The 71439-nt window shown below is 42.7% G+C and overlaps 2 protein-coding genes across 5 annotated transcripts; one reads left to right on the forward strand and one right to left on the reverse strand.

Annotated features, from left to right (window-relative positions):
- Positions 1–1338: 1338 nt before the first annotated feature.
- Positions 1339–28042, reverse strand: KDM4D (lysine demethylase 4D). Of its 2 annotated transcripts, none has more exons than XM_039254999.1 (3): positions 27639–28042; positions 25920–26013; positions 1339–3848 (listed from the first exon to the last, which is right to left on the reverse strand). In XM_039254999.1, the coding sequence occupies exon 3, from the start codon at positions 3496–3498 to the stop codon at positions 1921–1923; it is 1578 nt and encodes a 525-aa protein (XP_039110930.1). In that variant the 5' UTR covers positions 3499–3848; positions 25920–26013; positions 27639–28042; the 3' UTR covers positions 1339–1920. The 2 variants fall into 2 exon arrangements, with proteins under 2 accessions (XP_039110930.1, XP_039110931.1); XM_039255000.1 differs by having other exon boundaries at positions 27600–28042.
- A 58-nt stretch (positions 28043–28100) lies between these two features.
- On the forward strand, positions 28101–37873 carry CWC15 (CWC15 spliceosome associated protein homolog). 3 transcript variants are annotated; one of them, XM_039255002.1, is made up of 7 exons: positions 28101–28156; positions 29448–29586; positions 30072–30184; positions 30822–30910; positions 32523–32636; positions 36298–36416; positions 37404–37873. In XM_039255002.1, the coding sequence occupies exons 2-7, from the start codon at positions 29456–29458 to the stop codon at positions 37531–37533; spliced, it is 696 nt and encodes a 231-aa protein (XP_039110933.1). In that variant the 5' UTR covers positions 28101–28156; positions 29448–29455; the 3' UTR covers positions 37534–37873. The 3 variants fall into 3 exon arrangements, with proteins under 3 accessions (XP_039110933.1, XP_039110932.1, XP_039110934.1); XM_039255001.1 differs by lacking the exon at positions 28101–28156 and adding an exon at positions 28169–28485; XM_039255003.1 differs by lacking the exon at positions 28101–28156 and adding an exon at positions 28590–28782.
- Positions 37874–71439: the final 33566 nt, after the last annotated feature.

A 71439-nucleotide genomic window follows, 5' to 3' on the forward strand; every position in this document is an offset into this window, starting at 1 on the left:
TCAGTCACATGTTACACTCAAGTGTCCTCGCTGCTCATGTAAGATCCACTGCGGGTCCACTTGCTCTAGGGCTGCTCCCTTCCAGGTGCTTGCAGTCTGCCTGCACCCTGGGCTTCCAGCCTCTCCATACCTGCCTTAAACTCCTTTTCACTCAAGCATGTCCCCCCACCATCACCCACTGTGCCGGGTGTCCCTGAGCTCAGCCTCCCAGGTCCAGTGTTCCAGAGTCTACTTCCATCTCCTGGCACGTTAGGAGAGACCAAGGTGCCCAGCTGCATGGGGTAGGATGAGACACAGGTTTCCCACCCAGCACTACTTTCTCATTACTCTTGCCTTCAGTGGAACATGGGGCTTCCAATTCCAGAGCTTTCCTGATGTTCTTAGGGGAGAGCTGGAGGGAGGGGAGAGGGGCTTTGATTCTCTGAAATGTTTCCTTCTGTAGCCAAACCATCGTTTTCACTTTCCAAGATTGATTCTGAATTTTTCCCACTTGTGTGCATTTTCAATACTGACCTCGAAGTAACCATCGACTCTCACTACTATTATTTACACCTTCTAACTAACATGGTCACAGAGCAACTCAGCTCACTGCTTAAATCCATAAATCCCAGTGTGTCAAGGGCAGTGTCAAACTTCCCATGCCATTTCTTGTCAAGGTGAAAAATACTCAGATACTTGACACGAGCCACAGGGCCTCATACCCACCACCTTGCCTCTCCCTTCCTTCCTCTCTATGCCCAGACACAAATGAGCTTCCTCTTCATTCCTGAGAAAACAAAAGTTCCGTGTCGGGTCTATTCCACTCATTGTTTCCTCTGAGTGGAAATCGGCTCTGGATGCAGCTTCCTTTTTTTTGTCAGTGGGTCTTGGCAGAGGTGTCCTGCTCAGTGAAACGCTCTGTGACTCCTGAGTCCTGGGCCCGAGCTGTCCATTGTGCTCTAGCATTGCATCCCATTTCTTTGTGCACATGTCTCCTGAGATGAATCCCGAATGGGTCATGTGAAGTACACACTCAGCATTGAAAAGGGCAGTGCAGATTTGGGGAGTAGGTTTTCAGAGAGGGCACTCTAGTCCCCTAGTCCCCTGCATGCTCACCTCCTGGCAACTGGGGTCCTACTGCCCAGAAAAGTACCAGGTGATTTCCACCAAGTCATCCTTAAGACAGGGCTGCAAGCCGAATGTCCTCAACCACCCAGTCGGCTAGTACCCAATATCCATCCACCAAACTCCCTCATCAATACGACCCAACGCAGCTGGCCAACAAATATCAGCCTTGCCTGAAATGTTTTGATATTATTATCAAGAAAAGTGAAGAAAAGAATAACCTCCACCCCTCAATTATTTGAATGCACAATCTTTATTAGAAACAAATTTTAGATTTTAACATTGTGGTTACCTTTAATACGTTTGTGAACAAATACTGGCCATACCATATTTCCAATACATCCAAGACTCTGAAAGATCATAAATTATTCTCTGAGTATCTACTGACCCATTTGGTCAAAAGGGCCTAGTTTTGCAAGAGAAGGGGCGAAGGGTAGGCTTGAAAGAAAAGCAGGGATTTGGAGGAGAACCAAAACCCAGAAGCATTCACAACTGGCCCAGAGGAGCCTGGGGATGATTAGACTCTTGTGACTTCAGCAGGACCTAACTTAGAGAGAGACACAAGAGTGTCAAGTGGATGAAACCTCAGTTGGCAACACAGGAATTAACAGTGTCCAAAGACACTCCAGGGTCTGGCAAGAAAAACAAACTATGGCGAACATGGTAAAGAACATGGACTAAACGCATCAGTGGCAACATCGCTGGACTCTTAAGACCAGTGACCTGCAGGCTAGCTCAAAGCTCTGATGTAAATGTGGCCAATCTCAAGGAGCCTCCACACACAACTGCAGTGGGTGACAATGGTGTCCCCTGGGCTTAGGGGACAGGGGCACAACTATACCCAGAAGTCTCAGCAGGTTGCTGGAGTCCAGGGCTCAGTGGTACAGGGCTGTGCACTGAGGGTTCATCCAAGGGATCTGGCTGAGCTTCAGGGTACTGGGCTGTGTGTGTTGTTCCCACCGAGTGGCGCCTCTTGGCCCGAGCCTTGATGCTGGGCCCCAGAGCCCCTTGTTCCCGAGGACGACGACCAGGACCACATCTGCCAGTTGAGGGATGAACACCTGGGGCAGAGGGAATAGGGGTCGGTGGTCGGGTGGGGCCAGGCTCCTGGGAAGTGCAGGCCGGGACAAGCCCAGACCGGGCATCAGAGGAAGAACTCTGTGTCGGCATGGAGCATGGGGGTGCCAGGCACATTGGGGTGCAACGGCCAGTCCTACGGCTAGCAGCCACAGGCCGAGGGGTGCGTGCAGCCCTGCGGGGAGGGAGGTGCCTCAGGCCCAGGGAGGCTCTCCGGGGGACTTGGACCTCCCTCCAGGCGCTGAGCTCCCCCTTGTCTGGCGAGGCGGGCTCCGTGTGGTCCACAGCAGCCCGGTCCTGCCCGCGCTTCCACAGCTCGTAGCGCTCAGGCTGCAGGATGCGCACGAAGGCGTCCATGGAGAAGGTGACCCTGGCCTCCCCGCAGCTGCACTGAGATGCCACTTTGCCATAATCGATCCATCGCGGGGTGGCGAAGTTGATGGCTTCTGCGCAGTTGAAGCCGTGGTTGAAACCAGAGTGGTAGCCATAGGGAAACGTCACCATGAACTCGCCGGCCTCCTGAGTGATCCGACTGAAGGGGATCCCGTTGTCCTTGAGGACAGTGGGGGAGATGAGAGCCACCTTGTGCCGCAGGAAGGCGTCACAGGCGCGGGCACTGCCCGGGAACAGCTGGGCGGCCAGGCGCTCCAGGCGCTCGCCATGCTCTGGCGGCACCACGTACCAAGTTTTGGGCTCCCCGAAGTGCAGGTAGTTGATGCTGTAAAGGTCCATGTCCTCCGTGTGCCAGGCGAAGGTGGTCTTCCACATGCCAAAGTACAGGTAGGGCGTGTTGACGCCCTCGATGACCACGCCGCACTCCTGCTCCAGCAGGTCCTGGATGGTTCCCAGGTGGCCAAGGTTCCACTGCTGAGTGCTTTCATCAAACAAGGAGCCGCTGATGTCAGCGCCATAAATCGGAGAATCGTAGAGGCGGGTCTTCCAATATTTTCGCTCCAAATCCTCAAAATCCGAATGTGGTGGAGTCTGATACTTTCCGCTAATTGCCATTTGGCGGTACTCCCCCACTGTCATGGCTTTCTTCTTCTTATGGTATTGAGTAAACACGCCTGCCCGCCCAGAGACCACCTGCTGGAGGGGGCTTGCTATTAAGATGTCACTGACATCATCATAGGTGTGTCTGGCTTTCCAGTCCTTGGGGGGAATCACTTTGGCCAGGCCTGCGCGGTGTGCACCTTGGGATTCCATGTACACAATATATTTATCGAAATCTTTAAATTCTTCTTTGGTTGGGTGAAATATCATTATGGTACAACTTGGGTTCTGAGCAAAGTTGGCTTTAGACTTCATAGTTTTCATTAATAAGCACCAAACTCCAAACTTTTTAGGTATCTTCTGGGTATTTGAGGATGCTAGAAAATGCTATTTTTTTCAAAAATGAATTTGAAAAAAAAATAAATTTGAGTAGCTGAGTCAGCTAGAACCACCAGTGGACTTCTGTGCTAATTAAAAGCTAAAGTTTGTTAGGCTTGCTGATTCATCAGGGAACACCACTCTTGGTAGAAGATTTGCTCAGAACCGAGGGTGGCTGTGCCTGTAATTCTGTGACACTCCTCCGTTGGTACCTGTCCTCTCGAGGTTTACTGAATCACTCAGTCTTGAGTGGGGATTCTAAATGTAGTGTCTTCAGGACAGTGTTTAAACAAAGCCTAAAAGAAAGAATACAAAAACTTTGACAGTCAATGTTTGAAAAGTATTGGAGAGTTACAAATAAAATACCATGGAACATCATTGAACTCCCAAAGAATGGGTAAAAGCTTTTTAAAGTTTATTTATTTATTTTGACAGGGTGGGGCAAAGACAGAGGGAGAGAGAGAGAATCCCAAGCAGCCTCCACACTATCAGTGCAGAGCCCGACTCTGGGCTTGAACTGAGGAACCGTGAGATGATGACTTAAGCCAAAATTAAGAGTCGGATGCTTAATCAACTGATCTACCCTGGAGCCCCAAAATGCTAAAATTTTATTTTATTTTTATTTTTTAATGCAAATTATTGTCAAGGTAGCTAACATACAGTGTATACGGTGTGCTCTTGGTTTTGGGAGTAGATTCCCATGGTTCATCACTTACATAAAACACCTAATGCTCATCCCAACAAGTGCCCTCCTCAATGCCCATCACCATGTTCCCAACCCCCACCCCCTTTCACCCTGCTTGTTCTTTGTATTTAAAAGTCTCTCGTGGTTTTATTCCCTCTTCATAACTTTTTTTTTCCTTTCCTTTCCCCCACAGTCTTCTGTTAAGTGTCTCAACTTCCACATATGAGTGAAAACATGACATCTCTCTTTCTCTGACTTATTTCACTTAACATAATACTCTCCAGTTCCATCCACTTTGTTGCAAATGGCAAGATTCATTCTTTTTCACTGCCATATATACATATATATATATGCCACACAAAAGGCTAACATTTTATGATAAAACAAGTGGTGGTGTGGATGTGGAACAATGGGAATTGTCATACTCAATTAAAGATAATGGAAATCAACGCACTCACTTGGAAAACTATTGTGGGCAGTATGTACTAATGAAATTGAGCATATGCATGTATAAAATTGAATACACACATATGCATACGTTGGAAACATGCCTAGGTAACGTGCATGGCTCTGCACTAAAAGTTATCTCCAAGAATGTTCATAACAACATTATTACTAGTCGCCAAATACCGGAAATGACCTAAATCCCTATTAACTGTAGAATGGATAAGCAATATGGTATATTCATACAATGAAATATAATATAGCAATGAGGATAAACAAAAAGACAGAAATATAAAAATAATTTTATAAACATCATACTGAGCAACATAATCCATGGCTCCAGTTTTATAAAGATAAACAGGAAGGGGTACCTTGGTGACTCAGTTAGTTAAGCGTCCAAGTCTTGGTTTTGGCTCAGGTCATGATCTCACAGTTCATGAGTTTCAGCCCCGCATCAGACTCTGTGCTGTCAGTGTGGAGGCTGCTTGGGATTCTCTCTCTCTCCCTCTATCTCTGGCCTCCCACCACTCACTTTCTCTCTCTCAAAAAAATAAATAAAGTTTAAAAAAAGATAAAAATGAGGCAAGGTTATATATATTTGATGTCAGAGTAGTAGTTACCTTTGAGAAAGAGAGAGGTTGTGAGTAGGGGCATAAGGAAGCCCCTACACAGAGGTTTCCCAGACAAACAAAAGTTAAAGAGTTCATCACCACTAAAGCAGTCTTACAAGAAACATTAAGGGGAATTCTTTGAGTGGAAAGAAAAGGCCATAATCAGGAATAAGAAATTATGAAAAGAAAATTTTTCACAGGTAAATGCAAAAATATAATAAAGTAGATTACTCATTTATAAAACCATTAATAGAGGTTAAATCACAAAAGCAGTAAAATTAACCAAATCTATAAAAATCAATCAAGGGATTCACAAAATAAAAGGATATAAAGTATGACATCTTATACATAAAACATGGGGTGGGGAAGTAAAATTTTATAATGTGTTCAAACTTAAGTGACCTGATATAGACTGCTATATGCATAAGATGTTACATCTGAATCTAACGGTAACCGGAAATCAAAACCTGTAATAGTTACATAAAAAATAAAGAGAAAGGAAATCAAACACATCAAGCCACCAAACCACAAGGGAACAGATCAAGGAAAGAAGGAACTGAAAGGAACTACAAAAACAAATGTAAAATAAGTAGCAAAATGGCAATAAGTACACACCTAGCAATAATTACTTTAAATGTAAATGAACTAAATGCTCTAACAAAAAAAACATAGGATGACTGAATGGATAGAAAAGCAAGACCCATCTACATGCTGCCTACAAGAGACTTGCTTCAGATCTAGATACATGCAGATTGAAAGTCAAGGGATAGAAAAACATTTACCATGGAAATGGAAAGAAAGCTGTGGTAGCAATATTTACACTGGACAAAACATACATTAAAACAAAGACTGTAACAAGAGACAAAGAAGGATACTACATAATGACAAAAAGAATAATTCAACAAGAGGTTATAACAACTGTAAACATACACCCAATATGGGAGCAACTAAATACATAAAGCAACTATTGAGTGACATAAAGGAAAAAATTGACACTAATATAATAATAGTAGGGGACTTTAATGCCCACTTACACCAATCGATAGATCATCCAGACAGAAAATCAACAAGGAAACAGTGGCTCTGAATGACACACTGGTCCAGATACTTCTAACAGACGTATTCATAGCATTCTATCCTGAAACAGTGAAATACACATTCTTTTCCAGTGCAGAGAGACAGAGAGATAGAGAGAATGTGAGCATGTGCACTCGCATATGGATTGGGGAGGGGCAGAGAGAGAGGGAGGGAGAGAATCCCAAGCAAGATCCACACTCAGCATGGAGACCCATGCAGGGCTGACCTCACGAGTGTGAGATCATGACCTGAGCTGAAATCAAGAGTCAGACGCCTAACCAACCGAGCTACCCAGGTGCCCCTAGCTGGCTCCTATCTTAAGTTAGTGTTCGAAATCAGAGCGGACCTCCTGGAGATTCTGATTCCATTTGGAGTCACCTTAGAAAATCATTGGAAATTGGTGAGTGAATTTTTCTGGACAAATTCCCTGGAAGTTTGCCAGAAACCAGGAACACATGCACATTTTGTGGGGTCCAAAGGTCACACAAACTGTGGAACTCTCCTCAGAACAGAAAGATTTCCCTGGGAACACTGATAGGATGGGTGGAATAGCAGTATAGGAAAGCTAGCGGTTTCAGGGAACAAAACATTTGGATCTGCTGAAAAACTTTAGGGAAGAGAAAACCTTGCCAAAGAAATGTGGTGAGGAGGAGGGCCTGGAGAAGAGCCAACCACATTATGGTTAGAGATCAAGGCATTTTATCTTACCCTGCAGTCTGCCCAGTAAGACTACAAAAGATCACTTCAAAATAAGAGAAACTCCTCACACCTCCTGTGGTTCCCATGAGCCCATGAGGCACCAGAGGTCCCTCCACCTTATTCGAGGTCCATTCAGACAAGACGAAGCTAGGGCTTGCGCTGAATCCAATGCCATCCCCATTCCTCAGGGAGGTCACCACAGTTTGGCTTCTTTATTAAACATAAACCCTTTTTCCTTTGGGTCTGGGATCTGCAGGAAAAATAGCCAAGGATGGGCTTGCTTTCTGTGACCTGGCGGCTTTTGTAAAAGTACCCAAACAAATATTTTCTGCAGACTCAAGTGCCAATGGCAGGGGTGCTTTAAGTAAGCAGTGGCAGCTCTTGGCACCTCTGCTTTAGATGGACCCTAAGCCACTAAAGAATCTGCAGAAGTGGGATAAGGAGGATCAGTACACTCCTTTCCTTTCCCAGTGTTAGTGTCCAAGAATGAAAGGAGGGTTACAGCTTGTGAAACAATCTCTTGATCTTCATAGAACTTATTGCTAATAAATGTGGGTGAGGGGACTAGATGACCATCTGACTCATCCTTGAGGGAACGTGACAAATGCAATTAATTTAGACTCTAAATTCTGGGTGGAGATCAAATAACATCTTCTTCTTCCAGATATAACTGACATCACTCAAGAGTCTTGGGGATAGATGGTCATGAAGCAGTGTCCAAAAATGACCCCAGATGTTCACCCTAGAATACCTGAACAATAGGCTATCCCAGATTCCTTCCGCTGGCTGATGGGAAGTGTTTATGTACAGCTTCCCATGGGAATAATGGCTTGCTCCCCATGGCTGGAGGACTATACCATTTAAATGAACCCAAAGTCCTCAGCTGCCTCCTAAAGTACAGGCCCCAGACAAATAGCTGGTGTGACATGTAAACAACTTGATTCCCGTAAGCAATCTGTATGTGCTGTTCCTGATAAAGTTGCTGCCATTGGAGGCCTATAAGAAGGAAGAACAACAGGGGAAGAGCCCCTTCACAAGAACATAACCAAAGTCATATCCAGCATGCCTGCTGAACATGAGATGCCTCTCTCTGGAGATGCTAAAGAAACAGGGGGACTGTGTGAGCCTTGGCCTTGATGTGTTTCCTTAATGCGTACTGCGTAACTTTGAAGTACTTCTCCCCAGGCCTTGAAACCCCAGCGGCAGCCCCACAAGGACTATCTAGCATGACAAGAATTTTCCCCATGAACAAGGGGCATTCATTCAAAACATGGGAAGAAAGCAAATAGTAAGGTTCCATCAGGTTAGGTTTTCCAGGCAAGTATGTCTTACTCTCTTCCAGGCAAGAGGGGTATTGATGGATTAAAGTACAAGACACTGTTATAATCATGGGCCATTAAATCTATCCTGACTAAAAAAGAAATGAGAACATGAGGGTGGTGATGGAGAATACATAGTATTTTGCTTGTGGACTCAATTTCTCCAGTGGGTCAAACAATCTTGTTAGAGCACTAGGAAATGTAAGCTGGAAAGAGAGTGGGGATGCTTGAAATGGACTTTTTTAAACTTGGGGATTTTTAAACTTAGTGTCCATTTTACTGATGTCTTGGAATCCTCCTTTTTATTTTATGTGATGAAACTTCAAACTGTCTGCCTCAACCCACATCATCTCATCCAAATTTCCCTTCCTTCCTTCTCAGTACTTCGATTCCACCCCTTCTCAAGTACATGAACTTGACCCCTTTACTTCCTTTACCTCCCTCCCCCAAAACACCGTCTCTTCTCTCATCTCTTATAATTCTCTCTCAGCACTTATCCTTCATACTTTATATACTATGAACAGCAAGAGTTACCTTTATTTAGTATCTCATTTTGCCAGGCCTTTTATTAAACACTTCTTAAATAGAGTCTCATTCAAACCTCACAACTGGTCTATGTATGAAGTTGGTGCCATCATTATCCCCATTTTATGGAGAAAAATTTTATATTTAACTCAACTCCTTGTGGTCTCAATCTCTAGAGCTATTTCTGTACTTGTCTAATCTTCATACAAAAGTATTTTGAAAGCATGGTCTGTGTCCTGTTTTTTATTATATTTTCCAAGGGATCTAGTACTTTCTATATTGTACACTCCAAAAATTTATTCAAGAAATAATCAAGTGAGGCTATTTGGTATACATCTGCAGCCTCTCTCTTCTTGGTCACATGCTTTCTTCCTGCTCTTCTTTCTCAAAAGACATACTCCTCTCTGTGGCTAATTGCTGCCTTTAAACCCCTTAAATCAACACCTCCCACTTGTTCCAGGATGGTCAATTAAATAATCACTATCATCTTTGCCTTTCATAAATCATCAGTCACCTGTCTTTCTTAATTTAAGTCACTGACCTTTCTCTCACTTTCAGTACCTAACATGTCAAAAGCATAAACAAAAACAGTCTTTGTTCACAAACCCATTTTCTCATCTCTCTCGTCTTCTGGTTCTGCCCCCACTTCTCCACTGAACTTGATCTCTGTCAGTCATCAAATTGCTTGCTCCCAAATGCTATTCCAGGGGTTATACTTTATCTCCCCACATCACTGACTCATGGAGCACCCTCTTCTTCCTAAAAACTCTGACCTCCAGGCACTGCTAATTCTCTTAACTCTGGTTCTTCTCCTTTATCTCCCCGTTTCCACTTCCTCTTCCTATCACATGAAAGCAAACTCACCTCAAAGCTCCACTCTCTTAACTCTGTATTTCTTTCTCTCTTTAAGTTTCCTATTTATGTTCATGGCTTTCCTTAGTACTGCACTCTCACTCTTCAAAGATATTATTTATTGTCATAATTTTCTGTCATACTGACTTGCTCCTTTTTCTTCTTTATCTTGGCAAGTCCACTGAGCCCTTGAAAATCAACTTTTTTAATACACATTGATCATCTTTCTCCTAAAATTAGTTTCCTTCTTTAGATGTCTTTGTTTCTACGAATGATAATACAGTTATCCTAGTCACTGTTTGCCTCAGACATTAGAAACTGTTTTTGCTGAAAATATCTAAATTCTATGTTTAATAAAAGATTCCTTCTGGAATTAGAAAATCTACTTATTACTAACTGAAAATAATTTATAACCATGGGATTTGATGGTTGAAAAAATTGTTTTGATACAAGTGACTTAACTTTCTATTATTGGACAGTTATTTTGTTTTCATTCTTCTCACAATCATTACTTATAAATATGTATCCTAATTTCAGTACCTTGAACAGCTGCACAGTGAAATATTGGTGAATATTGGTGAAATTAACAAAGTTCCTTAGATACATGGCAACGGAATTATTGCATTGTAGGATTTAAATATCTTAAGGTCTTTAACCTGTATTTCCAAAAGTCTTCAGAAGGAATGTTTCACATCCTTGCCATTAAGTAACTTTACTTTTGAGGGTGGGGGGAAAGGAAAAACAAACTATTAATTTGGTGAGTGAAAAAGTGGAGCTCAAGTTTTAATTTACATTTCTTGGAGTACCACTAGGGTTTTTTTTTTTTTTTTCTTTCATGAATATGAGCTATTTGCACTTCATTCTATGTATTGGTTCATATCCTTTGCCCATTTTTCTCTAATAGGATCCTAGGGCTTTTGCTCATCTACTTATATGAAGATTTTACATATTGCTCATCTGAAAATTTTACATATTAAGCCCTTTGTTAGATAGGTTCATGGTTTTTTCCCAGTTTCCCATTTCTGTATATTTCTTTACTTAATCTAAAATGTTTCTGACAAATATTTCAGTGTTGTTGTCTTTTGCCTTATAATGTCTTTCACAACTGTTTAAAAAGTTACTTCCCCATTCAGAGGCAGGGGAAGTATTCTTATTTTTTTCCTTTTATATGTTAATTGTACTTTTAACTCTGATTTTAATTATACCTTTCTTTTTTTTTTTAATTAATTTGTTTTATTGTTTTGTGGAGATGGTGTGAGGAATAAGGAAGATGTAAATCTGCTGCCTGGTCCTTTAAATATGTCTGTCCTGTTGGGTGTGTGTGTTTTCTCTTTCTATCAAATTTATAGGAGCTTTTCTTTATCCCGGTTTTCTTAAAAATTTTTTCAGTCTCAAAATTCAGGGTCTTTAGTTTAAGGAAAAACCTTAAGTTATTTCTTTGATGACTTCCTTTACCTTTTTCCTCTGTATTTTTAACTCCTGTTATTTGGATATCAGGCCTCATGGATTTGACCTTTAACTTTTGTAACTTTTCTTCTCCGTTTTCTATCCTTTTATCACTATTCTCTTCTGAAAAACGTCCTCATTTTTACCTTCCCAAACTCCTCCAGTTGTCTTTTCCATCTTTCTCAAAATTTAATTTCCAGCAGAGCATTTTTGATCCCTTAACTTTTTTGTGTGTATGTAGCTTCCTTGCTTTTCCCCCCTGTGTCTTATTGTCCTGTTCTTGTTTCATGGGCCCATTTCTTCTCTCTCTCTGAAAATATTGAAATGTCAATGGCTTTTGAAGGTTCTTTTCCCCCTGCATGGTCTGTTTCTTTGAAATTTCCTTTTACTAATTTTTTGTTTTGGTTTCTATCTTTCAGCTTTAAGGCTTTCCTCAAATGTCTGGTGATCCTTAGTAGTTGATTCATATAGGAGTATAACACAAAAAAACTGTTTAGAAGCACAGGGTGCATGGCGATTAGGTTTCCCTAAATGATCTGTCTGGGCTGTTTCTTGGGTGAGCCTCTGCTGCTGGTATCTCTGGGGCTGGTCATATTCAACAGTGATGGATCTTCCAGTCTTCCTCTTGGAGGGGATAGGCCTGGCTTCCCTAACATATGGAAAAAGAGTCCTGAAATTTCTAACATCCAATTTGTAAAGTTCACTAAGCCAGCTTGTTTTCCCTATGACCACCACACTCTGAATAGGTGCTGAAAATTCCCAGTTCAGAGAATGTCTTTTTCACCTACTCTAGAAAATGAAGGTTAGTCTTCAACCAGGGCGAGAGAGGAGAAGTTTAGGGAGGGAGGGGATCTGAGACTCTAATTGCTTCTTAGATTTTCAAGGAATCTTCCTTAGCCTCCTTTTAACTGCCACATTCAGAAGTATCTAGTGCCATGAAAGCCTAAGCCTTTTGGGTTCTGTAGAGACAACTGTGTTGCTTCTTGGCTCTCCTCATTGCCAATTTAGGATTCAACTTTACAAGGTTTGGTAAATCAGTTTCTACTGGTCTACCTGCTTTTTTGTAAACCAAAAATCCTGTTATTATTACTTCAGTGGAGTTTTGGAAGGAACAAAGTAAATGATTGTACTTAAACCACCATCTTTATATCTTGTTCCCGCAAATGTATCTCTCAATAGTACCTAAGTCAAATCCTGGGCTCCAAATTCTTCCTCATTGTCCCTGACTCTATCTTCTTCCTCCCTCACTTCTCTAAGTTATAACCCCTACCTTCCAGACAAGCCTCCTCCTTGAGAGACTCTTCCCCACCAACCCTAGGCCTCCCCACCAACTATTCGTCTGGGCCACGTATTTGGTGCTTAACAGAAATTGTTGAAGTGGAAGCTATCCAGCATGTTGTACTCAACAGTTAGCTTTCACCTCTAATGGGTACTTGTCTAAAGTTATAAATCCCTTCCGTGAGACGTGCTTGCTTCTCTCCCCAAGATGTCTGCATGTTTCTGCCCCACAAATTTCAACATACTCTTCTTGATAAGCTGCATGGAAAAGAGAAGATGAAAAGGTCATTTTTCCTGTACAGTTTGTACCTCAAATGCCAATGTCTGGTGTCAGTTTCCTATTTAGGAACATCCAGGAGTTTAGTGGTTAGTGTCGGGCATGAACAGCATAGATTAAATTGTAACAAAGATTAGGACCTGGCCTGTATTTGGTTTTACTTTGTTTGCAGGGAGGACTTGGCCTTTCAATCAGCAATTCAAATGTCACATTATGATTTCATTGTGACATATAATAAATTCAGCATAGGAATATTAACCTCATAGAGTTTTCACTATTTACTTTCCTGTTACAGGGACACTGTGGCAGTCATGGTGGTATCTAGCAGCAGGAAGAGGCAGGATCCAGAAGTCTTTTTTGAACCACTATCTCCCAGACACAGCCACTCTATTGAGTTTTGAAGCAACTTCTAACATGTGCTTCTTTGAATTGCCAATACATTTTCTGAGTAGCACGTAAGTCTGGTTCTTGGACTTTTCAAGAAATTCTAAACTACTTAATGCTCACACACACACACACACACAACTCCTTTGCCTTACACTAAAGTGAATTCTATAATTCACTAAAAATCCCTGATCAATATACTTCCTCTTCCTCATTCCCACTCCTCAAAAAATAATCACTCTTTAGTATTTTAGCTGTTTCTTATGTTTTCTTTTACCAGTATTTCTAGACTTTTCAGTTTTAGATATTGTGGGCAGTCAGACTAAAAAAGATTTAGTTTTCTTATGCTCCATCCCAACACAGACTCCCCCTACTCCATCCTCTCTTATAGGCATATCAAACTTTTTGGTTAAACTAAGTCTATATTTTTACCATGCATACTAGTTACAGCTGAGTCACATAGTACACTATGATTGCATTTCCACATACAAAAGTTTATTCATCAGGTAGTTAATAAATTGCCTGTTTCATTTGCTTGGTTTTATATACATTAATTCATTCCCAAATTCATTTCTAGTAGTGTAAATATCTTCTAGATACATAAAACACATCAGGTACTAAATCAGATTTCTCTCTTCAGAAATATTCTTCCTGGAGCCCTCCAAATGCTTTCTTGAACCTGACTGGTTAGTCTGTAGGCTGTTGCATAGCCTGCAGCCTGGGATTTCTATTTACCATAATCCTGGAGATTCCCTTTCCCTCTCTATTATGTTAGATCCCTGATTCCTCCCATCTCAGTCTACTTTCCTGGGTCACTCCCTTGTGTTGATGGAGCATGTCCACCAGGAGCACCCTTGGAAGTTATATTACAGATTATTAAGTAGTTTACAGAATCTCCAGATTCTATTCTCTCAGAGAATAGCTTTTGTAGACTGTGCATCTAGGAACAATACCCAAATTATCCAACAATCTATATTAAGGTATTCCTATACCTTCTTTTGTCCAAGGTACTAAAGACCATGGGCAACGGACATTACCAACTAGAGTCTATGCCACTGCTGCCTCTGAAAGCTCACTGTCCTTCACCACCTCCTCCAGGAGCACATCCTAAAACAAAACCAACTATCTCACATTTCTTCAAATTGAGGTCTTCCATGGAAGTCTCTGATGGGAAGAGCCTAAGTCGTATGCCTAAGTCTTTACTGAAACAGATGCTGGATAATTGAATTCTGGCTTCAACCTTGGCAAAGCAGGAGTCCTAAGATGGGAATTTCCCCAAATGTAAAAAGGAAATTCAACGTTGGTCACAAACGTATCAACTGTCTACCAAAGTTTGCATGTCTGAAAATGACTCTGTTTTACCTTTATGTTTTTCTTTCAGGATTGTGAAGACATTGTTCCATTCAATTCTAGTTTCCAGAAATCCAAAACCAATGTGTTTTGTGATCCTTTTTGTGCAACGTGTTTTTACTCTATTGACACATTTAGATTATTCCTTTGGTCCTGATTTTCAGAGATTTCATTAGGACATGATTCGTAAGTCTTTTTTGTTAACAACTACTGAACTAGACCTTCTGATATAGAAAGTCATGTTCTTTGTTGCTGTGAACTTTCTGATATCATTTCTTTAATATATTCCTTCCAACTATATTTTCAGCTCTCTCTCTCTGTAAATACAATTAGTTGGTTATTAGACATCTTGGACTTATCCTCTAATTTTCTTATGTTTGCTCTATTTTCCATATTTTTGTTCTTTTGTTACTTTATTTTCCAAAATATTTAGCAATTATTTTTAATTTCCATAAATTCTTTTTTGCTTTCTGAATATTCCTTTCATTATGGATTTCTGATATTTTTCATGGCTGCAGATTTTCTTTTCTCTCTCTAGAGGTATTAATTCTTTCTACATTGTGTCTGTTTCCCCCGAATTCACTCTTCCAGGATGTTTTGGTTTCTTTCATGTTAAGTGCTTTCCTCATATATCTATTATTCTTGGCTTATGTTTAAGAATCAGGCACTGAAGAGTTGTGTTTGCTATGTATGACTGGTAAGTTTCATTGAGAGTGCTGACAAGGATACAGTCATTTCCTCTGGGGATGGGGGCAACTGTCCGTACCTGAGGGTAAGAGCATAATGAAAGGACTTTAGAGGCACTTGGGTGATTCTGTTGGTTAAGTGTCTGACTTCAGCTCAGGTTACGATTTCACAGTTTGTGGGTTTGAGCCCCATATCAGGCTCTGTGCTGACAGCTCGGAGCCTGAGGCTTGCTTCAGATTTTGTGTGTCTCCCTCTTCCTCTGCCCCTCCCCCATTCATGCTCTGTCTCTTTCTCAAAAATAGTAAGTGAACATTGAATAAAAATAAAAGCCTTAAATTTATGTATCTATTTCATTTGAAATTGGGGCTCAGGAATTTATGGTGCTTTAATTTTCTGTTTTTTAGAAACATTAAATAATAGAGAAAATTGCATATATAACAAAAAACCTGCATTCCAAACAGCCAGACTTGACATTCTTAGTATTTTTTCATATTTGCTTCAAGTGTTTTTTAAAAAACAGCTTTATTGAGATATAATTTACATAACAAAAATTTCACCCATTTTAAATGTACAATTCAATAATTTGTGGTATATTTACAAAGCTGTGCAACCATCACCATAATCTAGTTTTAGAACATTTCCATCACTCCAAAAAGAAACTTCAAGCCCATTTTCAGTCACAACAAATTTCCACCCTCAGCTCCAAGCAACCACTAATATGTCTATTGCCTAGTCTGGACATTTCATATAAAGAGGATCACATAAGATTTTTGTGTGTCTGGCTTGTTTCACTCAGCATGTTTTTGGGGTTCATCCCTGTTATAGTATGCATTAGCATTTTGTTTGTTTTTATGGTCAAGTTCCATTGCTATGAATATACCACATTTTAGTTGTCCATTCATCCATTGATAACATTTAGGTTGTCTTCATCCTTTGGCTATTATGCATAATGCTATTATGAACATTCATGTGTAAGTCTATGTGTGGACATGTGTTTTTATTTTTGTGTAGATACTTGGGAGTGGAATTGCTGGATCGTATGGTAACTCTTAGGTTTAATGTTCAGAGAAACTATTTTTCTGAAGTGCCTGCAAAATTTTAAATTTCCACCAGCAATATAGGAGCATCCTTATATTTCAACGTTCTCACCAGCACTTGCTATCGCCTTTAAAAAAAAAAAAATACTTATAGTTGGTGTGAATTATCTTGCAGTTTTGTCTTTCCTTAATGATTAATTAGATGTTGAGCACTTTTTTCCTATGTTCATTGCCCGTATCTTTTCTGAAGAAATTTCCATTCAAATTCTCTGCTCATTTTTTGAGTTATTTGTCTTCTTATTATGGAGTTGCAAGAGATCTTTGTATGTCCTGGTTATAAGTCCCTTGTTGAGTATATCATTTGCAAATATTTTCTGCCAGTCTGTGCATTTTCATTTCACTTTGTTAATTATGTCTTTTGAAGTGGACAAACTTTGAATTTTAATTAAGTACAATTTATGAATTCTTTATTGCTTGTGCTATTGCTGTTACAGTTAAGCAATTATTGCCTAGCCCAAGGTCATGCAGATACGTTCCTGTTTTCTTCTAAGACATCTACAATTTTTGCTTACATTTAGGTCCAGGATCAATTTTGACTTAATTTTTGTATATGGTGTGAGGGTGAGGTAGGGTTCCAAACTCATTATCTTGTTTGTGGATATCCATTGTTCCAGCAATATTTCTTGAAAAAACTATACTTTCACTGTTGAATTGTCCTGAAACTTTTGTTGAAATCAACTGGCTATGTATGTAAGGGTTTATTTCAGGCTCTCAATTATATTCCATTTAATCATATAGCTATGCTGATACCAATGTCTTAATTATTACAGTTTTGCTGTAAGTTTTAAAATCAGGAAGTGTGAGTCCTCCAAATTTTTTATTCTTTTAAGATTGTTTTAGCTATTCCAGGTCCTTTGTGTTTATATATCAACTTTAGCATAAATTTTTAAATTTCCTGGGGTGGGGGTGGGGGGAAAGCCAGAAATAAAAGAATTGCACTGAATCCATAGATCAATTTGGGGAGTATGGCCATCTTAACAAAATTAAGTCTTCTGATCCATGAATATGGAATGCTTTTGCATTTATTTAGCTCTTCTTTAACAATGTTTTGTCGTTTCCAGTGTAGAAGTCTTACACTTCTTTTGTTACATTTATTTCTAAGCATTTTATTCTTTTTGATGCTACTGAGAATGGAATTGATTTCTTAATTTCATTTTCAATTCAGATTGCTCACTGCTAGTGTGCAGAAATCAACTAATTTTTGCACACTGGTCTTGTATTCTGAAATCTTGCTAAACTTACTAGTTCTAGTAGTCCTGTAGTGGTTGCTTCGGAGTTTCTCTACATAAAATCATGCCCTCTGTTGGTCAATAAATACAGCTTTATTTCTTCCTTTCCAATATGGATGCACTTTATCTTTTTTTTTCCTTGCCTATCTCCCCTGATTAGAATCTTCAGTGTAATACTGAATAGAAGTAGTGAGAACAGACATCCTGAAGGGTCTTGTTCCTGCTTCAAGTACTTTTAAATAGAAGAAATAAATATTTCAGATGAAGTGGAAGTCCCTTTTACATGTAAACCATAAATCCTAATCTCCTTTTCTTCCCCAGCCTCATAAACAACACTTATAATGATTTTGGTGCATTTTCGTTTGCTGGATGTCTTTTCATTTGTATGTGTGTTATGTGTTGTACATCTACAAAGAATATGGACTATTGTTTTGGGTATCTACTACTTTTATTTTATATAAATGATTTCATAAAAATATGCTAATTTTTTGTTTTTAAAATCAACATTGTCTCAATTCACATATACAAAAATATATAGTCTGTCATAAAAATATACTTTATTTAATGCATTTCTCTATTAGTGGGGATTTAGAGTACTTACACTGTTTTTTTTTTTTTAACTAAATGATACTACACTAAAATACTTTACATGTATTCTTCTAATTATATGTGAGAATTTACCTAGGGTAGATATTTTTAGGTGATACAGAAACTGTATTTTGTATTTTATTAGGCAAGGTCAAGTTGCTTTAGCTAGTGATTTTCCTAATTAACACATGCACTAGCAGAGTAGCAGTTTCTTTCTCCATACCCCTAGATGCACTTGATAATATCAAATTTTTAGTTTACGATTTGGTTGGCAAAATTATTAATTTCCTTTTATATTATTGTGTGGCTTGTTTCCTGACGAGGTGGCAGGCCTTTTTCATTTACTACTGCCTTTCTGTAGGTTTCAATTTTATGAATTACCAGTTACATTCTTTGCTCATTTTTTTAACTAGTTTTTCTTCTTCTACTGATTTATAAGCGTTCTTTAAATGTTTGTGATACTATGTCTATCATATTGTTGTAAATACCTCACATCACCCCACCACTTCCATTTAAATTTGTTCATGGTGTCTTTTTTTTTTTAAAGATATTTTGAAAATTAAATGTAATCAAACTTTTCCCATTATGATCTGTTCCCTTATGTCCTGTTTAAGTAACACACTGTTCCTTGAAGTCACAAAGATTTTATTTTCTTTGTGTTTCATTCATTTAGAATGCTGTTGGGAAGTAGGAATCTATATTGTTGTTTTGGTTTTTGCTGTTATTGTTGTTTGTAGCAATCTGTCTATCACCAGTTTCCCAATGAGTTGGAATCCTCCATTCTCACATGCAAGTTACAATATCAGTATGGATCTCTTTCTAAACTCTCCATTCAAGTCCACTGATTTGTCCATTTCTGTACTGAATCTATACTGTTTTAATTACAATAGCTTTATGCTTAGTATTGATAATTGGTAAGACAAGTCCCTATGGTCTTATTCATACTTTTCAGAATTAATTTGGGTAGATTAGTAGAGTTAAACTTCAGTATTAATTTTAGAACAAATTTTTCAAGTTCCACAAAAATATTATTGATTTGAATTGAAATTCCATGAGTTAAGTAAAAACTTGAGGTGGACATCTCCTATATTGGGCATTCCCATTCACTAACTGATATTCCTACATTTATTCAGATCTTAAATGTATTTCAAAAAAGCTTCAAAATTTTATCCATAAATATATCTATTGCCTTAAATATATTCTTAGGACCTTCTTATTTTTTTGAGTGTATTGTAATAGACATTTTTTCCTTTAATTTTCATCATTTATAGATCTATATCTCTTCTCAAACTTTACACCTCTTTTTCCTATTAATTATACTAGCCTGACCATTGATTCTAGACTTTTCCATATAGGTATTTTCTGAAAAAAATATAAAACTCATATTCCTTCTTTTCCAGTAGGCATAGCTTTCCTTTTTGTTTCTTTTTTTTCTCTTTTCTTTCCTTTTTATTTTTATTTATTTATTTATTTATTTATTTATTTATTTATTTTGAGCTGGGAAGGAATGGAAGTCTTATATAATTAGATATGATCTCCAGTAAAATATTGAATGTTGACTGATTAGTAGAAATTCTACATTCATTTCAGATTTTAATAAGAATGGTTCTAAACTTTAACATCATATCATTTAACACAAATCTGACACACTTTTGGAAGTGACAGGGAATCAAGGAAAATAAGCATAAACCAGGACTCTACTAATAGTCAAGTATTTGTAAAGAAATATAGAATACTTGAGCAATGCAATCTAAAAATTGACCTCATGGGCATATACTGAACTTTGTACTCCCAAAATAGAGAATATACTTTTTTTCCAAGTACTATGGAAACTTTACAAAACTGACCATAAGACTATGGCCATAAAACAAGTTTTAACAAATGTCAAAGGGCTAAAAGCAGGCAGTCCATAATTAGAAACAATAAAGTTAGAAATTAATATTAAAAAGACACCTAGAAAACCCCAAATTTTATAAAATTAAAAATAAATTTCTAAACAACCCTTTAATCAGAAAGAAATAAAAATGGTAATTAGGAAATACTTTAGAGTGGGTATTCTACATTTCAAATCTTGTGGGATGCAGTAAAAGGTATTAAAAGATTTATATACTTAAGTAAATATCTAAGAAAGGAAAAGAAAGAAATTAAATGATTTTAGCATTCATTTCAGAAATTCAGGAAAAAAGCAAGGAAAGTGGAAAAAAGAAAATAAGAAAAATACAACCAGAAATTGATGAAATAGAAAACCAATATAAAACAGAGAGGATGAACAAAATCAAAGGTTGAGTTTCTGAAAAGTCAAGTAAAATTGACAAACCTCTGGTGAAAATAGGAAAGACCAAAAACAGAAGGCACAAATGACCAATATCAGGAAAGATTAAAAGATCATCACTATAACTGCTGCAGACATTAAAAAAATAAGACAGTGTAAACAACTTTAAGCCAATATATTTTAAAATGCAGCTGAAACAGATTCCTAGAAAAACATAATAGCCAAATTTATGCAAGAAGAAATAGAACACTGAACAGAAACAGTAGATCAAAACTGTCTTCACAAACAAAATTATAAGCCCAGATGGCCTAATTATCAAATTTTACCAAACACTGAAAGAATAATGCCAACCTTAGACAAATTTTCTCAGAGAACAGAAAAGAGAATATTTTCCAACGCATTTTATGACACAAGGAGCATAACAAGCTAATCTCACTTATGAACATAGATGCAAAAGTCCTAAATAGAATTTGAGTAAATTGATTCCTGAAATATATTCATCCTGATCAAGGTGATCAAGGTGGGTTTATTCCAGGAATGAAAGGTTGATAGTTAAACAAATACATAGAAGAACACACCAACAAAAGAGAACCACACTAGATGTAGAAAAGTGTGTGATAAAATTCACCATTTATTTAGCAAACTGAAAATTTTAAGGAAATTTTATCGAATAAAGCACATCTACCTAAAACCTTCAGTTTACTAGTAAAAGTTAAATGCTTTCCCTTTCTGATCAGGAAAAAGATAAGGATGCCTATAATTTCTTTATTAAGCACTGCCCTGAATGTCCTATCCAACATAAGGCAGCAAGGAAAAAAAGAGGAGAGGGGAAAGATTGGAAAGTAAGAAACAAAGCCCATATTATTCACAGATATCACTGCATGTATGAAAAATCCAAAAGATTTATAAATAAGTTATTTTAATTAATAAGAAGGCTTAGCAAGGTCTCTGAATTTAAAATAGCAATATATTAAAAAATTTATATATACCAGCAACAATTAGGAAATCAAAAATTAAGAAAGATGCCATTTACAACATTAAAACTTAAGTGGCACAAAAGGCCACAGATAACAAAATCTTGCAAGTTTTCTATAAAGACAGTAATACAAATTTACTTAAAAGGCAATTAAAGTAGACCTAAATAAATGGAAAGGCATAACCTGTTCATAGATTTAAAGATTCAACAGTGTAGAATTGTCAATTCTTCTTATAGTGATCTATAGATTCAATGTTACTCTAATCAAAATCCCAAAAGTATTTTTGTAGAATATAACATTTTATATTGAAGCACAAACTGACAAGAATAATAAAGCACTCATAAGAGAGGGTCATAAGAGAGGGTCAAGATAAGATGACTTGCTTTACCAGATTTCAAGAACCTCTCTATCAGAGCATGCACAGAAATGAATTCCTAGTGGAACTGTGAAAGATATAACTATAAAACTTTTCGATAATATCCAAGAATTTCTTATAACTTCAAAGTAGGGAAGAATTTCTCTATCAATTAATACCATGCACAAAGCAGAAAGGAAAAGACTGATCAATTGAACTACCCAAATACTAAGACTTTTTGTATATCAAAATATACCAAAAGGAGGAGCCAAGAAATAGAAAACATACACACAGCATAAATAAACTGGGGCCTGACGTATTAAAAACTCAGAAGAATAGAAAAAAGACTTCGATTCCTCACAAAAGAAGTCCAAATGGACATTAAACATATGTAAGGTGATTAGTAATCAAGAGAATGCAAATTCAGATCTCAATAAGATTTTACTATCACCTACCAAGGTGAGCTAAAATGGAAAATTTGGACAATATCAAGTGTGGTGAGAGTATGGAACTAGAACTCTCACCCTGCTGATGGGATATATATAAATAAAATGTACACACATACACCTCTACATATTTATGAGAGTGTTCATAGTGGCATTATTTGTAATACCCACATTGGAAAGCATAAGTATTAGAATAAGTAACACATATTGCGTATTTTTACACAATGGAATTCTACATAGTATACTACAGCTACACTATATATACATTAAGTCAAAGTAAAAAAGCAAAACACAATGAACACATAATTCATTTATATAACATTTTGAACATTTACATAAAGCTCAAAAGTTGGCAAGACTAAATATTATCATTTAGAAACAAACACCTAAGCATTTATTGAAATTTGAGGGCTTTATATTTGATTAAATTTTGTAAATGTTCAATGTTTATTAAAAGTGATGTATATTCTCTTGTTCTGAAAGATTTTATATACATATGTAAACGTAATATATTAACATACATGTATATATAAATGCAATGAGCATATGTATCTATGCACTCAATCCATCAATGTTAACTTGTCTGCTTGATCTATCAATCTGAGAAAATTTATGTTAAAAAAATTCCCATTGTAATTATGAATGCCAGTTTTTCCTTTTAATTCATTATTTTTGCTTTATATTTTTCCCGACTATGTAGTTAGTTGCATATATATTCATGACTGTAATATTTTCCTACAGTATTTTTCTTTATGTTATGATAAGATGACCCTATTCATGTCCTTGTTAATGCTATTCTATTTAAGGAATACTTTTTTAAATTAAATATTTATTTTTTAAAGAGGGATGGAGGGGGAGAGAGAGAGCACGAGAGAAAGAACATACGTGAGAGAGGGAGGGGGAGAGAGAGAGGGAGGGGGAGAGAGAGAGAGGGAGAGAGAGAATCCCAAGCAGTCTCCAGCTGTCAGCACAGAGCCTGATCCAGGGCTTGATCTCATGAACTGTTAAGATCATGGCTTCAGCTGAAATCAAGAGTTAGATGCCTAGCCAACTGAGCCACCCAAGTGCCCCAAGAATACTTCTGATAATCAATGTTATTACAGTTCTTTTGTTGGCATTCCTTAGAATTTGCGCAGTATTTTCCCCACATTAGTTGTTTAGTTTTAACTGTTTTTAGTATGTTTGTTTTTAATTGTCTTGGTAATTATGGGCGGGCCAGCTGATGAGGTAGCCATGTGCTCATATTAAATAAAAGTAAATTACACTATTATCCAGTAATCTAGCCTGAACCATCAGCAAATTTCATTCTGAAGGTGTCTCCAGGAAATCATTCTCTGGGCCCCAGAGCACCTAGTCTTGTCAAAACAAAGTACCTGATTTTTTATCTTAGAAAATTGGTCATTTTCAAGTTAAACATTTTAAACAGATGCCATTATTTATGTTTCCTTTTTAAATGTGATTTGTGACTTGTGATCACTGGGGTGTTTTCCTTCATTTTTTTATTAAAAGCTTTAAGCAAAACTTTCTTTGTAGGTTGGTAACTTTGTAAATTAGAGGGCTGACTAGAATTGGAGGAAATGATTCAACTGAAAGAAGAGGAAGGTTGGATTAAATTAGAGCTGTGATTGGATGGGGGTGGGACTAACTGATTTAGAATTCTGATGGTACCTATAGAGCCTGGTAGTCATAGGGTTTTTCATTTAGTGATTCTTTCCTGAAAAGAAATCTTTCTGGGTCTTGGTGTATCTTCATTTCAAATCTGGATTTAAGACTAGCAGAATGTTAAGTTACTTTTTTCTCCTTTAAAATATAAAAGAGATTAAGGCAATAGCTTTTTATACCAAAATGTGATTTTTTTTCCCCTGTGAAAACTCATTCACTCAATCACTCATTCATTCATTCATTCATCCATCCACTCATTCATTATTTGGAAAAAAACTGTGGGCATCTCTTGGTGCCAGGCACTGTTTTAGGCGCTTGGCTTACATCATTGGGATCAACAGATTCTGCCCTGGTAGAATTTATATATTGCATGGAATAGGTAGAGAAAAAAATAGCCAACTTACCTAAATTATATAGGATCATGGAAGAGGGTACATTCTATGTAAAAAAGAAAAGTATAGCCGGATAAGGGAGATAAAAAGAACAGGATGTTGGGGGAACAAAGGGGAGGAGGGTTGCATCTTTGAATAGGACTGTCCTGTTTGGGTGACCTCATTTAAACCTACACCTGAATAAGACAAGTAAGAGTGTTCTTGGCCAAGGAAATAGCTAACGCAAGAACCCTAAGGCAGGAGATAGGATCACGTAACACCAGAAGGGATGTAGCCTGCAGAGACATGAGCAAGGGAGGAAATCCACTAGGTAGGGGAGAATCTTGTAGGTCACTGTGAGCACCTTTTATTCTTACTGTGAGAGAAATCGGGAGCCAATGCCTATTGTCTAGCTGGATCCCCTTTTCTCCCAATCCCATCCAATTGTCTTGTTAATTTGTAAAAACTATTGCCAATCTGATACTACGATGTGGTAATTATTAGTTTATTTTCATCTTCCTAAGAGGGAGGTTGTGTGTCTTTTATGTTTCTTTGGAATGCTTTCACTGAATGTCCTGTTTATATTCTTTGCCCATTTTTTAAATTGTGTTGTTAGTACTTTGTTATGTACAGTAGTAGTAACCTTTTATGTTAGAGGCATTACAAAATTCACCTGTTAGTCTAACATTTATCTTTGACTTTTTTTTGAGCATCTTCTGCTATAAAACTAAAATTTTATATAGACAAATTTTTACAATTACTCTTTTCACAGCTCTTAGGTGCTCTGCCTTGCTCAAAAGGTCTTTACAACCCCTAGATTGTACAAATAGTCTCATAAGATTTCTTAGATTTTTATGGTTTCTTTTTTTCCTTCTGAATATTTAATTTACCAGGATGTCATATCTGTGTATACCACAAAGGAGAGGGCTCAGGTCATCTCATGTCTCCTAACCCATAGAAAGCTGAGGGTCTGGGCAAAGTCACGGGTAGTTTGGTATATCTGCTGGAGGGCACATGAGAAATCCTTGGGTTAAGAGCTTTTATTTTCCCGAGAAGTCAGAAAATCATTCACTCCTGGGACAGAGGATGAGAAGGGAAAAGAGGGTGGAAGAGATGTGTAGATTTGAAGAAAGAGGGGACTGTGGGAAATCATATTATTGCAGAGTGAGAAAATAAACAATTGGAAGAGCATAAGAGGTTTGACAGGCAGAATTTCAGGCACAGCTAGATTTCAGTGGTAATGGGCTTAAAATGAGAATCCCTGGGAGGTTATACATGACTTTTGCCAGCAAAGGTAAACTGATAAGGTATATTTTAAGTTTTTAGTAAACTTACTTTTAGTTTCTTTTTCTAATACTTTCAAACCACTTAAGTGAAAAGCTTTTGGTTTCATTTATCAGTACTTTAAAATCAATTAAGCAAACACATTTTGGTGTTTTCTAATTACTACTTTCAGACCGTTTAAGTCAAAGCTTTAACTTCATGGACTGATCATATTGTATGCTGGTGTTAATGGAATTACAGGGGTGGTTATTTAATCACGATGACCCAAAGATCAGCCCATGGTGGTGGGCTAAAAGCACAATGAATCAGACTGATTGACTCAGGGCTGATAAGGGCAGCTGGAACATAAAAACCCGGGGTATTACCTATAATTGTGTCACCACCTTGCCATTGTTACTTCTTTCCTCTACTTCATAGTGCATCAATCATTCATTCATTCAACAAATACTTACTCAGCACCTATTATGTGCCAGGCACTGTTCTACATGCAGAGGATACACCAGTGAACAAGAGAGACAAGGTTCCTGCTTTCCTGGAACTTATGTTCTAATATAGGAAGATAGACAATAATAATAAAAATAATATTAATAATAATAATAGCTAACATTAATTTAGCAAGTACTGTTTGCTGAGACTGTTTTAAGCACTTTACAAGTATTACTTCATTTAATCCTTATCATAACAATAGGAGGTAAAGACTAGAATTATCCCCATTTTATACAATGGAAACTGACGGCACAGAAAAGGAAAATAAATTTCCCTTAGGGCAAAGCTAAACAACTAGTCAAAGGCAGACCTGGGATTTAGCACCAAGACAGGCTATGTAGATCTCTTTTTCTTAATGACTCTGCTATGCTGCCTCTCAGACAAGAAAGAAGGCAAAAAACAATAAGCAGAATAAATGTGGTAGTGTTAAGCACTACACAAACATGAAGTAGGGCAATGTGCTGGTATTTGCATGTTGGGGGTTTGGGGGTGACAATGAAGATGTCAGAGAAAGTCTCACTGATGCAGTAACATTTGAGAAGAGACTTGAGGGTTGTTAATAGTTATCTTGGGGCACAGGCAACAGAGAAAACCTAGTACAAAGGAATCTTATCCTTGGTTTGTGAAACAGAAATGCCCTGCTGGTTGTGGCTAAGGTTTAGTATGAAAGAAGTGTCTGATTCAAAGTAAGTCGGGGAGATAGGCAGGAACCAGACCCCACAGGTCTCGGGTCACATTAGGGAATTTGACTTTTACTCTAAGTGCAGTGGATTTTTCTGCAGGAGAGTAACACTACCTGATTTGTCATTTTCAAAGGTCACTCTCACTGCTGTGTGCAAAATTAACTGTATGCTGGACAAAGGTGGAAGCAGGGAGACCGTTAGGGAGCAATTACAATACCGGTGAAAAATCTTAGGGGCTTAGACTAGGGTAGTGGCAGTGGAGTGAAATGTGGGGTATCATTTTGAAAGTAAAATTGGCAAGTCTTGCAAATAAACTAATTGTAAAGGGTTTAGAAAAAGGAATTCAATTAGGTTCCTTGAGATTTTGGTGTAAGAATTTATACACGGTAGGGTCCTTGACTGAGATGTGCAAAACTAAGGGAGAAACACCTCCAGGAAGAATTAAGATCTTCATCTTGAACTTTTTAGAAGAGGTTTTTTTCCTACTTTTTTTTCATTTAAAAGTTTCAAAGAAAGAGTTCCAAAAATAAAGTTTTTTAATGTCCAATATAATGAGCTCTTTACCTTTGAAACCAAGTTGGAGGAGCTGAATTTTCATTTGTTTAATAAATATTTATTGAGTATATACTGAGCCCAAAAACTATGCGACGAGATACCAATATGGACTAAGCAAACAAGAGCCCTGCTCCCAGAGTGCTTTTTAGGAAAGGGAGGAAAGACGACTGGCGAGGTTTTTTTTTTTTTTAATTTTTTACCCCCCGGCTCGTTGTCTTATTAAAAGTTCACCTAACGCTTGAGTAGCCATCTTATAACTGCATCTCGTGCTTCTGGCAGTTGGGCCCACCGTTCTAAACGTTCGTAATCGGGTTAATAAATGAATCTCTAATAGTGACATCTCCCCTCCCACTAGAACTTAGGCTTTTTTAAGAAAATAGAAATTTTAGCAAACAATACGAATACAACCTTTGCTTCTGAAGACTAATATTTTTGCAGGAATGGTACCTTTATAAAGATCGTGGTTGCCCCCGTACATATTTGTTCTTTCTTCATATCCAATTAAATGAAAACACTAGTTTTTCCGTAGCCCAACTCTCTAGGCTTGTTGGGTCTAGCTCAGGAGAGAGGAAGCTGGAGCCGTTGGATTTAAACAGTTTGGTGTAATCCTTCTCTACGCTCTCTCTCGCTAGCCGGGGACGTGGTGTCGGCTACCCGGGGCTTTCCGTCCACGCAGCACCAGAATGAAGGAGTCTGGGAGGGGGTCGGGGAAGGGAAAGACGGAAGAGACATTAAGTAATTGGTTCTCGAAGGTATAAAATGATGTTTAGGATCTACTCTAAAGCACTGATTTCAAACGCCCGCCCCCTGGGCCGTTTCAGGCCCGCCCCTTGCTGTCGTCGGGGCGACTTCCACCTTGTCTTCTGCGGATTGGTCTCTGCCTCCGCCTCTAAACTGAGACGTAAGAGCTTGGGGTTTGCTTCCGGGTCTTGGGCCCTGGCCCTGGGCGCAGAGGCTTCTGGGAGGTAAGAGTCGTAATGGTGTCTGTATGATTTCCGGGGGCTGCGGCGTTAGACCTCGGCCGACGTGAGCGGCAGGAGGATCGCAGGTTGTCTCTGTTGTCCGAGAGGGGCGGGAAGGGGTGGTTGGGGTCGGAGTCGGCAGTAGAGAGCCGGGCGCGGGCGGAGAAGGCCGCGGAGCGGCGGGCAGTGGTAGAGCCCACCGAGTCCCAGGCCGGTCGCGGAGCCCCCAGCGTGAAGGCAGCTTTGCAGACGGCGTTTAGTAGGGTCCACGCCCTTCCAGCCCCCCGACACCTTGCGAGTCGGGCCTTGGGTGAAGAGTCCTCGAGTTTCTGGTAATAGTCTGAAGGCGAGCCCCCGGGAGGCGGGAGTGATAATAATACGGGGGGGCGGGGGGGGAGGCGGCGGCGCCCCCAGCGGCACATAACCCACTTTCTCCCTCTGCATACACCCCTTTTCCCTCTTTGAAAATCTAGAGAAGTATACCAGTTCCCCCAGCGTCCCTACACTCCTGCTTTTCGGACGCTTAACGGGCTTTAGGAGCCACATCTAGGCACTGCTCTTGACACCTCAAAACCAAGATTTACGTAAGGAATGGGTCCCTGAGTTTTGTTTATCAAAATCCTTTGAGGGTGAGTCTCTCTCCTGTCTTGAGCTTTGTAACCTACAAAAGACCTGACTTATAACGGTTGCTGTAGGAGAAAATTAGATCAACAAAAAGATGTTGAAGAATTTTGCCCATGTAACTGAATTAAACTTCAGCACACGTTGCTCCAGGACACTCACCAACTTTTCAGTGGTTTTAAAACAATTTCCTTGTTCTTGTAGTTGCTAGCCTCTTTTCTGTTGTACGAGGTTTAGGTAAAATGCAAACCTTAGGGTGACTGGTGGAGTCATGTTGAGTTGAGAATTTTTAAAACTTAATCGTGGCAGTGCTAAATGTTAAAAGGCTTTGACATTTCAGTTCTCATAATAATCCTTTGAGGGATATTGCCAGTTCCACAGAAGCTTAAGCTGGGTGACTTGGCCAAGGTCACAGAGCCGGGAGACGGGGAACACAAACTCAGATCTTCATGAGAGATTTTTTGGCACTGAATAAGAGCTGCCTTAAGAAGCCATATTCCTTATACACCCCGAGCTTCATTATTTGTTTTCTTCAAATAATGTTTGAGATTATTTAAGTGAATTTTGGAGAATGAGTTTTGGAAATTATTTCACAAGGATGGATATTTGTGAATACTTTATGAAATGAGAGTTTATCCTTTTGGAAATAACTGGATACTATTTTTCCTTAAAGCGTAAAAGATGACGACAGCAGCTAGACCAACATTTGAGCCTGCAAGAGGTGGGAGAGGAAAAGGAGAAGGTGATTTGAGTCAGCTCTCAAAACAGTATTCAAGTAGAGACCTACCTTCGCATACAAAGATAAAATATAGGTAATGAAGACTTTTCATTTTCTTGTTCAGAAAATAAGACTGAAAATGTTAAATGGCACGGTCATGAGATTGTATCATCTTTGAGGATTTATCACTTAAGCCATCTGTCTTCATAGCCATAGAATGCAATAGAGTATTTGACGTTAAAATTATGCTCTGATTATAATGCACTACTATATATTACTGATGCAGAAATTGCTATTAACTGGGATTTCCATACGTCGATGGCACAGTAATAGTTACCTCAGAGGGCCCATGCACTCACTGTCTGCACTGATCAATTTGAGAATCAAAGTGTCACAGTAATGAGCCCTGAGTTTACATGCTAACAGAAAGTAAAACACATTTTAATTAATCTGCGCCCTTATGGTAAAATATGTGACTCAGTTTGGGCTTTCTGAAATATTGGAAACATCACAAGGATGAAACTTGTTGTATCCATGTTGCTTAAGTAACATTTGTGCTCTCATTTGTTTCTGGTTTAGACAAACCACTCAGGATGCCCCTGAAGAGGTTCGCAACCGTGACTTCAGGAGAGAGCTGGAGGAGAGAGAGCGAGCTGCTGCAAGAGAAAAAAACAGAGATCGTCCAACACGAGGTACTAACACTACCCCCAGACGTTTGTCTCCTGAAATTAGGTCAACAACAGTTTTTCTTTCATATTCTAATTGGAACTGATCGATATTTTATCTGTTTGCCTTTAGAACAACTTAAAATATTTGTTTGCTTTAAGATATCAGTAACACTTAAGTGATTAGTGGAGATAACAAGGTTGATTCTAATTCCACCTGTGCTTCTGTGGTGGCAGGAACAGGATGATCTGGGGATATCTAGCAGCTGTTGTTTCAGTTCACATAAAGCTTTTGATCGTTGAGAGCAGCCACATTCATTGAGGCCCATAATTTCTGCCTGTAAGGGTCTCTTAATTTTGTTACTGGCTTTTGGCAGGCATTTACAGGCATCAGTTAGAGTCGGGTTTTGTTTTGTTTTTTTCCAGCATATGTAAACTATTTCCTAAATTTCCTGAGAAAGGCTGTAGTTCCCATATTAAAATCAGTACTTTCATTAATTTATTCAACAAATACTTAACCAAGGGCACATGCCAGACATTGTGGTTCCTATCCCTGCTATCATAATGCTTCTAATGTACGCTCTTTGTGCCCATATGTCCCTAAAATGTTACAAGAAATGTAGTGTTTATTTTTGTGAGCTAAGTGATGTTTGTTTTCCCCCAGAACATACAACCTCCTCGTCAGTGTCAAAGAAACCTCGGTTAGACCAGATTCCTGCTGCCAACCTTGATGCAGATGATCCTCTAACAGATGTATGTTTTGTTTCCTCCATTGATCTCCACGTGATAATTTTTTTTTGTTTTTTGAAATGCTTTTTTTATTTTTTGACTTTAAGAAGGAGTTGTATTTTTTTTTTACTTCCTGGTATTCACATGTAGCCATGATTTCATTGTTAAGCTTTATGGTTGATTTTTAAGTTTGTTTATTTATTTTGAGAGAGTGAGAGCATGAACAGTGGAGGGGCAGAGAGAGAGAGGGAGAGAGAACCCCAGACAAGCTTGGCACTGTCAGTGCAGAGGCTGATGCAGGGCTTGGTCTCATGAACCGGGAGATCGTGAACTGAGCCAAAATTAGGAGTCGGACACTTAACCGATTGATCCACCCAGGTGCCCAGTGGTTGATTCTTTTTTTTTTTTTTTTTATGTTTTTTTATTTATTTCTAGGAGAGAGAGAGAGACAGCATGAGCAGGGGAGGGTCAGAGAGAGAGGGAGACACAGACCAAAACAGGCTCCAGGCTCTGAGCTGGCAGTCAGCACAGAGCCCGACGCAGGGCTCAAACCCACGAACCGCGAGATCATGACCTAAGCGAAAGTCATACGCTCAACCAGCTAAGCCACCCAGGCGCCCCAGTGGTTGATTCTTAAACAAAAAGTGTTATTAATCACCAGAGTAATCAGACTTCAAGGGCAAGTTTGATCTCTGGAGAGCCATAATGAAGTACTCTATTAAAGAATAAGCTTCCCTAAGAGATAATTCTCTGTACTAAACTCTGGAGGTTGCCCATGTTTTCTGTACTTCCAGAAGCCATTCTTCATCCGGGGGTCTCCGTTAGCACCCTCAGGAGTTGAACGCAGGGGCCTTTCCAAATTAGATACCAAGGGGCTCTCTAGATGTGCATCTCAACTTAATGGCTCCCTCTCCTTAGGGAGGGAAACGATCCAAGTGGAAGGCTTTTAGAGTTAGTGCATCAGTTAGCATTAAAATTCATTGGGACCTTATAGTCTGTAATTAACCTGCAATTTTCTACATACATTGGGAAAAAATGAGTGGCTTTTCATGGGGAGCATCTAACTAAATACATATGTCAGCAATTAATTCCAGACCTGACAGTTTGAATTCAGTAGTGAACTCCATAATTAAATAAAGGGAACCCAATTTTAAATGGGGTTTAATCATTATTTGTTTGAAATTATTCTGAGAACGTAGCACCCTTTTTTGTACTTTTGATTATCCTTACTTCCTGGCATAAAAGTTGTTTTGAGCTGGTAAAATTACTTGACTCTCAGGGTGATACACTGTGTACATATATGCTGCGCCATATCAGTGGAGTGTTCCTTCTGATTTTAGGGCTATTTTCATATGTAAATTCTCTTTGGACCCTGTGAGTTTGAAAGATACTTTGTTACACTATTTGCTGTTATAATCTCTCAAACATATGCGACATCTTAGTAAGCTTGTTTGTGAGGTTTTATTTTATTTTTTGGTTGCTCATTGATTTTAATTATATTTAGGTACATTTATCTTTCCCAGCAGGAAACTTAATCCTGCCCCCAGAGAGTTGATAAGTGTAATTTTTGTGGCGAAATAAATGAATAATGTGTGTTTTCTTTCCAATCTACTGGACCGTTGTCATTCTTTTTCAGGAGGAAGATGAAGATGAAGATTTTGAAGAGGAGAGTGATGATGATGACACTGCAGCTCTTCTTGCAGAACTAGAAAAAATCAAAAAAGAAAGAGCTGAAGAGCAGGCCAGGAAGGTAAAATGAAAATATTAGATATTTACATTTTTCTCTATCTTCTTTACTAGACTAGAAATATTTTTTGATGTAAGTAATATCATCTTATATTGGAAACCGTGCCCTGTTTAGCTATTACAGCACTCGTAGGGCTATAAGTCTGATTATTTTTGTGACATCCTAACTTTCCTGGTTGTGTTAAAAATTCTTTCCAAATGGCTCAGACTTGCCTACCAACTCTATCAATTTGCTCTTTGTTCATATCCTTGTTCATTTGTTGAGCAGACGTTTAGTCATTGTCCATTAAGTGTCAGAGGAGTCCAAGATGAATATGATATATGATCATGGCCTACCAAGAGCCCATGGGTATAATGAGGCCATCTTTGTCTCTCTCTCTCTCTCTCTCTCTCTCCCTCCCTCCCCCTCCCTCCCTCCCCCTCCCTCCCTCCCTCCCTCCCTCTTTTTTTAAAAATATAATATGTTGTCAAATTGGTTTCCATACCTTTATCTCTTGGTCTCCTGTTTCCAGCCTTCTTTTCCAGGCATATGTTGATACAGTCTGTTAATAGATTTTATATAACTTAGGGCATTTTACCTAATTTCTGGGTCCCCACAATCTCTCCATTTATATATACAATGAAAGAAAAGAATGTCTCCGTGAGAGTTACAAGGATTACATAGGATCTGTAGTACAGACTTTTAACCTTTGGACAAATTAGCCATAGTAGCAACAGTAAGAGATGAAACAGGTGAGCTAGAGCAGGTCACAGCACTAGTGGTTCACAAACCAGTGCTAAAGGAGTTTGGACTCGATGTTGAAGGCCATGAGGAGCTAGTTAATTTCAGCAGGAGATTGATCAGATTGGATATGCATTTTATTTTTATGTTTATTTCTTTATTATGGAATATTTCAGTAATACAGGAAAATATGAATAATAAACTTAATGGATTATGCAGTTTGGAAAGGTTACTTTGGCAGAAGCGTGGAGGTTGTATTGAGAGAACTGAGTGAGGAGGCTGTTCCAATAATCCGCACATGCAATTATAATTTTGCATGATAGGAATTGGAGTTGTGGGAAGTAAGTAGATGCTGATAGAGCTGTCAAGGAAGTAAAATTGACCAGATGAAGTGGCTGATTAGATGTGGCAGCCACGATGACCCCTAGTTTCTGGGCAGATGTTGCTGCCAGTCACTAATACAGGGGATGGCAGAGGATGGGTGTGTAGACAGAGAGAAAAGAGATGATGAACTCGGGAACAGGTTGAATTTGACCCATTATGAGACATTCAAATGAAGACGTCTGCCTCCGCTTTCAAACAGAACAACTCAGCTTTTTTTAATGAGCTTCTGTGTAAGCTTAAACCGGGAATTGTTCTGTTTAAGGAGGGAAAAAGACTGACATGGGTTCATGTGAGGAGTCTAGGGAAGTAGAACATTGCTGGATTTCAAATTGGAAGAATATTTTAAATGTAATTCTCATCAAGTTTGGCACAATTCCCATGATAGCTGGTAATTGTATCTAATTTTTAAAAATCAAAGAATTATAAGAACTTTCCTGAGATCACTTGCACACCACTAGAGGGCAGTTCTATTCCAGAATCTTTGAGCTTGCCTAACAGCTCTAGATACGCAAAGAGAGTCAAATGCATTTGGTTGACCGTTAGGAAAGATAAATATTTTATTTTTTATTTTATTTTTTAATGTTTAGTTTTGAGAGACAGAAACAGAATGTGCACGAGGGGAGGGGCAGAGAGGGAGAGAGACACAGAATCTGAAGCAGCTCCAGGCTCCAAGCTGTCAACACAGAGCTCCGTGTGGGGCTCGAATTCACGAGCTGTGAGATCATGACATAAGCTGAAGTTGGACAGTTGGACACTTAACCAGCTGAGCCACCCAGGTGCCCCAAGTATAAACATTTTAGACAAAGATTTTGGAATTTTAAGAGGTTCATCTAATCTGCTCTCTTTGTACAAAAATGTATTGGTGTTTCTTGGGGTTGAATGACAGTTTTATTTCTTTTGTTCCTGTTTTGCTGCCTGGTTTTCTAGTGGCTTATTTTTGAAGTTTCCCAAAATCACATTTTCAAACCAGTCAGCCTATGACAGGGGCTAGGAGGCTTTCTGTAGAGGGCCAGATGGTAAATATGTCAGGATATTTCAGGCTAGAAACCATGCAGTCTCCAGTGTAGGTGTTCAGCTCTGCTCTCTGTGGCACAAAAACCACTGCAGACAGTATCGTAATGAATGAGGTTGACTATGTTCCAGTAACGTTTTATTTTCAAAAACCCGGTGGTTTGGATTTGATCTGCAGGCCGTCATTATTCACCTGTGTTTGTGAACTATAATGTGCCTGGTACCTGAGTATCGAAAGAGTGGGCACCTTTTTTCCCAGTGCTGTGTTTGGCAGTTGGCCAGGACTCTGAAGGAAATAATGTACATATACAGTGGCCAGAACTTTATCATATCACATACATTATTATTATAATTTGGGTATGGTGTATATTTGAGCTCTTATTTTTGTAGCATTTCAGAGAAATGTCTTTTCACTTTTGGCATCAAATAATTTGTTAAAAATACATAGTTTTTAGAAAGCTATCTACTCTTAATCTATGATGGATGTCCCTGACTTTGTTTGCTTACGATCTGGAAGTGACCTAAAGCAATTTCCCAGCTTATTTCCCTGAAAATTGCATCTTGTTACTTCCCAGTTATTTGGCCTCTTAAAAATGAAATCTATTGTTCATATTTGGATATTAAAATGAAATATCAACCTGTATGGAAAATTAGGTTATTTTTTGAAGTGATCTAAAACTTTATTAGGTTCATTTTAAATTGAAAGTCTTTTTTTCCTTGATCAATTTTTGTCATCCCTAAAATACAATAAAGTGGGATTTATCTTTGGTTTAAAAAAGCATGAGCAGGTAAATCAGCAGTTACTATGGCTAAGAAGTCTAGGGATTTATATTTTTAAGAATGAAACTGAGGGTGATTTGAGTTTAAAGAGGTTAATGCTAAATTAAAAGTGAAGAAGGATGAGCTTGTTGCTGATGAAGAATGAGAGGTGTAAAAATGGAAAATTAGTAACGATAAATGATAACAAAATGGAAAAACTTGTGGTGAATTAGTAGAAATGAATGTTAACTGAATGTAAGATTTTACATGATAGTTTGTTTTATTTTAGGAACTACTTCTTGGTTAATAATAACTTGTTACTAGTCCTGGAAGTGCACGTTTACATTGTTAATAATTCAAAATAAAACTATTTTTAATCGTGGTTATGTATAGCCCATCTTTAAAAATAAAGGTAATAGTTTTGCTAAAGGTGTCTTTTTGAGGTTTAATGTATTCTTAAATTATTAGAATATATTTATCGATGTACTCTTAGAATGAGCAGTGAATTTTGTATGTACTTCAAGAGTGAAAATAGATTTAAATATGCATTCTAGAATTTCAGAGTTGAACTAATGAATGTATGATGACCAGCATGCAATACTTGTAGTAAAAAGGCCAAATTGTTTCCATAAGTGAGACTTTTCTGGTATATCTTTAAAAAAAAAAAAAAACCAACTAGATTCTTATTCCAGCTCCCTCATAAAATCCTAACAGTCTTTTAAAATAGTTATGCAAGAAGATTGATCCCAGAATTAATGTAAGTAAACGAGCCCTTCTGTGTCATTGACAGGAACAAGAACAAAAAGCTGAAGAAGAAAGAATACGTATGGAAAACATTTTGAGTGGAAACCCTCTCCTTAATCTCACTGGCCCATCCCAGCCTCAGGCCAACTTCAAAGTTAAAAGAAGGTACTTTACACTAATAAGTTGGATATATTATTGCAGATTGTGCGTTTTATACCAAACTGTATTATGAGAAACCTCTAAAAACCTCCTTTTCACTGATCATCTTCTCCATCCGATATTGGAGTAACAGAAGGAGAAGGAAAGAAAATGTACTTTCAGTAGATTTCAGATAACTGTCTGTGTACCAAATACTGTTCTAAGCACTCAGGATGGAGCAGTGCATTGAGCCGTTGGCCCTATAGAGCTCACATTTTAGATATATGTGGGAAGAGTCCCCAAGACCACCCTTCACATTCAGAGACTCGTTAGAAGGACACAGAGGACTCCGCATATGGTGGTCCTTGTGACTAATAGAACCATAGCCAGGTAATAAGAGGAAAACTACGGGTGGAATCCATGTGCACACTTCCTCATGCTCTGTCCCCCTTCTGAGGGGTCATCCAGAATATTCTTTATTCTGGCAATGACATGTGGATGTGGGCCAGCACATGAGCCTTACTGGTTATACCCCAGTAGTTTCTTCTCCTTTGTTGCCATAAAATGCAGGCACTACAGTGGATGATTACTAAATGTGACTGATGAGAGAGTATAAAATCTGTAAAACCCAGTAATTTAAACGATAGTACATCGGTCAGTTATCGTCATCCTGAAGTATCTACACTAACCAGCGTAATCTGGTGCTGCCTCTTTGTTTCAGAGCTGAAGACATTAAATATTTATGCAATTATGCCTGTGTATTTCGGCTTTTTAACCTAAAGTTTCTCATACAGCAGAAGTAATGTTTGTATGCTCTAGAAAGGAATTACCCTTCCTGCTGTAATAAAGCAAGATTACAACCTATTAAGAATTACTTTATTCTTTTGGGGGTAATTGCTGCATCAAGTGACGTACATGTTGAGCATCTTTCTGGGTAATGACTGAGCTTTGCAGCTCACTTGTTCTTGTCTCCTGATACAGACATGTAAGTGTTCTGTTTGATTTTCCCTTTAGGTGGGATGATGATGTTGTTTTCAAGAACTGTGCAAAAGGTGTAGATGATCAGAAGAAAGACAAAAGATTTGTAAATGATACACTGCGATCTGAATTTCACAAAAAGTTCATGGAAAAATATATTAAATAGTACAGTTTTATGTGCTTAATTAAAGACTGTAAAATGTAAATGATCATTCTGACTTTGTTCTGTTTTCTCTTTCCCCGTCTACATTGTGCAAAGGCTTCCCTAATTTTAAGTTCCAAAATATACTCTCATTTATGGATCCCTTATTTGTTAAGGACTTGGGAATTGGTTTAACGTACTTTCCATTCGTGGAATATTTCCAGTCATGTTTTCCTTCTAATATGGGAAAGGGAACCTTCTTGCAATAAATGTTTTCAAAAATCTACATAACTAAATCTGTGTCCCCAACTTTTTTGTTGAAATGTGTGCAGCTTATAAAAGATTGCATATTTTCTTTTGTGAATTGTATTTCTTTGTGCATTAATTTCTTCTCGCTTCTTTGACGTTGATTTAAGGTCAGTTAATGTTGATATCTTCTCTGTTTTTTAAAAGTGTGATGGAAGATGAAAAGGATTCTGTTTTGGCCCCCATTTTGGTATAGAAGAGTGTCCTCAACCTCTAAGCTCCCTGAGTATGTGTCTGAGGGTGCATGGGGTATCTTTCACTTCTGCAAGCGCTCGTTTGTTTTCTCTTGGCCCAGAACAGCTCCTTAAGCATGCCTGGTAAGCATGTGGCACTCACCTGTGTTCTCCTGGATACTCAGCTGCCGTGTCTCTTTTGACCAGACTTTGCACACTGATAGACTTTAGATGCAGAGCCTAGGAAAGTTCTAACAGCAAACAATACATGAAATAAAACCTGTCGAAATAGGGTTTTGTTCGCTTGTTTGTTACCTTGGAGGAGATGTTCTGGGGAGTGGGAGTGGCTCTATACAGCTGGGAAATTAGGTTTCCCAAGGCCTGGGCTGTGATTGAAGGGTGCCACTTTGGTAGAAAAATTGGGACCAGAAACTGAGCCATTTACAGAGACTCAGTCCTAAGATTCCTCAGTTGTATCTGATAGCTTGATAAGGTCAAAGATAAAACTTGGAAAGCAAACATAATATGCTTTTATCACTGGCTATTTATGTCAACCCTTTTATTTATTATTTTTTATTTATTTTATTTTTAAAAATAGTTTATTGTCAAGTTGGTTTCCATATAACACCAGTGCTCAACCCTTTTAGAGCTTACTCACTACTCCAGCATTTCCCCGTAGAAGCTTGGACACCGGTGGTATGTAGCCTGCGTCGGGTGTAAAGCTGGAAATGGGGCCCAGGTCTTGACTCTACATGCAGGCTCTGCATTTTTTCCAGTTGATCTATTTACACAAAATTTTAAACACTTCAGTGTTGTCTTTTTTAAACCCTTTATTGATATTTAAAACCCTATTTTTAAAATATCTCCAGCCTTACAATTTACAAAGTGCCTTTACGTTCATTTTCAAGTTTCTAAATAGCACCGCTGTTACATACAAGTGAAGTCCCGGGTGCTTCCAAATTAAGGAAGATGAAACTTAGACCAAATGACTGCATCAGAGTTAATACATGTATGAGTGCCTTCAAACTACATGAAAATGTGCTTTCAGATGTGATGTGAAAGACGTTAGATTTCCAAAACTAGTCTTCGGATTCTGGGCGAAGTCCAGGAAAAGAGGCAGGGGCACTTAATCCTACAAGCTTTTCCTTTTTAGCATCTGAAAGGCGGATCGCACACACAGGCTGATGAAGGGTGCACCCTTCCCGCACGCAGCATGCACTCCAGATTCCGGTTTTTTCAGGAAGAGTCAGAGTAGAGGTCATTTCAGTGTTTTCATTCCTCCTTTGACTATACTTTTCCAGTGTCAAACAGGTTGTATAAACTGAGTCGGATGCAAGATACCCAGTGTTCCCGCGGCAGCTCACGGATTTACAGAGCAGGGAAGAGACTTCTTCGCTCCAATGCCTTGCAATCTTGAAAAACATCTTATTAAGGGACCTTTTATTCCTCTAACAGCACGTGCTGAGTGCAGAGCCAGCGCTTTGAAGCCAGACGGACCTGGACATGAAGCCATAAAGCGCTGTCTCTTCAGGCTTTAACACAGTATTGAAAGTACGCTTGTATTGCATTCATTTACTAGGCACCGCTCTCTGTAATAGACACCACTCTCTGTAAAAGTAGGCATTTTCCCTGTTTTATAGACAAGGAAATTGAAGTTTATAAGAGAAGTTTGAAAGCCAAGTCCTAAACCTATAAGGGGATAGGGGCGAGATGCAAACCTAGAACAGTCTTTATTCTTAAAGCCCATCCTCTTAATTACTGGGCTTGACTGCTTCTTCATGTTAATTAGTCCTGACTTTGCTCACCTAAGAAACAATAGCAGTGAGATAATCATAAGGGAGTTTGGTGGGAACTGAGTAATACTCTGAGGTGTAGGTATCTGGCCAGCATAGTAGGGATTTCTTACATGTTCTCTATACTAGCATACAGCAGGGGCCGGCTAAAACTTAGAAAGTGTTGTTGTGTTGTTTTGTTCTTTTCATAACGGTCTCACTTTGAACTAAGAGACTCCTTAACCCCTCAGTGTGGACTGGGCAATAGATAACTAATTGCTTTTGCTTGATTGCTAGGATTAGAAACCTAGTAACAGACAGTCCAGTAGAATAGAGGTTTATCTTAAGAATACTTCAGGGACACCTGGGTGGCTCAGCCGGTTCAGTGTCTGCCTTTGGCTCAGGTCACGATCTCCCCATTTGTGAGTTCAAGCCCCACGTCGGGGTCTGTGCTGACAGCTCAGAGCCTGGACCTGCTTCAGATTCTGTCTCCCTCTCTCTCTCTCTGTCCTTTCCCCGCTCTTTCTCTCTCTCTCTCAAAAATAAATAAACGTTAAAAAAAAGAATACTTAAAAGGCACCTCCTCTGCCCAGCTCTGACTCTACTTCTGTCAATTCATGTGCCCCACTTTCTCGGCAAGATGAAATTTCTGCACCAAGATACTAGAGACCGGAAGGAAGCACCAGCCCCAGGGAGTGGGGTGGGGCGTGCCCTGTCTGAGACAGCTGCTTAGGAGGGCTCCTGGGATTCTACCACTCCAAGGAGGGAAGGGTGGGGCAAGGGAAAGGAGGTCAGCCAGCCTTTCTGACGACCCACATGTTACCCCAACCCCTCTTCTAGGGGCAAGGTGTGCGGAGCATGGAAGACAGAGGCTTGGGCTCGCCCTTCAGCAAATGTTGGGTGCCGTTTTATTTGTGGTATTGTGGGGAGGTGGCTCTCACACCTCTAAACCACACCTCCATAGAGGCCCCTACTGCATCTTAGCCATTGGAATCCTTTTATATCAAAACCCTTTTAGGTGTTTTTCTTCGTGTTTGAAAATGTCCTGCTCTCGCCCGGCAGCATCGCAGTCAGAGGCACATTAGGAAACAAATGCAAGTACCTAAAATAATTTATGTACATAGAAGAACATTTTCTAAAGGTAAAGCAACAAGAAAAAAAAATCTATGGGGGAAAGAGTAAACGATTCAGTAAACGGTGTCAGGAACGTTTAACAACAACTTGGTAGAACATACATCGCTACCGTGGAGCACAAGGGCAGTGTAAGACTCCTCCACTTCCGCCAGTCAAGGAAGAAGAAGCCACCTGGGCGGTTCAGTCGGCTGAGTGTCCGACTCTTGATTTCGGCCCCGGTCCTGAGCCTGTGATTCTGAGATTGAGTCTTGAGTGGGGCTCTGTGCTGACAGCTCGGAGCTGCTAGGGATTCTCTCTCTCTCTCTCTGCCCTTCCCCGAATTGTGCTTGGTCTTGGATGCTCTCTCTCTCTCTCTCTCTCTCTCTCTCTAAAAAATAAACATTTTTTTAAAAAACCGAGAAGCCCTTTGTAGTTTCAGAAAGCCCGGTACTTATATAATCAGAGAACGGAAGCGTCCAAGGGTCCTAGCTCGCTGTGGCCCTGGTGCAGAGCAACCTCCAAACAATAGGGACCAGGTGACAGCAACACTAATAATAGGACACCCCGGTGCAGAGGATCCAGCGTCAGCCTGCAGCTAATTTTTTTTTTTTAATGTTTGTTCATTTTTGAGAGCGAAAGTAGGTATTGTGAAGAAGGGGACAGAGGATCTGAAGCAGGCTGAATGCTGACAGCAGAGCCCCATGTAGGGCTCGAACTCATAAACGATGAGAGCATCACCTGAGTCGAAGTCAGACGCTCAACTGACTGAGCCGCCCAGCGCCCCAAGGCTGCCACTTATTTGCAGAGCTTCCTGCTGTACCCCAAGGGAGGTACAACCCACGCTGCAAACCAGATCGGTGCCAGAAGGCCATGGGAAGCTGTCTCCCACAGAATCCTTAGGAGACCGTGATTTGCTCCTGGTGAGTCTCCCATTATCCCGAGTCCAGGAAGATCCCGAGGCGCCCTGCTGGGATTCGCATCAGCCGTGCTCAGCTCCTGCTCAGGCGGCCTGCGCAAGTGTGTGTGAGGTGCCCGCACAGAGCTGTTCCCTCACACGTCCTCTGGGGGAAATTTCCTCTACTTAAAGACTTAAAGGAAAAGAATAAATAAATATCCTAGAGAAACATCTAGGTAAATGTGTGTTTAATCCTGAGCTGGCCTTTTTGAGCATGATAACAGAAGCAGAAAATAGAAAAAACAGATAAATTGACCCTATGAGATTTTGTAGATCAAAGAATTTAAAATGCCAATATTATGATTAAATTCCTTTGCTTAGACAGCTTTTTTGTCTTCTTAGAGTTTCTGATTACCTTTCCCTTCTTCGTTAATGCCTTTGTCTTTATTTTAAGTGAGATTAGCAGACAAGTTCTCTACACCCTTCTAGCTGCGTACTCTCACCTTTCACGGTCTCCCACATAGAATCTCCCGTTTCCAGGGTCCCATGTCTTTCTCCTTGATTTGTTCCTTTGTCTCCCGGAATACACCCTGCAATAGCTTCCGAGGGAAGGATGAACGAGAGGTAGCACGTCCGAGCCCTTGTATGTCTACATCTAGCTTTAGTCTACCTGACCCCACCCACTGACTTACCCCCACCTGCCTCTCCCAACAACACCCCCGCCACACACACACCATTGATAGTTTTCTTGAGTATGGGTTTAAGATAAATTTCTCTTAAAATTTAAAAGGCTGCTTCATCTTTTTCTAAATTTCAGTATTGTTGGGGTGCCTGGGTGGCTCAGTCAGGTAAGTGTTGAACTCTTGATTTCAGTTCAAACCGTGATGTCGAGCCCCATGTGGGGCTCTGCACTGACAGTGCAGAGCCTGCTTGGGGTTCTCTCTCCTGTCTCTCTGCTTCTTTTTCTTTCTCAAAATGAATAAAGAAATTTTTTAAAATGTTCAGTAAATTTCAGTATTGCCCCTGAAAACTTCGATGTCAATCTCCTTTATATTCTTTTATATATGTCCTAATATTTTGTTTGTAACTGCAAACTTTTGGCATGCTCTCCTTCTCTCTCTCTCTCTCTCTCTCTCTCTCTGTCTCTCTGTCTCTCTCTCTCTGACTGTTTTACAAGTTTGTAATGATATACCAGCTGTGAGTCTATTACCATTGTATTTTGTTTGATTCGCAGTGAGTCCTTTGATGGTGATTCCTAGCCCTGAGTCCTGGTAAAAATTTTCTCCCCTCTATTTCTTCTGTTCTCTGTTCAGGATGCCAATTGATTGGTGGATTACCCTTCTATCTTTTTTTTTCTTTATATTTTCTCTATTTGTTCTTTTATTTTTTTCTTCTTATTTCTCTTTTTGTTCTACTTTCTAAGGAATTTTTTAGCCCCTTTCATTTCAATTATTTTGCTGAATTTTTGTTTAATTTTGGCAATCACATTTAAAATTTTCCAATCTCTTTTTTTATTCTCCTAACCTCTCTCTTACTCTCAGTAGTTTTCAACCTTTGCTTCACATTAGAATTACCTGGAACCTTTTCAAAACATTCATGCCCAGGCCATACCCCAACCAATTAAATCAGAATCTTTGAGACATCCACATTTTCTAAAGCTCTCCAACTGATACCAGTCTTTATCCTAATTTGAGAACAAATGCATTATCCTATGTCTATTTTAGAACCACAGTACCTTTTTCTTCCATATTATATTAATATTAGATATTCTTCAACATTTAATATCTAATATATATATTACATGTATATGGACTAGCTAGATAGATAGGTAGATAGACTATCTACCCTATTCTCGCCCTATATAGAGCAGATACAATTCTCAGGCTACAGACTCAGATATGTAAAAATATATATTGTTTTGTTTTACCATAATTCAATTTAATTTCTATTTCCAGCCCCTATCCTCACAGATAGAAGAAATTTAATCTTAGTCAATGCAATTTTATTTCAGACCTGGGTTTATATATGCAATATCTTTTGACTCTTTCTTAGGTTACTTATTCAGGAGAGGAGAGAAATATGCTTGGTCATTATTTTTAAACTGAGGCACCTCTTGAATAAATTATTCAATGTCAAAACGAAATGGGGGCACTGCCATTTTGGTTTTCCTCTTAGCTCCCTTTATGCTTGGAAATGACATGTCACTCGTTCAGACACAGCACACTTATTAACACATATATTCCGTCTTTTATAAAAGTTTATTTGTTGGGCGTCTGGGTGGCTCAGTTGGTTAAGCATCCGACTTCGGCTGAGGTCATGATTTCATGGTTCAAGGGTTCGAGCCCCGCGTCAGGCTCTGTTCTGACAACTAGCTCAGAGCCTGGAGCCTGCTTCAGATTCTGTGTCTCCCTCTCTCTCTGACCCTCTCCTGCTCATGCTGTCTCTCCCTCTCTCTCTCTCTCTCAGAAATAAATAAAAACATTTTTTTAAAAAGTTTATTTGTGCCTTTGTCGGATCCCTCCAGTAGGACTGTATTTTTCCCTCTAGAAAGGAGAATTGCATGTCATGCATGTCAAGTTCCCAGCATGGTACATTACACAGTCATTTTTTCTAAACTGAAGTCTGTGTGTTTTTGCCTAGATATCAGGGCAGGTGTTAATGGGCAAAGCAGTTATAAAATGTTTTCCAGCCAAACACACACACACACACTTGCTCTCACACACACCTGTGTGTCCACACACCCACTCAGGCACGTCGGTGCATGCAGGTACACATCACGTTTTTCCTCCACCTGCTCCAGATTTCCACCGTGTGTGAATCTTTCACCATCGCAGCTGCTTCTCTGTGATTTAGGAGTTTGCACGTGTCATGGCTGTGCTAACTGCTCCCTAAGAAAGGGCGGTGAGAAGGGACTCCCCAGATCCCAGGACAAATGATGAGGTTGCCCTTGGCAAGGCTAACCCCAAACACAGCTCTCTGTTCAGGCACCTCTGATATTTAAAGCCTGTTCTCAAAACAGTGAAGATGAGATGCCCATCACATTGTAAAACGTCTAGGTTCTGATCACATTTTTAACCCATGATTAAATATTCTTTAGCCTGATTTATGGGTTAAAATCCAGTGTAGGCTCGCCAGAGCTAGGCTAACTACATCTGGTGTGGGAATTCTAGATTCACAGAGAAGCCCGAAGGTGTTGGGACTTCTACGCTTCCGACCTTGCGAGAATGTTCTAATGGCAAGGGAAAACAACTATGGCTTCTGTGTTCTCTCGATCAGACTGTAATTAAGAGACCTAAATTCCAAGAAGTTTGGCTCTTGAATTTAGTGATTCTGTGACTACTTGGAATGATCTTTCATATCCATAAGTGTATATTTAAATAATGTTATAGTACATTGAAAAGTGTAAATGATATTTCCTGGCAAGCTGGCTAGTCTGGATGGTAGGACTCCTCCTCTCCTTGACCACCCTGGGGGCAGAGGAAGTCAGCATTTGTCCTACGGCTTCTCCGGGAGAGCAACCATCTGTGTATGCATTCCCTCCCCACCTGGTGGTCCACTGTGAACACAAGGTCAACATCCATCAGATGACAGGGTTGCCCACCCCCTACTTCCTTGCTTACCTTCCCCTTATTTCCTGAAGCAGAATACACATGTTTACCTAATGAGAAACAAAAACTTTAATTAAAGTACTATTTTATTAACGCACAATTTATTCTTTTTAATAATTGTCATGTAAAAGTCTCAGCGTATGTCAGTTAATACATACTGTTTACCACTGGCTGCATTTACATTGCTTTTGCCTCGCGTTGCCACTGTTCTCAAAAATGTTTGATATGTATATGTAATTTTGTGTAAAATGAATTTCATTGTATTTCGTATATTACGTGTGCTTTTTTACTTTTCATTTTTTTATTTTTAATTTTTTAAAGTTTATTTATTTATTTTGAGAGAGACAGGGACAGCGCAAGTGGGAAGGGGCATAGAGAAAGGAAGGGAGAGAGAGAGAGAGAGAGAGAGAGAATCCACACTGCCAGCACAGACCCCACCATAGAGCTTGAACTCTTGAACCATGAGATCATGACCTCATGAGTCGAAAACTAAGAGTCGGACACTTACCTGACTGAGCCACCCAGGTGCCCCATGTGTGCTTTTTAAGAATAAGGTAAAAAGACCCAGTATTCTTCTACTTTCTTGCTTTTCTTTCTCTCTCTTTTCCTGCTTCTTCCACGTTAGCACCCATGAGGGAACCCATATCAATAGCCTAATGTGTATCATCCATGTTTCTCTCCTTCACTCTTATGATCACTCGCACATGTACACGTGCACACTTACTCGTTTTACATACATGGGATCATACGACAGAATTCCCTGCCTTTGTCACTCTTCCTCAAAAGAATTGCATAGAAATAGTTCCAAGATAACTAGCATAATTCCAAACCATTCCTCTTGATGGTGATGTGCAAGATTTAGTGGTGTTCTGGAGCCATCTCATATTTCGTACTCACCTAAGAGCTGCTATTTCAATATTCAAAAATTTTACAGGCTGGTTATAAGTCATAAGTAGCTTGAAATAGTCCATCGTGGGAGAATTTATACCACAGAAATTGGCAACCAGTAGAAATTGGGGCCTTCTGGTGAAAGTTTACAATAGTTGAAACAAGTAACCACTTTTTGGCTGGCAGTTCATATTATTTCTCTCTTCCATCTGTTTTCTGTTCCCCCCACTGCAGACAACGCTATAATAAACTCCGAGGAGCTGAGCGGTGCGCAACAGGTTGGGCAGCTTCCCCACAGAAGTTGAGTCCTGGCTGGGCAGACGAGGAGGGGGGTGCTGGGCATCACTTCCCAAATGCAGCTGCCTCACTGTTCCCTTGCTGGCTCCGTTTTCAAGAACGCCCTGTGTGGACACTTCCTAAGAGACTCTTCCGTGGTGTTGACCTCTCATCCTGGCCTCCATCTCATAGTCTCCTCTACTCACGCCCTCCCTGTCGGTCACCCTTAGCTGCCTCCTCTAGGCTTTACATTCTGGGGAGACCCACATAGAACAATAAAGGCACAGTCCCTTGGGTTTTGCTCCCTAGGGAACTTGTGGATGGTGGGTAGTGTGGACCCTGGGTAGAGGCGGGAAAAAGCCGGTTTCAGTGGGGGTAAGCTCTTTCAGAAGCAGGGTTGTTCATGTTGCCGATCTCCGTAACTCTATCTCCGGCCGTATCTCCCGCCCTTGCCTCCGGCCCAAGCTCCTGGATGTGTCGCAGTCTGCTTAGAGTCTCCACCCGAGGCCACCGCCACCTCACATCCAGCAAACATCTCCAGAATAGAGCTCCTTCTCTTCCTTCCCTGCCTTTTGCTCACACCACGACTTTAGGCAACTGCCACTTCTTCATTTGTGTGCATCCCAGAACTATTCCTCTCTGTGTCGTTTAAACAAATGCATGTGGCAAGCCTGGGTGTCCAGCAATACTAGTTCCCTTCCCTTCCTTCCCTTTCACTCCTCTCCTTCCTTCTCTCTTTTCTGGAGGAAGAGCAGTCTCGGTGAAAAAACGACGTGCATAGAGGTGCCAAAGGGAACGCGCTTGCGCTTAAAGGTAGAAATGTTCTTTAGGGGTGACTGGGTGGCTCAGTTGGTTCAGCATCTGACTTCAGCTCAGGTCGTGATCTTGCCACTCATGAGTTCAAGCCCCACATCAGGCTCTGTCTCCTCTCTCTGCCCCTCCCCAGCATGTTCCGGCTCTCTCTTTCTCAAAATAAATAAATAAACTTTAAAAAAAGAAAAAGACAGAAAAAAGGAAAAAAAAATGTTCTTTAGACAGAGAAACCAAGCATGGGAGCCTCCAGAGGAAAAGGACAGTCAGAGCTCGTATGCTTTACCACTTTTTATTGACCAAGATTTAACGAGAAATGAGATGAGGTGGGTGATGAGGAAGGGGCGGTCCGGGCTCATTCTGGCTTTCCTGTCACCAGCCACAGAGGGGGCTCTAGTCCAGAGCTCACTGGAGCTGCTTAGTCACTTTAGGACCCTGGCCAGGCTGAGGCAGAGGACCCGATTCAGCTGAGAGCATCCAAGTCAGGAAAAAAAAATGTTTCTCTTGGGTTTCTTCTCTTCCGCTTGAAAATTGCCAAAACCAGGCCCATCCATCAGCCTTGGACAAATGCTGCTACATCCATCCTCCTGTTATCTCCTGAGCGGGGTCATTGGAAAAAGCTCATAAAACATGTGAAGACAGAACATAATTATTTAATAGGCTGTCAGAAGCCCGAGCACCACGGTCCAGCAGCAGACCAGGAAAAATGAAAGACCGCTCATGTGGAAAAGTTTGTGGTTTTTGAAGCCAAAAAAGAAATTGGAAGAAATAAAGCTAGAATGTGTTTTGCTTATAATAGTGAGTCAATGCCTTTAGCGGGTGGGTCTACACATGTGCTTAACACTGAGCACCTACTCTGTGCAAGGCACTGTTCTTTTTTTTTAATTTTTAAATGTTTATTTTTGAGAGAGAGACAGACAGAGAGCAAGCAGGGGAGGGGCAGAGAGAGAGGGAATCACAGAATTTGAAGCAGGCTCCAGGCTTTCAGCACAGAGCCCAACACAGGGCTCGAACCCATGAACTGTGGGATCATGATCTGAGTCGAAGTCGGATGCTTAACCGATCGAGCCACCCAGGGGTCCTGGTGCAAGACACTGTTCTAAGTGTGGAAGTTCAAAGATGCTCAGGAAACAGTGCTGGTCTTCTAACCTATGAGTCTGCTGGTCTGAGGTCAGACAGAGAGGGGTTCAAATCACAGCTCCACCACTTACTTGATTTTGCTTGAGTCATTTCATCCCCCTGAGCCTCAGTTTACCAATCTGCAAAACAGGGATAATGCAAAATAAGGATAAAGATCCAATTTGTAAGAATAAGACATACCATATGTAAAGCTCTTTACATAATGCCTGGTACATAGTAAATGATCAATAAACCTTAGTTCTCTCCTGCTCCCTCCCTACGTTTCTCCCACCTGTCATATCAACAAGCTATTTTCTTCATTGTCACGTTTCCAGGGCCCAGAGGGAACACACAGGGAGGGCAGGGATTGTCAGGGTGTCAGAGTACAAAGCTGCGCTTTAGAGGAAATAAATGCACATGTTCAGAACCAAACAAGGAAAAACAAAATGGTGAATGGGAACTGTTGGAAAGAACCCCACATTTAGTCTAGAGAAGAGAAGATTTGGAGTTTGGCAAGGAGGGGTGGGAAGTCTGTCTTCATCTGTGTAGAAGGTTCTTGTGTGGATCGGGAATGAGCCCCCATGCGTCTGGACCTAGACAGGCTCCAGCTGGGTGCGAGGAGGGGTCTTCTGCCGGCAGAGCTGTCAAGGGCAGCAGGGATGAGTGGGAGGCGAGGTAAAGCCCGAGTTCCGGGAGGTGAGCTCAGGTGCCACATGTTGGCGAGTGGGAGAGACACCCTCTCCTGGCTTCCAACCCGGAAGGCTCTGATTCTGACAACTCTGCTCTATTAGAAAGAGTCACCTGGGGTGTCTGGGTGGCTCAGTCAGTTAAGTATCCGACTCCTGATTTTGGCTCAGGTCATGATCTCACCCTTCTTGAGTTTGAGTCCCGTATCGGGCTCTGTGCTGATGGCAAGGAGCCTGCTTGGGATTCTTTCCTTCTCCTCTCTCTCTGCCCCTCCCCCATACACGGACTCACACTTGCATGCATTCTCTCTCTCTCTCTCTCTCTCTCTCTCTCTCTCTCAAAATATATAAATAAACATAAAAAAAAAAGAAACAGTCACCTAACAGGGTCAGCAGTTGCCCCTTGAGGCCATTTCAAACCTCATTTGCAATTGCCAACTCCGTAAGTAATGGTGCAAACTTGGTTGTTCAAGACCAGCCCCTGTGCTGGGGCGCCTGGGTGGCTTAGTTGGTTAAGCGTCTGACTTTCGCTTAGGTCATGATCTCGCGGTCCGTGGGTTCGAGCCCCGCATCGGGCTCTGTGCTGACTGCCATCTCAGAGCCTGGAGCCTGTTTCAGCCTGTGACTCCCTCTCTCTCTGACCCTCCCCTGCTCACGCTGTCTCTCTCTCTCTCTCCTAAAAATAAATAAGACATTAAAAAAAAAATTTTTTTTTTTAAAAAAAGACCAGCCCCTGTGCTGGTCTACCTGTAGTTTCTCAAACGTTCCAGCACTCACCCTGCTTCTCTCCCTCCCACACCACCCTTAACAGTTCCTGCCCGTCCCTCATGGGCCAGCTTCAGTCTGCCAGGAACCTTCCCGGATCCCCACAAGTGCAATCGGCACTTTCTTCTTCCTCTTTCCACAGCATCTTCCTTCCAGGTGTACGGGAGATCTCATGCCTCATGGGAATTACTCTCCCATAAGAGATAGGGGCTTCTGGCCTCTCACAGACGCTTCGTGCTCTTTATTTTCACTTCCTCCCACCATCAGATAAAATAATGGGTGCTTAATATCTTAATATTTTTAGTTGCTTGAATAAGGCAAGTTGCTACATGATATCCTCTCCCCCGCAAAAACAAGCAAACAGGAACAGAAGAAAACAAGTGAGCAAAACCCAAATGCAGTTGCAGCAGTTTCTGGTTCTGTACCATGGCCTCTCCACACTGCGGGTCCACGGGAAAAGAGCTTTGCCACTATGACTTACGTAATGACTGACTGTGGACCAGTGCTTGATCATAGTCTGAGCTCCCCAAATCTCTCTCTTGCTCATTTGTTCGCGATAACCCCAAAACAACTCTGGTAGCAAGGAGCACGATTTCGCGTATTTGGGTTCGAGTGCTAGCGCAGCACATGCTAGCAGGGCGACCTTCAGCAAGAGAACAGGCCATGGGGACTGGACTCAGTCCCTTCAGCTGTGACACGGGGTGGATGACAGCTCCCTCTCAGGGTGGCATGTGAATCCAATAAGATGCAAAATGCATCTTTACAAATGTCAGTGGCCAATGTAATTAGCATCCAGTGCCATAATGTCTTCCTTGTGAAACACTTCCAGCCACGCCTGCACTCTGAGAAGGGCAGGTGTGGACTGAGCCTGCTGCCCCGGTAACCTAAATGGGACTCAGAAGGGACACTGAAGTTGCTGACCCACTGCGTCCCTGGTGCCTGCCACTTCTACAAAGCCCGTTTCCTCTCCTGAGGTTTCAGGCTCTGGAAAAGGGGGAAAAGCATGTGTCTTGCAAAGCCGGGCAATCATTTAAAATCCCTCTTTCATCTCCTTCAGTCTTTATAGAAAAGAAGGAGCTGTCAGCTTTGCGTTGCTAAAACATGAAAAGAGATTGATGACAGTAACAGTTCATGTGGAGATAATGTTCCATGAAAAATACCCTCCATTCGAATTCTCTCGGTTCAGAGAAGTGGGGCCTCAGAGGCAAGTAAGATTGATATGATTATGAGTCAGACACTTCGGGACATACAGAAATAACTCAGTTGCCCCAGGAGGCCATTGCTTTCCTTACCTGAATTCTCCACTAGGCTCCATTTGCACTTCTCCAGGTAAGCCAGCTTGTTCGTGGAGACTTAAGCTAGCCTTGAAATGTGAGTCCACAGCATAACCTAGAGTGATCGCCGCCTGAGCGTATCATTCAGGTGAACGCAGTGCAAAGAGCACTGGCTGGACGTTGCTCTGCTCTGTGGTGTCGGGTGACCGCAGGTGGCACACAGCTGCTGGGCCACCATGACAGCAGAGGGGTAATCTTGCGATTACCACCTTGCCTGTGGGCAACAGGGGTGGTTAAAGTTTTCTGCCTTCCCTTCTTCTTTTCTTCACATCCCCCCGCATCGTAATTTTAGTTCTTATTGGAGATCATCTCCCCTATTTCCACTTGTGGCTCTTGTCATGATTCAGCCCCTTAGTTGTCAAAGGAGAAATTGAACCCCACCCTCTCCAGGTCCTCCCCAGAGGCTACAACCACACACTCTTGATTCCAGTCGTCATAAGAGCCTGATTTATGAGAACCGTGATTAGGGATGGATGAGCAACATCGACGAGTTATGAGTTTTATCTCTGGGATCAGCCAGATGGTGCAAAAGCTGTGCTCTGGTACCAATGAGTTTGACCCCCAGAGACTCACTCTCCTCGAACAGCTGCTGTGAACGGGCCATTCCCCAGGCAACAGCGCCGCGAGGAGCAGCCCTAGGTACACCCGGTTGCAGCTTTTACAGGGGACTGTTTAGCGCTGTCACCCGGATCTTGGATCTCGTCACAAGGAGCCTCCCTGACAGGAGCCGTGGAAACACTCCTCATGGCACCAGGTCTTGGCAACTAGAAAAGCAATGCGTCTTCTGGAGGAACTAGGCTGCTTTCACCTCAGACCTGGGGAGTCCTGTGAAGACCCGGAGCTCCCCTGTGCATGGGCCCCGGGGAGCTCTGAGGCAGGTCTGTGCACACGCCTTTCCTCTCCCAGGCTCCACATTTCCTCTGCTAGTCACTCTCCAGACCGATGTTCCCTTTGTTTGGATCTCCTCCACCCTTTATTTTTTCCTTTTGGGTGACATGTATTTTTGTAGGCACTATCTAACCATTCTAGAAAAAAGAGGGGATCTATAAATACATTTCAGAATTTATAGGATGCCTTAACCATTTCTTGCCTGTACATTTAATCTTCTTAAGTAGGTTATAGTCAAAATAAGAGAAGGGTGATGTGGCTGGATATTGATATGCCTCCCAAAGTCATATGTCGATGCTCTAAGGCCCAGTGCGAGGGTATTTGAAGGTGGGGCCTTGGGGAAGTGATTCGATCATGTCAGTGGAGGCCTTGTGAAAGGGGTAAGTGCCTTTATAAGAGACATGAGACATGATCTCTAGGTCATGATGTCTAGGTCAAGGGTTTCCCGTACACCAAATCTGCTGGCACCCTGCACTTGGTTTTCCCAGTTGCCGGAGCTGTGAGAAGCAAATGATTGTCATGTAAGCCAGTCTATGATTTTTCATTATAGCAGCACGGGCAGACCAAGGGTAAGTTTTTTCTCACTTCTTTTAGGTCTTTCAATGGGTCAATTTGGGTTCTCTGAGAAGCAAATACCAACACATGCAAGAGATGTGCTGGGGGGAGCACTTGTGAAGGCTAAAGGGGCAAGGGAGCAGGAGCGAGTAGGGAGGGCTGCCCTCCCTGACGCAGGTCTGACACCAGCAGAAGGAGACTGGGGAAGAAGGAGCACTGGGTAAGAGGAGCCTCCGGCCTCAGTGAGCTCCGAGAAAGCCCCAGCCAGGCCAATGGGGAGCGCCAGGGCAAATATTTCCCACCAGAGGGGCCTGCGCTGCACAGGGATGGCCAGGCTCTAGTACTCCTTCTGTGCCTAGTCACGGGCTGGGCACAGCCCAGGGAGGGCACGGTCTCAGCATGAATGCATGGGGACATCTAAATATGTGGCAGCTCGGGGTGCCTGGGAGGCTCAGTCGGTTGAGCGTCCAACTTCAGCTCAGGTCATGATCTCGCAGCTCGTGAGTTTGAGCCTCAGGTCAGGCTGGAGCCTCGCATCGGGCTCTGTGTTGACAGCTGAAACCTGCTTTAAATTCTGTGTCTCCATCACTCTCTGCCCCTCCCCCACTCATGCTGTGTCTCTCTCTCCTTCAAAAATAAATCAGCATTAAAAAAATTTTTTTTAAATATGCGGCAGCTGGAGGGAGGTCACCAGCTACCCTCCTCACCGCAGGCTCTCTTGAAGGGAAATGTGGTCAACACATCTCAGGCTGTCCCCACAGCGCCCAGCTAATGACACACCAGCTATTCAATACATCACAGTTCAGAAGTCTCTTTAAGCAGCATGCATGCTTTACGCCTTCTAATTTTTCCTCATTGCCAAAATTGGCCTGTTTTGCCTGCTATTCTCGTAAGATATTGTGTCCAGTTTTCTTAGGACCTTGATTCCCAACTTCAAATAGGAACACAGCTTCTGACCAGACTGCCGGGGTCCAGAGCCTGAATCTACCACCTACTAGCTGTGAGGACTGGGAGACAAACTGAACTTTGTGCCTCAGTTTCTTCATTTATAAAATTATGACAATAAAGCCAAGTTCATGGGGTTGTTGTAAAAATGCTACATGTAGGGGCAACTGGGTGGCTCAGTCAGTTAAGCATCCAATGCTTGATCTCAGCTCCGGTCTCTATCTCAGGGTTGTGAGTTCAGGCCCCATGCTGGGCTCCATCTTGGGCTGTTTATAAGCGACCCATCCTCTGGCATTTTGTTTCAGCAGCTGAAATGAACTAAGACAACAATTAACTGATAATTAAAAGTTAATAAGGTCTCAGTCAAAATTTACATATTAATATGATGTGTCTCCCATCAGCACTTTTGCCTTCGAAATTTGCCTTTTCAATTTACCCTATTTGAAAAGTTCTAGCAGGCATTTCAAACAGACTGGTGGAAAGCTTCAAGGAATGCTTCATACCATTTCCTATTCTGTCTGGCTTTGGAATCAGACATGAAGGTGTGAGTTCAAAGCCTAACACATCGCAAGCACCCAAAACGGGAGCTATTTGTACCATGAGCACTGTGGAAGGTAGTCTGTGCCTCAGTTTTTTCCTTTGCTCAGCATTCGCTCAGCATCTGTGAATGTTACAGGCCCTGTGGTGAGGCCAGAGAATCAAAGATGAAGCAGCACAGTTCTTGCCCTCCACAAGACCAAACTCTAAGAGGAGAAAAGGTACAGGGACACAAAATACCATGAAGGGTGGAAAATCATGAGAATTTCCATTTTTTAACATTTATTTTTATTTTTGAGAGACAGAGACAGAGCACAAGCAGGGTAGGGGCCCAAGAGAGAAGGACACAGAATTTGAAGCAGGCTCCAGACTCTGAGCTGTCGGCAGAGCCTGGCACGGGGTTCAACTCAAGAACGGTGAGATCATGACCTGAGCCGAAGTCAGACGCTTAATGGACTGAGCCACCCAGGCGCCCCTTCGTAAGAATTTTAGTAGAGGGCTGGATGAAATGAGAAGACAGCAGAGAAGAGGGAGACCTTGCATCCAGCTTGCTGTGAGAGAATTTTCCGGAAAGATAGATCCTTTGCCTGGTTCCTACATGTAGAGCTCCAGAGCAACCGGGCCTAGGGATATGCGGAAACAAGTCTCTAGAAAGGGAAGGATGCTGGGCCGCATACTGATCATCTGCCACAGCCCAGCCTGTGGGGAGGGGGGCAGCTACTCTGTGTGTCTTCAGGGACCCGCTGCTTTCAGGAACGAGTGTGGCCTCTCTGATTGGATTACGAATATCCATGACAGAACTACACAGCGAAGCAGGAACAATAATAGCTTCCAGCCTGTCATCTGGTCCTTGTAAGCACTTTATAAACAATGCTCATCTCAGTGTTTTGTTGGGACTCATGGAGAAGCACGGCAAGGCCTTTCTCTCTCTTCTGTTGCTGTTCATTAACAGAATAATTGCAGGAGATGCCAGTGCTCTGTTAAAGACCTGACTCCATCCCTCAGGAGAATGGCTTCCTGGCTCCTGTTCAGCCTGAATTTGCTTCAAATTGTGTTGCTATTTTGATTTGTTCACATTCTATCTTCACGACCTTTACTTCATGCATGCTCCCCCCTAGGCTTCTCCTAAAAAAAATGCAATCTAAAGGCTCACATTCCTTGTGATTCTATTCGTCCTCTGGGAGACTGCCATGATGGAGGTTTCCAGTAAGACGTGCTGTCATTGGTCACATTTCAATTGGGTCCATTTTGTGGAAGAGCAGGAAACTCGGTGGGGGTGCGAGGTTCTGTGTACCTTTAATACCTGTGGGAGGCACTGGACCAGCCAGGTGATCCCATTTAGGCTTCCTGATTTGATCCCGGCTGTCCTGATTCCAAAGTAGGAAAGATTCAGGGAAGCATGTGATGCCATGAGAGGCAAGGAAGGGCTCTCCCCTTTCACTGAGATGGAGAAGCCTGAGGGAGGAATTTGTTGAGGGAGGGGGAGGTCAGGGGAAAGAGACAAGAGTTCAGTTTGGGAAAGTGGAAGACTCCTTTTAAATCATCAGAGTGGAGGGGCGCCTGGGTGACTCATCGAGTTAAGCGTCCAACTTTGGCTCAGATCCTGATCTCACGCAGGTCTGTGGGTTTAAGCCCCGCATCAGGCTCTGTGCTGATAGCTCAGAGCCTGGAGCCTGTTTTGGATTCTGTGTCTTCCTCTCTCTTGTTTTGGATTCTGTGTCTTCCTCTCTCTCTCTGCCTCTCCCCTGCTCACACTCTGTCTGTCTCTCTCAAATAAACATTTTAAAAATATTAAAAAATAAATAAATCATCTGAGTGGAAACATAGACTAGGCAGTTAAATATCTAAGTATGAAGTTCTGAAAAAAGTTAAGGTCAGAGATATTATAAAAAGAGATAAATTTGGAAACCTTTAGGATATAGATGTTATTTAAATCCATGCGACTGGACAATATCACCCAGGAAGTAAATGTTTATGAGAAGAGGAATCCTAGAATCTTCCAAAGCTTAGAAGCCAGGGGGAAGATGAAGACCCAGCAAAGGGGATTAAGAAAGAGTAGCCAAAAAGGCAGGGAAAAATCTAGGGAAAATAGGAGCTCTGGAGGCCAAAGGAAGGAAGCGTTTCAAGGAGGAATGTTCAGTTGGGGCAGGGGGCTTACAGATCACGTGAGGTGGGGACCGAGAAGTCAGCCAAGTGACTCAGCAACATGGAAGTTATTGGTGATCTTAACAACAGCAGGTTTAGGGGCAGTTTGGTCTGGCTTCTGGGCCCACACTGGCCCTGTGGCGGCCCCTTGCCAACTCTGGCCTCTGCTCTCTTCCCGGGCTCCACTCTTAGCTTCCCCAGACAACAAATGGCCTTGAAATCCTTTGTCACCACTCTGATCTTCTGTCTCTGAACGTTTTGGAAGACATTATAGATCTTCTGTCTCTTAACCTTTCCTGGTCAGGGACTCAGGGACTCTTGGAGAAACCTGTATAAAAATATGCATGTTCTCCACATGCACGACACATGGGTGCACATACCCCCTAAGCCTTGATCCCCGGTGAGTAAAGCCTTACTCTAGGCTCATCTAATGAGTTTCCTTTACCTCTGGCTACACAGAGGTCTTAATACCCCAGTTGTTTATCCCAGACCCAAAACCCTCCTTAGATCTTTGTTCAAATCGAAGATAATTTGAGCTAAGAGCAAATTAATGTTTTTATTACAAGTTCTCAGGGAGGCAAACTTAGGACAAACATGGTCCTAAGCAGAAAAGGTAACCAATTCAAGTGTACTAAATGGAATGATTTCTCCTATAGTTATACCTTCTTAGATGTGATCGCTTCTGCTAGTCACCAGAAGGTGGTTAGAGTAAGGGCAGCCAAATCCTCTATGCCAATGGTCAGAAACTCGGTATCTGTGAGGACCAGCTACATAACAAAATAGGCTGAAATGCATGGGAAAGACCCCAGTGATAGGGTCTATAGCGAACAGGCGAAGTCGAGAGCACATACTTGGTTTAAAAAGAGCAGCTGATACTCTACTCCGGCAAATGTTGACATGCAGGAATATCAGTTCATATTGCTAGAACTTCTGATTTTTTAAAAAATAATCTGCAATCTTGATTCCCATGCAGCCTAAGCAAAACATGTAAGTAGGAGCCAGAATATATATATTGTCTATAGGATACCAGCTCATGACCCTACAGCTAGGCTGAGTCGGAGGAAGGGCTAAAATATGTGTATAGATTACTTTTGGTGTGGAGTCCACTTTTGTTCATTGTACAGACTGTATTTTCCAAAAGTCACCAAAGCAGTATTTCCAGCACCACATATTTTCCAGAATCTTACCATTTGTACCAAGTAAACTTGGAACCTGGACTGGCCTTTCTGCTTGACAAACAGACACGATGCCATGTGATTGCCAAGACCAAATGAGACAAAACAATATGGCTTCTACTTGGTGCTCCTTCTTAGAAGGCTCACCCTTGGAGCCCAGCCCCTTGCTGCGAGGAAGCCCAAACTAGTGTAGCAGGGGTCGCATGGACATACTTGTACGAAGAGGACCTGAGCCAGTATCCACCACCCAACACATACAAGAGAGAACCTTCAAGTGATTTTAAGCCCTAGCCTTTGAGTCATTCAGCTGAGGCCATCAGGAAACACAGACGAGCTGTCTCTGCCACGCCTTGTCCAAATTCCTGACCCACAGACTCTGCGGGTGTAATAAATAGTGGTTTTATGTCACTAGGTTGGAGCGACTTCTTAGGTGGCCATAGTAACAGAATTTCCACTTGCAAATACAAAAGTGCTTCAGCAAATCCATCTGTGGAATCCACCTTTAAGAAAAAGCCCTTCTGTCTGGCGTCCTTTCAAATCATGATTTCCTTTGGCTGATGCCCCACCGACTCTCCCATGACTCTGAATTCCAGACTTTTCCAGGACTGCAGGGTCAGTGCTGATGGATGCCTTAGTTGTTCTCCATGTGAGCACAGTTGGCCTTTGGCCAACTTCATGGTCTTCACCCCCATCCCCCGCCGCCTCCCCCAGAACTCCCTTGTCAGGCACTGACAGACTCCCAGCTGGCTCAAGAAAGAAAGCTGTGCTGGGGTGGGGAGGGGTGCCAAGCCACATTTGCATTCCTTAGCCTTTTAACTCTCTACAGAGAGCACCTTTCATTATGTAGACCGAAGTCTCAATCTCTAAATGCTGCTTTTTTATTTTTTATTTTTTGAAGGCCCTTCCTCCACCTTGTCCATTCTGGTTGCTTCTCAAGCAGGAATACATCCTCTGGGAGACCAGACCCAACCATGAAGTCTTTTCCAGAGATAAAATCTGAGGCCCCGTTCCCGCAAAAAACTTCTGGTGTGGCACAGGTGGGCGTGGCAGAGTCAAGATGGTGAAGGGCTGGGAGTGTGCAGGCAGACAGACCCGGGTGTGAATCTTGTTTTGCCACTTAACTTTCAGCTGAGGCCCATGGACGAGTTGGGTTCTCCATCTACAAAATAGGTATAACAATACCTGTCTCCTAGGGCTGTTGGGGAGTAAATAGGACACGTATTATGTCTGTAACAGAGGTGGGGCTTAGTAGGGAGAGTTAGCACTACCCTACCACTACCGCCACCACCAACAATACCGCTTCTACCACAGGCATCACCACCACCCCGTCTTCTGCTGTACCGCCCCGTCTTTGTTCATTCATCTGGCTCACCTACTACAGAAAGCACAACTCAAAGGCAGGGAAGGTAAGTCTGTCTTTGCATCCACAGTGTCCCCTTCAGGTGCTCTGAAAATATTGGACACAAACATTTTATGGAACAAGTGAATGAACATACACAATAATATTTATTTTTATTTTTATTTTTTTACATTTATTTATTTTTTCTTTTTCTTTTATAGTTTATTGTCAAGTTGGTTTCCATATAACATCCAGTGCTCATCCCAACAGGTGCCCTCCTCCATGCCCGTCTTTCCCCTCTCTCCCACCCCCATCAGCCCTCAGTTTGTTCTCAGGATTCAAGAGTCTCTCATGGTTTGCCTCCCTCCCTCTCCCCCACTATTTTTCCCCTTCCTCTCCCCCATGGTCCTTTGTTAAGTTTCTCCTGTTCCACTTATAAGTGAAAACTTATAAGTCTTTCTCTGCCTGACTTATTTCACTCAGCATAACACCCTCAAGGTCCATCCATGTTGCTACACGTGGCCAGATTTCATTCTTTCTCATTGCCATGTCGTATTCCATTGTATAGATAAACCACATCTTCTCGATCCATTTGTCAGTTGATTGACACTTAGGCTCTTTCCATGTTTTGGCTATTGTGGAGAGTGCTGCTATGAACATTGGGGTACATGTGCCCCTAGGCATCAGCACTCCTGTATCCCTTGGGTAAATTCCTAGCAGTGCTATTGGTGGGTCATAGGGGAGTTCTATTGTTAATTTTTTGAGGAACCTCCACATTGTTTTCCAGAGGCGTTGCACCAGTTTACATTCCCACCAACAGTGGAGGAGGGTGCCCGTTTCTCCACATCCTCGCCAGCATCTAGAGTCCTCTGATTTGCTCATGTTAGCCACTCTGACCGGCATGAGGTGGTATCTCAGTGTAACTCAAATCAGTTTTGATTTGTATTTCCTGATGATTAGTGATGCTGAACAACACGATAATATTTTAAAATCCCCTTTAGTGCTAAATGGTTTTATGACAGGACAGGGATGTGAGACCTAACACAATTCGAGTCCCTACAACGTGAAAGGTACCAAGCAAGCACTTCCGTGTGAAGTCACACGTAATCTTTAACTTCGCCTCCTACCCTGGCAGGCCCTCTCCTTACTCACCTCCCTCTTTGTGCTCACCCACTCACTTTTTTAGGCCCACCGCCAGCTGAGCCAAGTTACCATCCACCACTCACTGTCGTCCTTTCCTTGTGTTTTAAGTTCATCTGTCTTCTTGGCACCTCAGGAACGATTTGTACGAAGTTTCAATTGTATCCCTATAAACTAGTGGTTCTCGTGGGTGGTTCCCTGGACCAGCAGCAGAATCACCCAGGGAACATGGTAGAAATGAAAATTCATGAGCCCCAACCTGCGACCCAGTGAGTCAGGAACTCCAGGAGTGGGGTGCAGCAATCTGTGTTTTAACAAGCCCTCCAGATGGTTCTGACGCCGACTCAAGTTTGAGAACTACTGATATAAACCACACAGATGCAGGTATGAAATAGTTCCACAGCCGTGGTGAAATGGTGAATGGACAGTCTTCCACCTCAGCCACTGTAGTGAAGCTACGAGGCTATTTGGAATTCCTAAAATACAGTGTTCGTAGATAATAAGGAACTTGCAGGGGTGAGGGCAGCATGCGCACGAGGTGAAAAGTAACGGCCCAGAAGGACAGGGATAGAGCTGAGAGTGAATCTTCCAGCCAGCTGTCAGCTCAGAAGTGCTTATTCTTCTGGCTAGCATCAGGGAGGTTTGTGAAATCCTTCTTGTTCCACAGCAGAACTGTGATTTTCAGGGGAAATTGTTCGTGGGGGCGTCTGGGGGCTCAGTCTTAAGGTTAACCACCTGACTTTGGCTCAGGTCATGATCTCACTGTTCGTGAGCTCCAGCCTCGCACTGGGCTGTGTGCTGACAGCCCAGAGCCTGGAGCCTGCTTCTGATTCTGTGTCTCCCTCTCTCTCTCTCTCTATGCCCCTCCCCCTATCGCTCGCTCCTGATCTCTCTCTCTCTCTCTCAAAAATAAATAAATATTGAGAGAGACTGAAAGAGAGACAGAGAGAAATTGTCCATGGAGTCATATTCAACAGAGAAGGCAGAGCCATTGTGGCTAAGGGGGCCGGGGTGCCCACAGCCTCCTGCTCAGTCCCTGTCTTGAAGAAGCCACACACCTTGCTCCTTTGTAGCTGTGATTCCACAAGGCCATTAACAGAGCCCCTGGTCGTCATAACAGTGGGAGAGTGTTGACAAATAGCAGGGCAGCGCCAGTGGCGTGGGCCCTGCCTGGTGCACCTGCAGGGGGCGCCATCACACAGGGTACAGGCAGCCTGGTCTGTCTAGGAAGCCAGGGCGGGGACCACATTCCAGGCTGACCCAGTCTGAATGCGACACCCAGGCCAGCCACCCAGGCCAGCCACCCAGGCCAGCGAGGTGAGTTCATGGAGACGGTGGGCAAATCAAACACCCCGGAGGCAGGAGGTGACGAGGAGAGAGAGCAGCAGAATGACTGTGGGCACGGGGTCAGCTTGGGTAACTTCTCCTGGACAGCCTTCCATTAGGGAGGACACTGGGGGGACATTTCATAGTAAACACACACACACACACACACACACACTGTATAGAAAACTAGTTACCGCTCTTGTTCCTCAGAGTTCAGTTGCTCTCAACAAGTCACTTTGTTGCATTTTAAAAGATGCACCAAAGTTACACCTCATGATATTATTTACCCCTCTCCCTTTGCTCCTTCTGGAAAGCCTTTCCCTCCCTGAAGACTACTATCAGGGGTTGCCTCCTCCTGGAAGTCCTCTCTCAGGCTGGTTTCCCCCTTCCTTCCCTTTGCTCCTCTTGCATCTATTCTGCACTCTGTCAAATTGCTTATGGACGTGTTGCCGTCCCCAAACTACAAACCCTTGATGACAGGCTCTGTGCACTCAGCTAATGCCAGCCGGGCGTTACCGCATCACAGATGTTCAAGAAATCCCTAGAGAATGACCCAATCCATCATGGCAGCAGAAGGGGCATCTCAGCTGGGCGACTCCTTCCCCCCTTCCGCAGACAGTGGTGGTGGGTCCTGGCAGTTAGGCCCGGTGCACAGCTCAGTTGGACGGCACACCTGTTGGGGGGTTGGGGGCCCCCTTCACAGTCCCTACAAGCTCTTTGTCTTCCTTCCCTCCTGCTCAGAGAAGGCAGAGCAGGACAGATCACAGAGCCCAGGAAGGTGCAGGCTCTTGGTAATGAGGTAATGAACCTCACTGCTAACACCCCAAGCAGAATGAGACTGAAGTAGGTCTCACTGCCCCCCCCCCCACTACCCCTCCTCCCCCACCCCGGCTCAGAATATCAAATCTCGTTGGCTACAAGTTTGCCACTGATCCTGGAGTTTTCTGCCCATTTATCGTGTGTGTGTGTGTGTGTGTGTGTGTGTGTGTGTGTGTCTAATTCAAGCTGTCTCCCAGTGCCAGGACTCTGAGAAGGAAGCGGGTTGGGGGGTGGTGAGGGTGAGGGGAGGTCAAGGTGAAAATCAGCTGCATTCAATTAATCTGACCAGGTGGGCTGCTTCCCTTTCCCCTTCATATCCTGTGAGAGAGTTTCCTTCCATAGGGAGGATGTGTGTCTGACCTAAAACAGAGCTCGTTCTCTTTCATCTGGATATATATTAAGGGCTTTGCTGTGCACTTAAAGAGGAATAAATGACTACAATCAGGTTTTATTTTTTAAAGTTGGCTTTTTAACATTTGCGAAGACGTTCTCCATAAAATCTGAGGAATTGTAAAGTTTGGGTGATAGAAGACACATCTCCCCACCCACAGTTCACTCCCTATGCCATGGAAGGACCATGGCAGTCAAGGGCGATCGTGGGCTAAACGTTGTGTCCCCCCAAATGCATGTGCTGACGTTCTTTGTCTGCCCAAGTGCACTCACTGGGGGAAGACCATGTGAGGACACAGCCAGGCCTTCTACAAGCCAGGAGGATGGTCCTTACCAGGAACAGCACTGGCCAGCACTCTGGGCCCTCCAGCTTCCGGAACTAAGGGGAACATAAATTTCTGTCAAGCCCTCCAGGCCATGTTAGGGCAGCCTGAGCTGATGGACACAGGGACACAGTTTGGAGTGAAACAGACCAGGCTGGAGCCAGGGCCCAGCTCTGAAGCTGCCTTCCTTCTGGACTGTGTAGAAGCAAGCCTGCGTTTTCTTAGCAGCCGCAGGGGCTGGTCACTACGGCGGAGGCCACGCAGGCCCGGGCACAGGCTTCCGCACCCCTGCCCACAGGACCGCCTGCTGACCGGGACTGTCAGGCAGCAGCCAGACCACGGCATCCAGGCCTGCAAGCGATCTCAAGAGTCCCCTCAGCAACCCACCACCCTATATGTCAGACCCTCGCTATAGAACAACCCGAAGCAGAGCTCTCCAGTGCTTTTTGAGCCAAAGAGCAAACAGTGTGAAAGGGGAGCCTTGAGGAGGTTGCATACACCATCAGCAATTTTCAGTCCCCGCCTTTCTTCCCCACAGTCTGCCCTGCGGGTTGTAGGGAGGCTGGGAACCTTGAATGTGGCTTTGGCACGTTGCTGGATGCAAACATCTGTTCCAAAGAAAAGATGGCGTCCGCCTCCGTCCCCGCAAGGTCAAACCCTACCCCTCAGCCCTGCACCCAGCCAGAGTCCCACATCAAGGCAGGGATGAGAGCAGCCGGAAAGGTGGCGACCATATTTACTTTAAAGAGAAAATGAGGATGCAAACCCAGTAGGAAAAAAAGAAGTTCCTATCAATTGTGGATGTTGAGTTCACACAGAAATATCAGAGAGGGACCCTTGCAAATTAGCCAGAAGTTCCTGGTTTTACCCCGTCTCCCATGGCTGGCCTGACCCATCCTAAACTCTCCAGGGAGTCAAGGGTTATGGGGTCGGGAGAGCAGATGGTGCGCCAGACTTGAGGTGCAGGGAAGGAATTTCTTATGTTCTCGTCCCAGGGGCTTCTTCTCCTCAACTGAGACCTGAGCCAGAGAAAATTAGGTCAACTAGCAGCAAGAGTCATGATTTCCAGTAGGGAGAAGGGAATTTCAGACAAGAATGCAGACTTTCTGGAGCTCAAGTCACCTGGTTCGGAGGAGCTTTTGTGTCCATTTTTAGGAAATCCATGCGGTGTATTTGAAGGAGCACTGGACTGGGAGGCAGGAAAAGTGGGGTGTCGCTCTGGTATCACCGCTTTCTAGCCGTGCAGCCTGAGTCTCGTACTCTCCCAAGGACTCAGCGTCTCATCTACTAATGGGAGAAAACGCGGCCTGTGCAACATCAGGCTGAGGATCGAACCAGAGGGGAGAACATGTGCAGCATGCTTTGTGGGCGGGTGATATACACAAAACAGATTTGCAAGCACTTTGCGTCTCTCAAAGAAAATGCGTTGGTTGAAACAGGCGGTGGTCAATCTGGTGGCAGGAAGCAAATGCCACTCTCTGGGTGGGCAGCAGTTAGATGGCCCAGGGCACACAGGGTCTGGCCTTGCTCTTGCCCTCACACCGGGAGTTTCTATATCTGGAGTCACACAGCTGATTTGCAACTCTGCGGACAGCACGAGTCGGTCTATTCACAAAGCGCAATAAAAAATTTTTTTAATTTTATTTATTTTTGAGAGAGCGCGAGTTGGGGAGGAGCAGAGAGAGGGAGACAGAGGATCCGATGGAGGCTCTGCACTGACAGCAGTGAGCCCGGTGTGGGGCTCGAAGCCACCAACTGCAAGATCAGGACCTGAGCTGAAATCAAGGTGCTTCACCGACTGAGCCTCCCAGGCATGCCTCCCAGAACAAATCTATGGGGCCAGGTCAGGCCGACAGCTCTCCAGCTGTGGATGGGATCGGTCAGGCTGCCTTTGGGACAGAACTACACTGACGGGCTAAGCGCTCTCCGGGAAGCCTCATCTGACACAGTATCAGGGGTATAGAAAGCCGGGAACCTGGAAGCTGAAATCTCTGATTTAGAGGTGGCCATTTTTTAAAAATATGTTTAGGTTTGTTTATTTATTTTTTGAGAGCGAGAGAGAGCAAGCTGGAGAGGGGCAGAGAGAGAGGAAGCGAGAGAATCCCAAGAGAGAGGGAGCAAGAGAATCTCAAGCAGGCTCCACGCTGTCAGTGCAGAGCCGGACACAGGGCTTGATCCCACGAACCACAAGATCATGACCTGAGCCCGAACTAAGAGTTGGACACTTAACTGACTGCGCCACCTAGGTGCCCCTAAAGGCGGCCATTCTAAGTGCACAGTGGGGAAACGATCACTGGCCACTACCAGCCTCATAACAATAGCTGTTTATTGATCTTGTTATCTCTTGGCTGTTCATTATGTATCGGGTGCTGCTGTGCCAAGCTCTTTACAAACATCTCCTCTTTGAATTCTCTGAAAACCTGCAAGAAGCTATCATCATTTAACCTATGAGACTGCCAGAGCTCAGAGTGGTTTAGGTAACGTGTCCAGAGTTACACAGGCAAGAGTGCTGAAATTTGAATTCAGTGAATGTGATACATGGGACCGAGCTCTGAATCACTGTGCCAGCGAGTCCCGGTCAGTAACGAGCAACAAATTCACCTGCAAGCCTTGCTGAAACAAGAACTTCTGAGCTCCATGCCTAGAAAGTCTGATTCAGGAGCTCTGGGGAGGGCCTGGGATTTCTAACAGGTTCTCTGCTGCTGCCACCGGCTCTGGGGAGCAGCCCAGAGAAGCCATGCGCTATGCCAAGCGCCTCTCAGACCCCAGGGGAGCCCAGCAGCAGGGCCATGCTGTGTCCCAGCTACTGAAAGGCCCCATCTGTCCTCAACATCCTTTCCAGAGTGAATTTCTTCATTCAGAAGCCTCACCTAAGCCAGATGTGGCAAACAGGGGCTGTCTGTTCCTCATTCAGCTGATGTATGATCTATTAGGTCATTAACCTTAGAAGTGCCAGAATCTGGAAGGATGTTCTTACAGCATCACAGAAATGGAAGGGAGCTCCATGGCTCTGCTGTCAGCGACCCCAGGTGTGGTGTGCATTACAGTCATAGGAGCCTGGCCGAAGGGTTTGTTTGTTTGTTTGTTTATATTTTATTTATTTCTGAGAGAGAGAGAGAGGGAGAGGCAGCGTGAGCAGGGAAGGGTCAGAGAGAGAGGGAGAATCTGAAGCAGGCTCCAGGCTCTGAGCTAGCCATCAGCACAGAGCCTGACGCGGGGCTCAAACCCATGAACCGTGAGATCATGACCTGAGCCAAAGTCGGATGCTTAACCGACTGAGCCACCCAGGCGCCCCTTTGGCCGAAAGGCTTTCAGAGGCTCTGTCCCCGCATCGGTTTGTGGGCTAGCTGGTTGCTCTCTGGCTGTTCATATCAAGTTCATCCCTCCCCACTCCCCAGTGCTTGAATTTCTGTGTTAGCCTCCTCTAGCCGGTTAAGTGTAGTGAGTTAACAGATATGTCCACGTTCTAACTTCTGCATAAAGGTCACAGATACAGGACTCTAGTCAAAACCCACACTGCACAGAAAACACCAGAGCACTCCAAAGATGGGCTTTTCCTCCTTCGCACTTGTCTGAAATACCGGCTGACATTGAGTAACATAATTCTGCTATGTAAAGGACAAGAAGCACCTTCAGCCTTTATACGGGCTTCAGACACAGACAGACACGCACACGCCATCACGGAAGACTCCGCATCACAGCCCACGTGTCCTCGGCTTTCCCATCAGGCCACCACCAGGGAGGCTCAGGGTCACTTCAGGGGGCCGGCCCCCACCCACACCCCTAAAAGTCTCGTCTCTGCTCGCCTCCACCCCACCTGAGCCCTTTCCCCCAGGGCTACACCTAGGCCTTATCATGACTGGGAGCTCTTCTGACAGAAGGGCCATGACCGCTCCTAGCTGTTAACGACCACACAGTAACCTCTCATCTCAATCTTCCTCCTTCCTAGACTTTCACTTTGGTGCGCGTGCCTCACCTGTCCTGGCCCTCATCAGAATCTCCCTGTCCACACTCCTGTGCTCTCCCCACCTCCCATCTCTCGGCTTGTCTTCACGTCCCCTGTGCAGCAGTGTTGATCCTGTGGACCGTCACTAACTTTCTGGCTGCACTTCCAACTCTTTTATTCCATTGGCATTAGTTTGGCACTCATCTGGCAGAACGCCGACTCTGGATGATGTCGGTCCATCTGATGTCCCCCTTCTTATTCTTGGACCTCAAAACATGGCAAGAGAGCGTCAGCCTCAAGTGCAGATCAAGGTCACTGCAAATGAATACAAGGTCTCCCAATTCAGAAGGGCCTCAGTGCTATCTGGCAAGCCTTTTACAGGCCCCTCGTCAGCAGCTGTCTCAGGCCACAGCTGTCCCACACACAACGCTGGTGCAAATGACAAGGTCGCCCCTTTTTCTGAATGCAGGGCTGGGTACAGGGCAAGTATTGCTTTGGAAGAATGTCTTTGTGAAATTCAAACCTACACACCTGCACTGGCTCTACCTTTTCTTTCTTTTTTAAATTTTTTAAATGTTTTTCTATTTTATTTTTTGAGAGACAGAGCACGAGCAGGGGAAGGCAGAGAGAATGGGAGATACAAAATCCAAAGCAACTCCAGGCTCTGAGCTGTCAGCACACAGCCTGATGTGGGGCTCGAACCCATGAACATGGGTTTCTTTGGATTCTCTGTGTGTGTCTCTCTCTCTGCTCCTCTCCTGCTCACACTCTGTCTCTTTCTCTCAAAAATAAATAAACATTGGAAAATTAAAAAAAGAAAAAGATCATGACCTGAGCCAAAGTCAGATGCTCAACTGACTAAGCCACCCAGGTGCCCCTGCTCTGCCTTTTCTATTCCCTTCAGTAGCTGTTTGAGAACTTTCTTCTGGCTGTCATTTCCACTGACAACCTTGCCTTTACTTGGTAGAGTAGAGACTACCAAGTGCGTTCCCCATAAATTTCCTTTCCCCGTTTTTTAAAGTTTACTTATTTATTTTGAAAGAGCGTGCACATCCGTAGGTGTGTGTACGGGAGGGGCAGAGAGAGAGGGAGAGAGAAAGAATTCCAAGAAGGCTCCTTTCTGTCAACAAGGAGCTTGACTAGGGGCTCAATCCCATAAACCGTGAGATCATGACCTGAGCAGAAATCAAGAGCCGGACGCTTAAACTACTGAGTGGTCCCTAAATGTTCCATTGGATTGTATCTTTACCTTTCTCTCTCCCACTCTTCACCCAAGCATTTCCTGACACCCCACACCCCCCAAACTGAATAAAACACCTCTTTCCCTTATTTCAAGAGCCCCCAACCCACCAAATTATACCTGCCTGGCTAATTATTGGCATTCTGTAATAAACTATGAATTCCTTAAGGTCAGGAACCCTATTTTTATTGATGTATTACCAGCACCCAGCTGAGTTTCTAGCTCACAGTAGGGCTCAATAAATAAGTGTTGGGCGTGCCTGGGTGACTGAGTCGGTTAAGCATCTGACTTTGGCTCAGGTCACGATCTCACAGTTCATGGGTTCGAGTTCCGCATCGGGCTCTGGGTTGACAGCTCAGAGCCTGGAGCCTGCTTCAGATTCTTTGTCTCCCTCTCTCTGCCCCTCCCATACTTGTGCTCTTAAAAAAAAAAAAAAAAAAAAAAAGAGTAAGTGTTGAATGAATGTACTCCAATCCTTCGATACCGATGTCCGGAGAATAGGCCCATTCCCATCAGCGAAAATCACATCACCAGACTTTGTTAAAGGATGTCTCCGGCTTGGCTCTGAGGGGGAGCAAACAGAAACAACTCTTTATTGTCCCTGCCAATTGGGGCACGAATAGGGAAAAGTTCTGAGAGTTCCCAAGCCTCATTTAAGTGCAGAATTTCAGAGCCTCCCAAAATAGTAAAAGCCATTCACGCCAGAGGGGTGGCTTTGTGTTTCACCCTGTTCCTGGTGACGAGGCCACAAAGGCCAAAGAGCCACAGTAAGACCTGTAGCTGGGAAAGAAGATGAAGCGTGGAGGACAGAGATTTTTTTCACAATTCTCAAGGGACTGACTGAATGGGACTGTTATTTCACGGTGTGAGTTCTGAGGCTCAGAGAATCCCCTCTGAGTCCAGCTGACCCGGTCTCAGTTCAGCTGGTTTCTCTATAAGGCCTGGGGTGTGGATCACTGCTTCATTGGCTCTGCTAAATTGTTAAATTACCGAATTTTCTGTGAAGCTCAGCTGTGAGACCCAGGCCAGGCTGCCTCCAGCTGGTGGACCCTGGATCAGTTCTGGGGGACATACAGCTGAAGCCAGATTGGAGATTACCAAGCCGCAGCACATAATGAAAATAACTGCCATTTACTGAGGCCCTACTGTGTGCCAGGCACTGAACCAGGCTCTCTGCATATCCTCAGTCCTCCAAGCAGCCAGCAAAGCAGCTTATTATTGATAATGGCATCCAGGACACCCAGACCATCCTGATCCCTCCACATGGCTGCTTGACCATATTTGGAAAGCACCCCCATCACCATCATCTTTGGTTTCTAGAAAATATATATGGCAGCATTCCCATTGCACAAGGAGAAAACAGCAGTAGAGAGCATCTGTGGGACCATGTGGGTCACGGAGTCAGATATGGGGCCACCTGCATCGTCTGCTCCCTGGCTGGGGGTCCCTTTGCACTGTACCTGTCCCGAGGGGGTTGGGTCCCACTGCCCCATGGCCGTGCGGGCCAGATCCTGCCCAAATGGAGGGCAAGAGCCCTGAAATGATCTCACTTCTGCCACTGATAATCTCTGTGAGACACAAACTCTCCCAGCTTTGCTTTCCTCATCTGTAAACTGAGGCTGGGAATACCTGCCCAGGCGACTCTGGTGGAGTTTGTGAGAATCAAGTGAGATCAGGTGAGTGAAGGCATTTTGAAAAGCACAACCGGGAAACAATACTCACAAGTGTGATTAAGGGCACAGCGTTCAGAGGAAAGCTGAATTTCTTTGCTTGTCAGGATTCTAAGGTGACCTTTAAACAAGCAGCCCGCTGGGTTCTTAGTTCACAGTAATTTAGAACGTTTTAATGCAGAGGTTTTGAAAGCACAGATGAATGCAGAGAGAAATATTTGCAGGCACAGTTCCCAGAAACAGCCAGAGGAGAAACCGGAGCTCCCACGGGGAGTAGGGCTGGGTCAGGAAGCCGGCCCAGATCTCTGCTGCCACCAGCTTCTCGTCCCCAGAGTCAGGCAATCCTTGTCACTCCGGGCCCTTTCCCACACTGACTTTCTGCTTCCTCCGGGGGCAGGAGCCCAGGGTCTCCTCTGGCCTCCTGATCTCCAACTGGGGATGGGGAGGGAGAGGGCGGACAGTATGTGTGTCCAAATGCTCTGCCCATGGGAAGCAGGAGGGGGTGTGGGAGAGGGAAGCAGGGAACTCATTCACTGCTCTGTGCTGTAGCAGGTCGCTGCCTCGTGTATTTCAAGTCCCGTGCTGTATACAAGGGCCCTCCCGAGGCAGCTGGACCTGTTCCCATTTCAGAGTGAGGAGACTGAGGCTCAGGCCTGGGCAGGGTGCAATGTGAGGACTAGGGCACAGCTATGAAGTGGAGGGACTGGATTTAGTTCGTGTCTAGTGGACTCTACACTCACAGCAAATCTCTTTCTCCGGAGGATCTCTCTGGGTGCTTGTTGAAGTATATGCAAACCCGGCACCGTGCATGGCGCCTAACCCCAGCCCCGCCAGCCCCGCCCCGGCCCTGGCAGTAAAGTAATCTGAACTTGAGGGTGCACGTTTTCCGTGCTCCCAGCTCTGGACTTGCCTCTTCGATCTGGTCTTCCTTCTGGCTGCTCTTGAACATCTGGCAGCGTCACATAATTCCCTAACACAGCAAACGTGTCTCTCTGCCCTTCCTCCCACGTGGCCTCTCTTCCAGTGCACAGCACTCTGCCTCACCCCCACCCTCCACTGGGCTGGCAACTATTCTTCAATAATAAACTGAGGCAGATTAAAAATTTTGAGTTTGGGGCACCTGGGTGGCTCAGTGGGTTAAGAGTCCTACTTCAGCTCAGTTCATGATCTCAGGTTGTGCGTTTGAGCCCAGCATCCGGCTCTGTGCTGACAGCTCAGAGCCTGGAGCCTGCTTCAGATTCTATGTCTCCCTCTCTCTCTGCCCCTCCCCTGCTCGTGCTGTCTCTCTCTCTCTCTCTCTCTCTCAGAAATAAATAAAAAACATTTTTAAAAAATCACAAAATTTTTAAATAAGTAAAAAATTTGAATTTATTTGAACATTTATTGATTTGAAAAGAGCAGTGCCAAACCAGAAATGGTTAGGAGAGCTCCAATGACAAGAGCCCAGGGAGACTTTTTTTTTTTGCATATTTTATTTTATTTTTATTTTTATGCAAGTTAGTTAACAAACAGTGTAGTCTTGGCTTCAGGAGTAGAACCCAGTGATTCATCTCTTACATGTAACATCCAGTGCTCATCCCAAAAAGTGCCCTCCTTAATGCCCATCACCCATCTAGTCCATCTGCTATGCACCTCCCCTCAAGCAACTCTCAGTTTGTTCTCTGTATTTAAGAGACTCTTATGGTTTGTCTCCTTCTCTGTTTTTATCTTATCTTTGCTTCCCTTCCCCTATGATCATCTGATGTGT

The sequence above is a fragment of the Hyaena hyaena genome, unplaced genomic scaffold (genome assembly GCF_003009895.1).
Source record: "Hyaena hyaena isolate Hyena2069 unplaced genomic scaffold, ASM300989v1 scaffold_506, whole genome shotgun sequence".
Classification (NCBI taxonomy): domain Eukaryota; kingdom Metazoa; phylum Chordata; class Mammalia; order Carnivora; family Hyaenidae; genus Hyaena; species Hyaena hyaena.

What these genes read in the sequence shown, in the direction of transcription:
- KDM4D (XM_039254999.1), bottom strand. Translation starts at nt 3,498, where the DNA reads ATGAAAACTATGAAGTCTAAAGCCAACTTTGCTCAGAACCCAAGTTGT.
- CWC15 (XM_039255002.1), top strand. Translation starts at nt 29,456, where the DNA reads ATGACGACAGCAGCTAGACCAACATTTGAGCCTGCAAGAGGTGGGAGA. An exon ending in CATACAAAGATAAAATATAG is followed by an intron (nt 29,587 to 30,071) that starts GTAATGAAGACT and finishes TTTCTGGTTTAG; the next exon opens with ACAAACCACTCAGGATGCCC. An exon ending in CAGATGATCCTCTAACAGAT is followed by an intron (nt 30,911 to 32,522) that starts GTATGTTTTGTT and finishes ATTCTTTTTCAG; the next exon opens with GAGGAAGATGAAGATGAAGA.